The following is a 72089-nucleotide window of genomic DNA, read 5'->3' as shown; positions in this document are numbered from 1 at the left end:
ATTTGTTCTTTGCAGTTTGGGTTTCTTTCTGTCCAATGAAAGAGTATGGAGTGATTCAATAAGAGCATAATTGGGGTTGAGGAGAGGGAAGTAGGTGGGGAGAGCGGCAGTGGATGCTTCTCTAAAGTGTGCGAAAGGAGGTTTAGGAAAGAGTTATAGAGCGCAGAAGAGCTGAAATGTAAAGGACTCTGTGCAACGATGATAATGTCAGCTCTAAGCCGATTTAGAGTTTTGCCATAGCAAAAGGAAATTAGAAAATAATTCATTAAAGTAACGGCACTTTACCTGCTTGTTCGTAACAAACTTTTCTGTCTTTGGTTCTTTTGTGTGTTCAATTGTTTTGCCATCCACAAGTGTGAAGGTTCACTCTAGATGACTAATGGGATGCAACGTCAGGATACACGAACATTATGGAATCAAATCGTTGTCGGCAAGAAGGAATGACGTTTCTCTTTTGGTGTAACATGCAATTCTTGCCATTACTTGCATTGGTTGTCGGCCTGCAACTGAAACAAAAAAGTTGCGCATGTGCATAGTTGTCAGGGGTCCAAAGCCCTTGACAGCCACTTTGCAAGTGCTCTATGCGGGCAACCTGGGCCCATAGGGAGAATTGGCAGATTATTTTTGAGAGAGTCACTGCATTGCAAGCATCCCTTTAAGCCATCCAAAGGCAGAGAGTAAAGAAAATAAGATGTGTAGGAAATTGTTAATGAAGCTGCCTGTATTTCATTACAATTTCACATCTCTTGTTCCACATTCGCCTCTGAGCTGTCGAGCCTGTTTTCGAATCTTGGCCCGGCTATAAACTTTCATCCTGGTGTTTCGCATTCAGGTCGAGACATCAATGTGTGTGTGCTGTCCATCGCATGAACGTTAAACTGGATGAACCGTCTGCTAGCTTCAGTTGGTGGACGTTAAATATCCCACAATGTCGTCACGAAGAGTAGGCAAGCTATCACCGGCACCTTGGCCAAATTCCAAATTCTTGCTCTAACCTACAGGGGACGCTGCGTCAGTGGCATAACAACGCTCCCAGCCACGATGCAACCAGCAGCCACCGGCTGCACAAGAAGCGAATGAATGATATCTCTGTCCACAGATCCCTGGCAGCAAACATTTCATAACGTATTTGGTGGTTACACACATAGTTAGAATTATAAAGTAGGCGGAGGGAAGAGTTAGAAGGATAATTGGTCGGTAGCATTTCGCGGGTTCGACTGTCTACCACCTTGACAGCATGGAACTTGTTTTGTAAAAGACACTTTTTTAACCATTAAGGCTTGTGAGGAAAACGTTTAGATGCGTCACACTGGCTTCTTAGATTCTATGAATGTTTTGGTATTATGAAGCTACATTATTTCCTAGATTATGTTTTTCGGCATTCTTCTTGTGGAACTGGATTTGAGTTAAACTCTCCGATTCCCACGTGTATGTATTTAAGTATGTTATATTTTCCACTATTTTCTATGGCTTTGCATATTCCTATACTGGAAGTATAGGCTACTGATGTCAGCTCGAAAGAGCCCTTGTAAATGGAGAGAAAAGTTTTATTTTTATGAAGGCATTTGTTTTATAAGAGAGTCTCTCCGAAAGAGGGGGTCAGGTGAGCAGTGACAATGCATGAAGTCAGAAAAAAACAAAAAACATGAATAGCCGGTCAGCAAAGACAAAACGCCCACACCACTTAATACAAGAGACAAAGAGAATGAGGTACAATTGGTTTTGCCTTGGTTTGTCCGCAAGAGATGGGTTTAAAGGGTGCAGCTGCTCAATGAGGACATACTGTCGGTCGCTCCAGGATGGTTGCAAAGCAGAAGACCTTATTGCTCCAAAAAGAGAACAAAGTTATGCTTCATCGTGTTAAGGGTGAATTGGTAATGTTTATACTGAGGGAGGCGAGGAAGAATAACTGGTGACTTTTAATGATGAGACAAAATTTTGAACATTCACTCACAGCGCCCTTCCAGTCACGACTGATGAACGTCCTTGGGAGGAGGAAGCAAGGGGTAAGTGTAGGTGCTCGTGATCTGTAATTGTACCTAACTTGCTGTGAGATTGAGAAGGAAAAAAAAGAAAAGATTTACATTAGCAGTGGAGCCTATGCAGAGAGAGGAAGAAAGAGGGGACATAGATGAGGATGGTGCTGAGGTTTGTTACTGTTGATATGTGTAATCTGTCATCATACCAAAAGTTTGTTGCAATCTGGCATGCCGACAGTAAGCCGTGAGTCTGATTCCTAAAATAAATAAATACATAAATAAATAACGGATTTAGAACAAAGAACCTTTCCTTGAGTTTAGCATTGGAAAAAATACGTGCTAAATCCTGAGATATATGACTATTCTTTTGGTCGTGTACGTGTTATGTTGTTTTGTTTTGTTGTTTTGTTTTTTAACATAATTTACTTTGCCTCACTTTGATTAATCACAATTGTTATATAAAAATTTTTACTCACTTTACTGATTGGTTTTATTGTAGGATTGGGCATATGGAACCTAACTTTACAAAGTGACCCTCTGTTCCACCCTGTGAACAGTACGCTGTTTTATGATGTGCGCTTTTACAATATAATTCCTCTTTCTTCCTCTCTTCTCATTTTTATTACAACGAGCCTAAGCATGGATGCCTGTTTAGTATATGATAACTAGGCCTTGAGGCAAAATCATGCCTCGTGTGCATGCAACCCATGTCCTAAAGACCACCCTGGTCTCAGAGGGGCCTCTATAAGCTAGTTGCTTATCGAAAGCCATACGGTTAACCATTTGCCTTCGAGCCAGCCTATGCATTTGCTTGGCCTTCTGCACGTGTGTATGGTTCCTGCCCCGTGTCCCTCAGGGCACATGGGTGGTGTGTTCAGCCTGTACAGTAAAAGAAACGGCTTTTCCTTCTGGCATCAGAACACTCCTGTTGTTTCCGAACAAAGCCTTTTACCAAGAAACCCGTTTGGAGGAAATAAATCTGCTGGTGTACCGCTTCGGTGACGGTGTGTTCGTCACATGTTTACTCAGAGTGTGGTTATATCCATCTCAACCCCTCCTTTCACAATGGCTTGGCCTTGTCACTTTTGTAGTCAAGCTGAAGGAATATCTGTGCTTTTCCTTATCTGTGATGCTGAACCTGATCATCCGTGTCTAGCGAATCAGGAGTAATGCAGTCACCTAAGTTTAAGGTTTCGAGTTTTTCGTTCTACTTTTGGTAATGAGGTCAGTGATTATGGATTGTTTGAAAACGGTTAATTCACCTGCAGTCCTCATGCCACCCTCTCTTCCTTCTCCTGACCTCCTTATCGTCAGTGATGTCATGAACACTTTATGCTGTTATTGCATTTACCGTGAATTATAGCAGCATATGCCGTGGATTAAACCAGCAAAAAGAACCAAAAATAGACTGATAAGGTGCCTGTAATATATGATATACGCATACAGTATACAACTGCAAAAAAAAAAAAGTATAAACAATGAACTCGTTTCCTTTTTTGGCCTAAGCATCTCTGAAATTTCAACACATCTTTGCAAAACCCTTAATTTTGGGAAACACGAATTCAAGTGATGATGAAACAACGATGATTATTTTAATTTCTTTGCTTGGCTTCAAACTTGCACTCAGCAACATTTTGTAAAAAATTAAAAAAAAATACAAATAACAACACTAAATGGCAGCGATGTTTTCTAAACACTACCTAAGAGCCTATCTGTCTGAAAACATGTACATGGCTTTGAATCCACAAAGCGGTCGACCATGCCGAATTCCCGCCATGCTTTCATTGTGGAATTCTGGCCCTCTGCTCCTTCCGAACACTTAGTGCGAAGATTTGCATCTGACAAACTGCTTCTTTTTTTTTTTTTCTTCTGCATTATCATTTCAAAAATCCATCTGCTACAATTTAAGCATTGGATTCTGCTACATTATCGTTTTCACAAAGTACCTGCTTTCTGCGAAATCACTACCTGCCAGGATTTCGATGCACTAGAATTTTTAAAGATGTGTGGCTGCCCCTGTTACCCCCGAAAATCCCCACCAACTTTGTATAACTGTCATAGCTGAGATTTATTGCTGTTATGGACTTTCTGATTTCATATACAACGTTCAAACTACAGAGTTTATTTTCATCACCTGCTGGTTTCTTCAAGCTCGGTGCTTAATTATTCTTGAAAATGGCATTTTTATGAAATCATCTCTGCTTTGTTGTATCCGCGCAGTATGGTTGCGTTTGCCGGTGCCGGGGTAGCCATACATTTTAACTCGGTGCGACTTTGCTCTCATTCTGCTTAGATGGCATCTCTTGTATTCAGGTTATGGCATCATTAGTATCTGCTCACACTACCGTTACATTTACTGGAAGTGAATACATTTTTTCCTATGCAAAAATGTATGAAAAAAAATAAAAAAGCTAATGCTCAAGCTACCTTGTGTACTGTTTCTTGTTCATGGAAATAAAACTCTGTACCCACCACCTCTTGTTTCCAACTCAAGAAAGTGATTTGGATTTATAACTGAATTTTTCTTGGCATCACCCGAAAGCTTTTTTATCATGCGCACTACAGTGACGTCATAGTGATGATATCTCACACACACCACTTACCAATATGTTGTGCCATTTATAAATAGCGCTCGTCGTGATGCCGAGTTATCGACATTGAGTTATCGTGTATTAACAAATGGACCTGTGCAATCGCATTTATGTTGGCAAGGTGTGCCAATAATCATGTATTCACAAAAGCTGAAAGACCAAGTTGTTTGGATTAACTCTTATGACTTCCGCCAACGAAGACGAAGGAGGTTGTTTTCACCCTTTTCTGTCTTTTTGTTTGTCTGTCTGTTTCTTGTTTGTTTGTTTGTCTGTGTGCAGGATGTCTCAAAAACTTGTCGATGGATCCGCATGAAATTTGCTGAGCAGGTTGGGTGTGTGACAAGGATGAACTTATTCGATTTTGGTGAAGATCTGAATCCGGAAGAAATTTGGTGGGCAGATTGGGTGTTTAACAAGGATGAACTGATTAGATTTTGGTGAAGATCCGGATCCGACCACTTGAATTTTTTAAGTGATTCTTCAACATTGATAAATAGGGCCAAAATGATACATAGCATGATATCTGAAAAAGTTGTGGACGGATTCGCACGAAACTTGGTGGACATGTTGGTGGATATGTGATAAGGAAGATTTGATTCAATTTTGGTGAAGATCCGAATCCGGATCTGGATATGAGAATTATTTATTTTTTAAAGTGATTCTTCACCATTGAGAGATCGGGCCAAAAACAATATAGTACTTACTGTACAGCATGATATTTCAAAAATGTATTTGGCCAGATATGTTCTCGTGGATCATGCATTACGCGGTGGAGGCATGCGTTCTACCGAGTGCCGTTGTCGTTGGTAATGTTACAATTGTAAAACATTTCATTGAAGACACACGCATAGACTTGTTTATTTTATGTGCATTTGTATACATTTCGTGATTTTCTTTGGTCTTCAGATTTAAGTGGAAATGTGACTTGAAAGTTTTAGATTGTAAATGGAAGCATGGATATGATGGGCAAACAAACAAGGTACAATAGTCTAAGAAATGACCAAAAAATACAAATTCCGATCTTTAGTACAAATTGATGGTTAAAAATATTTCTTTTTTACTAATAATTATTTAAACGTATGTGTTTAAGCAAAAAATAAACCTTGATGTTTGTTGGACTATTGTGAGTATCATGTTCATATGACCTTTTGAATCCTTCTCGTACATAATGTATGTAAGTTTACCTTGAATGGAAGGTCATCAGAGCAAATGCTTATTCAGACCAATCTGGACGAATAGCATTCCAAATAATCTGGGCATATCATTTAATTCAATGAAACTCTGTGGATTTCACTTTCCAGGTGCTATTCAGTTCACTTTTAAAACTCTTTACAGACTGGGCATTCACAGTCAATGCCAGTAGTTCATTCGATACATGAACTACTCTAAGACAAACTCTTCCCCTCGATGATTTAACCGAAAATGTGGTTTGCTCCTTTTGAAGTTGTCGCTCCTGAAACTTTGAATGATGAATATTGGTACAATCTGTGTTTACTTGATCGAAACCACACGTGACCTTGAACAAAGTCTGCACCGGGCTATCAGCACATTCAAAACTAGAATGGCATTCTGAGAAGGCATACCTCCACCAGGCTGAAAAGTTTACGTTTTGTATCCCACTGACAGGCCAAGTCAACATCCGGATCAGAACCAAAATATAATCGACTTGTTCTTGTCACATAACCAAGCCCCTCCACCAAGATTTGTCAGAACATGTCCACAACTTTTTGAAATATCATGCTAAATATCATTTTTAGCCCTATCTTTTTGCAGAATCCTGTAGAGTGCCTTCAAGACCATCGTCCTTGATGTTGCCGGTAGATGTCTTGGAGCTCACCGTTGGGTGAAGAAGAATTTTGTCTCTCAAGAGACACTGGATACCAATGACCAGAGTCGCAGAGCTGAGCTGTTCAGGGAGCTGAGGCGTAAAACAGTACGCGCACTGAGTGGACAAGGAGGGCTACGTGCGAGGAATCTGTGAGGCGGTAGAGCATCACCTGTGGTCAAGTGATTCTCGTCCTGCCTACAGGGGAATTCGCACATTGCGCTCCTCCAAGCCCATCCCTCGGTGTACTGCAGTTAGAGCAGAGGGTGCTGGGCTCTTGACAGAGGAGTCCGAGTTGAAAGTCCACTGGGCCAGTTAATTTGAGTGGCTGTGCAATGCCACCAGCTGTTGAGTTGGATGTCAGGGGTGTTACTATCCCTATTGCTGATGCTCCAATCAACTGTGATCCACCTTCGTTTGTGGAAACACAGGCTGTGGTAAAGTGGTTGAAATGGGGGTAAAGCTCCAGGGATCTGTGACATCCATGCTGAACTTCTCAAGGCTGGTGGAAATGCTATACTCGTGTCATTGCATGCAGTTCTTTACTCTGCTTGGAACACAAGCATCATCCCAACTGACTGGAAGAGGGCCTTGTTGTCCCTCTCTGGAAAGGGAAGGGTGATTGCCAGGACTGCAACAGCTAGCAAGGGGTGACGCTGCTCTCACTGCCGGGCAAGGTCTTCACTCGGATAATTCTTGATAGGGTTCACCACCATCTGCTTGAGCATCAGCACCCAGAGCAGTCAGGCTTTACACCAAAGAGGTCAACGATTGACCGTATCCTTGCCATTCGGGTCCTCACCGAGCGCATACAAGAGTTTTGGCAGGGGCTGCTTGCAGCCTATTTTGATCACTGTAAAGCGTTCGATTCAGTGAATCGGGATGCTCTCTGGAGGAGTCTTGGTCATTGTGGGGTGCCACCAAAACTGAACAATCTGATGTCTGAACTGTACTCTGGGACTGAAAGTGCTGTGAGATGTGGTGGCACCATCTCTGACTTATTTACAGTTGTTACTGGAGTTTGTCAGAGGTGTGTACTGGCCCCCACACTTTTCAGCACTTGTATGGACTGGATTCGAGGGAGGATGTCAGAGAGATCAAGCTGCGGTGCATCATTTGGGAATGTCAAGATCTCTGACCTTGATTCCGCAGATGAGGCAGTCATCTTTGCGGAGACTCTAGATATCCTTTTGGGGGACCTTGAGGTGCTGAATGAGGAGTCGGAGCCGCTGGGATTATGGGTTTCTTGGGTCAAAACTAAGATCCAGGCTTTCGGTGACATCTTGGATGCTGCTGTCCTGTCTGTGTCTGTTTGTGGTGAGGATGTTGAGATCACGGAGAGATTCACTTACCTTGGCAGGAATATTCATGTCTCTGCTGGGTGCGGGGCAGAGGTCAACAGACATTTGGGTCGGGCCTGGGGTGTCATGGATTCACCGGATCATGGGGTGTGGTGCTGAAGGTACCTGTGCAGGAGGATGGTGCTTTCATTCTTGCTCTATGGTTGTGAGACTTGGACTCTGACCAGGGATCTGAGATGGAGACTTAATTCCTTTGGTACCAGGTCTCTTTGAAGAATCGTTGGCCATCGCTGGTTGGACCCTGTGTCCAATGAGTGGTTGCTGAGATAGATTCAAATGAGATTTTCTACCTGCATAGTCCGCGAGTGTGAGCTGCAGCTGTATGCATATGTGGCTCGTTTTCCTGATGCTGATTCTGTTCATCAGATTCTCTCAGCGAGGGAGCCTCATGAATGGAGGAGGCCATTGGGCCGACGACCGTGTGCCTCATGGTTGCAGCAGATTGATCGGGATCTCAAGGAGATTGGGATGGGCCAGGCATCTACCTGGGGGATGGCCATATGGAGGCCCTTGGAGTACCGGTGGAAAGTGGACGCAACGACACGCTGCTCTGGCGCATGCTCCCATACCTGACCTGACCTAATCAATCTCTCAATGATGAAGAATCACTTTAAAAAAAAAATTTAGTCTCTGATCTGGATCTTCAGCAAAATCTAATCAATTCGTCCTTGTTACAAACTCAACCTCTCCAACAAATTTCGTGTGAATCTGTCCACAACTTTTTGAGATATCCTGCAACAAACAGACAGACAGTGGTGAAAACGTAACCTCCTTCCACCTTCGGTGGCAGAGATAACTATATACGAACTTGCAAGCCCATGAGCCTCAAGTCCACTTGTTGCATTGTTTGTAGCTCAATTGTTTTTAATTCTAGGTTGACGAAACAGGTGGAATAAGGGTGTATTGACTTCACTTGCCAAGAGCCAATCAAAGTGACCTATCCTTTTAGAGCCAATCAGTCACGTCCCGTGATTTGTCGCCAAGCCACACAAATAATTTTTCACACTTCTTGTGTTGTCTGAGCATCCATCGATGAGCATAATGAAAATGGTTTTTGTCCAAATCAATCTTTTCATGACCCTTCAATGCCCAGCTCGTTGGTGGTGAATATGGTAGCGTTTTCAACTGTGCACAACCATTGGTTTTGGACGAGATGGAAAACTGACACAAAGTTAGAGTAAAACAACCTGGTGATGTCTGTGATTGCCCCCAATGTTCTCATGCTCCCCACTCTTCTACCCCCCAACATTCCCACCCCCAGTGAATTTGATTTGATAAACTGTTAGATTGAATTAGTAATGCCGATGTAGGTAGTACAGGTTTGATGGGCCAAATGCCCTCCTGCTGCATCCAGGTTCCTTGTGAATGTATTTAATACGTATGACTGTGCTTTAGATCCGGACAGCAAATGCTTCCGGACATCCCAGGTTCCTTATGTTGGCAACATGGCTGGAGGCATATCCATTGACACAATTTAGTCTAATCCTGTTTTTTTTTTCTAATCGTTGACCGTGCACTGCCTGGGTCTTTGGCGATGAATATGGTACTGCTGCAACCAATGGTTTTGGAGGAGTTGCAAAACTGACACATAGACATTGAATCTTATGTATCGACACAAAGACATTGGACAAAGATAAAAACAGATGTTGGCAGTCCCAATGCTTTCAGCAGTTCCTCTCATCTGTCTCCTTTACTTCTGCAAGGCTTGGTCGCCCTTCTCTGCAGACTTTTGATCACATCTTTATCCATTTTCAAAATTGCTGACCATCATACTGTTGCATCCTCGAAATAACATCTGAGCAGGGCTTTGTATCACGGTGCAAGCATAGATGTGGAAGTCCTTTCATTATACCGAGTTGCTGGTTGGTCTTCTTTACACAAACTACAACATGAGATGTGAACTTCAAGTTGTTAAACACAACATCAAATTGTTTCTTCACAGAAACATTCAACATCTGTCATCCCTTTGCCATTTCTCACATTTATCCATATTTTGGATTCGATTTGCCACGATGCATACTTTTGCTTTTCGCTGGATTAAAACCCAAGTTTTCATTTGACAAACCAGTCACTCCAGATATCACTCCAGGATATCAAACCAGTCTATTTGACTGGTTGACATTTGACAAACCAGTCACTCCAGGACGATATCAATGTCTCTCTGAAATCCTATGTGGTCATTAATAAATTTCACGGCTCTGAACAACTTTGTATCATCTGCGCATCGCTTCACATTCCTCTTAACTGTCCATGGGAGGTCATTTATGTAAATAAGCAAAAGTACCCGTCCCAAAACAGTCCCTCTGTGAATCTCCACGACTTACCTCTGACCATTCCGAATGAGGACCATGAATCATGCTGTCGGCCTCGTTTCCCAAGAAACTGTCGATCCAAGAGAGGACCTGACCACCGATTCCTTCTGACCACTTTGTTATGCAATCACTCACATGGCACCGGATCTAAAGCCTTCCTACAAATTAAGGTATACCACGTCCACATTTGCACACCTGTCAAGTATTTCCGACCATACATCCATCGCCTCAAGTAATTGTGCCATACACGAGTACCCCTGCCCAAATCCATGCTGTATTGTTGAAAACAAAGTTTTGCTCTACATGCGCTCAACAATTTCTCTAATCAGTGACTCCATGATCTTGAACATTACTGAATTAACACTCACCGGACGATAGTTTTTCGACTTCTTTTTTATTCCCTTTCTTGAATATCACAATGGGAGCTTTCCACTCATCTGGGACTACACCTTCTCATGTAAACATGTCCTTTTTTTTTTTTGAAGAAATTCTCAACATATAATGCAAAAGTACATGAAATATTGTCTGTGGACATTTGGCACTGCTCCAATTGAAAATCTGCGCAGATTGACAGATGGCACGTGATTATATTTCAAAGCAAAAATCACGTCATGCGTGTACGTACCTATTAAGGAAGGATTGAGACATTGCTACCCTCAATAAGGCCTGGTGTTGGCTTAATGGTTAGGGTGGTGGGCTTGGGATTTCAAGGTCCTGAGTTCAAATCCTGCTTGGCTGTTGAACTAATACCAGGTGGGATTGACTCAGATTGTCATCCTTCCAAGGTTGGCAAAATGAGTACCAGCCTGCTGGTATCCTGTGTTGGATTAATGACCTGTCCAGGATTGTGCCCAATCGCCCAGGAGACTGCTTTGGCAGCACCAACGCTCTGTACAGAGTATGGTCACAATTGATGGATGGGTACCCTCAATGGCACTTCCTGATTGAATGTGCCAGATATCAGCTTTGAATTTGGCAGACTGAATAGGAAAGATGACACTGTCAGACAGACAATAAGTTGTATTCAAGAACATCACACAAAGGGATTATTGAGTTATTGTGCACAAGCGCCACGGAACGTTAGGAACATCTTTGATTGTATACAGTTTAAAATCCAGAGATCACCTTCCTACATCCACCTTCAGACAATCCCTTGCCAAGACCTTATTGTGTGTTTATCTCATTTCACTGCTTTCTGTAAGTTTTTGAAAATAATTATACATTTGACTGTTTTAAGCCCCCGGCGGCTTCCTGATAGTTCAGCACAAAAGGAAATAAACTTTATAAACACGCAAAATTAACACATCGTTCACACAACGTACATCTCAGCTCATAGCAGATTTGAAATGAAATTTAAAAAATAAGCAATTCAATCAAAACAAGTTAAAAAATTCCAAGCGTGCGTTGCTTGCGGCACAACGTACTCCTTTGCGGCGCCGTCTGGTGGCTTTAGCCCCTTCATTTGATACACTCTCCGAAATATTTGCCGTGCGACGGAGTTTAGACAACCCAATGTGAGACCAGAAAGTTGTGAATGGCTCCTTTTATTCAAATGTTCTGAAATTTCCTCAGACCACAATAGATTGTGGATTTCACTGAGAAAGCCTGTCATGACCGAGTCTTAAAGTTGCAAGAATAACTGAGAATCAATATCTGTTGCAATTAAGTCTAACGCAACAAGCAGAAGAATCTGGTGGAGGTGATCAACTCAACAATTCAGGTGGGAATTGAGGAGCCAAAGAACCACAAGGACTGACGATGCAAACGATAAACGAGAAATTTATTGTACATCATTTGCATTCACAATGGAGGGCAACTTTGAACTCGACACAACTTTATATCCAAACAATTAAAGTGATCCGACGCCGTGGCAAGGCTACATACAATAAATAATTACAAGAACTTAGTATGAAGCCTAAAATCTTAAAAATTAAACAAATGACAGAAATGCATGGGCAACACAAAGGGAAAGCTAGTTTTTTTTTTGTAGGCCTCAGCTTTTATACATAGGAGAGGAGGTTTCTCAGTTCGTTTTGGGCACAGATTTCTGAGCAGGATGAAGGGAGATTATGTTGGACAAACAAAAAAGTTTGAGCACTAAAATGGGAACAATTATGTAGCTCCCAGAGCCAAACTCACTCACACTTTCGGGGTGTACACACAGGCAGAGCAAAGCAGGCCTCAGGCTTCAAATGCTCCTTCTTATTCTAACCCGACCCTTAGTGGTTCAGCTATCATTAAGATTCCCCAAGACCTGCTGAGAAGCTCAATCAGCCCTCTGTCATCCCTGAGCTCTGCGTTTTGGCTCCTTACCAATGCTTCTGGCTCCTCTCTCTGTCAGGATTCCTCCAAGACATCTCCCAGCTCCCTGATGCACTTCAGTTCCTTGACAACCGCACCAGTTCCTAGACACCGCCGACTCCTCGAGACCCTCCAACTTCTCGATAGCCCCCTACTCGGGCTCTCTCACCTCTTTCTATTGCAAGTACAGTGCATCGGAATTGCCCGGGGAAGTGCCCAATTGGCGATGGCCAACGGTTCAGCTCCACACGACTGTTTTGTCTCATGCATCCTCCAGCCGGGATCACCTACATATTCAGTGGCGTCATTCCGGTTTAAATAGGTCACACTCTCTGCCCAGAGCGGTCAACTTCACACTTACACACCACCAAGTTCTGATTTGTGATCTTTCAGTAACAATGATTCACTCTCACTGCTCTCATAGGATTTGTGGGGAAATCAGACAAAGATAGAACCAACACTATATATATATATATATATATATATATATATACAATATTCTTATACTGAAAGATCATACAGCATATTCACCATGATGTTGCACCAGGTCTTCACCAGTCATCAGCAGCCAAGCATTGTGTAGTTCCATTCTCAGTAGTTAAACTTGACATAGAAAGGGGAAGATACACCTGTCCAGGTTACGGTGCACAACTAATTTATTTATTTATTTATTTATTGGAATGCAGCCTCTGGCTGCTGGCTGCATCATTTTTCTGAGGGTGCAGCCGTGCCACTAATGTGCCATACACGACCCTTCGTGTTGTCATCTGTCATCACTCAGCTGGTACTCGTACTACCAACCTCAGAAGGATGACAGGCTGTCAAACCACCTGTTGTTAATTCAACGGCTTGACAGGGGTTCAAACTCAAGACCCTGAGATATTAAGCCAGCCACCTTAACCGTTAAGCCAACGACTGTTGATGGGTGCCCAGAATAAAATAAAAAAATCCGGGCACTCTCAACACGATCAACAAGTGACCGTTCGAGAAGGTGGCTCAGTTTGCATGTTGTTGGAGGAAGAAAAATGAAATAAAGCCATTCATACGTTTCGATTTTAAAATGTCCTCTTCATGTGTAATGAGTTGATTTTGGAGAGATCATCAATTATTATTTATCAATGGAGGCATTTTGCTTAGCTTAGATGTTGATCTTTCTTTTCCAGGTATTAGAAACACAATGTCTCCTCCGTGTTGTGTTATTTTGGGTCTTCGTCGATGCCTTCTTGAAATCTCCAAGTATATGTTTCTCAGGGGGAATTGATTCATTTTGCTTTTGTTTCCCTCGTTCATGGTAGAAAATTTTCCTGTTATTTTCAAGCATCTGGGTTTGTTTTCTCTCATTGTTGACTTCGTCATTGTTTGTCGTTTTTCTCTCTTTCTTGCTGCCATCTCTTGTTACCTCCGCCACCGAAGGTGGATCAATAAGGATCTACCAATTTATGTTTTCAACCCTGTTTGTCTGGTTGTTTGTTACTTGCGAAAATCGAAGATTTTTCAACTACGTTGGTTGGTCTTGGATGTTATTCTGTTTGTCTGTCTGTCTGTTTGTTTGTCTGTTTGTATGTCAATTGTCTGCACGTCACAATTTTAAACTGATCTTCACGAAACTGTACCACATGGTGGAGTTCATCAGAACAAAGAATCCTATAGTTTTTGAGGTCAAAAGGTCAACACAGGCCAAAGGTCAAAAACTTCGGTAAGATTGATAAAATCCTCAATTTTCATTTGATTGACTAAAATTTGAAGAGGATTTGCACGTCATGTCACTGAATTTAACCACCAATTATTTTTGAGGTCAACATCGACCGAAAGGTCAATATAGGCCAAAAAGTTGACAAACGCCAAATTTCTAAAATTGTCAACTTTCATCCGATTGACTTGACATTTACCAAGTTGCATATTTGGTTACTGAATTCAACCATCATTTATTTTTGAGGTCAAATTTGTTTTATGGATTTTGCAAGCATCATGCTCTGCATGACGTCGTCTTCTTGTATGTTTGTCTGTGTACAGGATATCTCAAAAGTTGTGGACGGATCCGGATGAAACTTGGTGAACAAGTTGGGTATGTGGCAAGGACGAATTGATTCGATTTTGGTGAAGATCCGAATTCAGATACGAGAATTTGTTTTTAATTTTTCAAGTGATTCTTCATCATTGAGAGATACGGCCAAAAGCGATATATAACATGATATTTCAAAAAATTATTGGCTCCAATATGTTGTGCTGGATCAGGCATTATGTGGTGGAGTTATGTGCTCTCCCGAGTGCCCTTCTATCTTTAGTTTGTTTTTAGCAACCATTTGCTGCAACGTCTCGGTCTTTGTCCAAAATTTTAGATTGTTTCATTTTATTTTTGGGATTATCTTCATTAGCTTTGGGCTTTGGTTTCCTCTTCTGAATTGCTACATTTGTCCCATTTCCTTTCTCAGTTGTTCTCTCGATGTCTCTAGTCTCCGTTTCCATGGTGATGCTTAGTCTCCATCTAAAGGGCCTAGTTTGGTCTTCTTCTGCTGTTGTTTTCTGATTACTTCTTCTTGAATGTGCAATGCTGCTGCGAAGCAGACAGAATTTTTTTTTCCTTTAAGGGGAACAAGAATGTAAGACCCGTCGTTTCACTGACTGGAATACTAATCTTTGTGTAATTGCTATAAAAAAAAAATAAACAAACAATTGTTCTTAATTGGGAATAAATTAAATGAGTTGTTGTATAGATCCCGGCCCAGCTATACTCAGGGAGGAAGGAGGGATAGTGTGTAAATGGCATATTCATCACAGACTTTTTAGATGCTGAATTCTGAATAATATACAACTACATACTAAGAGGAAGATCAAAATAAATAAAAATTCTCACCCTTCCCTCCCCCCTTTTGATCAAACTGTCTGGGATATTCTTCCTGCGACTCATTGGGACTGACTCAATGGGTCAACTTCCCTACCCGGATGTCAACCAATGGTACTCACTTCCGGTTCCGGGTTTGGAACGTCAACAGGTTTCCCCAGCATTCTCTGCTGACGATCTCAAAGTTAAGTTTCCGGTCGTTATCTGTCCCGTTTTAACTGTTTATTCTCTCACTTACATGTTACTGTGTGTTCCTAGTTCGGTTTTCTTTCAAAAATCGTACTATTTTGTCGACTTTGTCATACCGGACGCTTGAGGCCTACCCTTGAGGCTTGAGGCCTACCGGAACGATCGTGTTTTGTTTTTTTTCTCCCCATGACCTTCAATTTATAACGTCCCCCATCCCTCCCAATTAATCACTCCATTTCTTATCTTAAATCAAAAACAAACAACAAAAAAAACGCGATCTTTCTCCTTCCTCACTCACGACACGAATATTCTTCTTCTTCTTCTTCTTCTCTTCCTCAATTTTTTTCGACAACACTTCCATGACCCAATCTGTTGAAAACTCTCTCAAACATTAATAATAATAATAAAAACGATCTTAAAATGCTTCATCTTCCTCTCTCACATGTGTGGTACTCTTTACTGTTTCATAATGCACTACTCTTCTGCTATTTAAACAGACTGCTCTCATTTCGACCTCTCCTTCATTCCTTGCCGAAAAAATCCAACTGTTACAGCGTTTCTTCTCTCCATTCTCTGAATTCGCCTTTATTGCATCCATCAAGAATTGTGTTAAATCGCATCTCTGACCTAAAACTTTTAAAAACCCCAGTTTGCTATGAATGTTCGCTTTCCATCAACCATTCTTTTTTTCCAACTTCAGTGCCAACTCAACCCTCTTACCCCTCACTCTCAAAGCAACCATCCCACACTTCTCCCTCCAAGCCTCCTTCTCACCTCTCTCCAAAACTCCCCCTCACCTTTCTCCCTCCATTCACCCCCTCACTCATCCTTCCCAAAGTTGCCCCCCCCTCTCATCCACAAAGCTGCCTCTTTCCACTGCCCTCTCACCTCCTTCTCTTCACTCCACCTCCTCAAATCCTCAACTCCCTTCTTCCCCCTCTCTTGTCCCCCATTTCCCCCAGTACCACAGAGCCTTTTCTCCTCTTCATCCAGCCCCTCCACGAGCTATTCTGCAATCCCCACAACCAGTCCAGACGGTATCAGCCCACGTGTCCTCAAAGCCTGCTCTTCTGCTCTTGCTCACCCTCTCTCTGTTCTATTCACCCTCTCATTGCTCAAGGTCATCTACCATCTGCTTGGAAATCAGTAAACATCACTGCCCTGCATAAAAAAGGTGCAAAAACAGATCCCTGCAACTAAAGACCAATCAGCCTTCTCCCAATCATCAGCAAGGTTATGGAATCCATCATCGCTTCAGACATCAAATCCTTTCTCTTCTCCAATGGCTTGATTTCCGATCATCAATTTGGTTTCAGACCAGGTCACTCTACCCTGGATATGCTGCTTCTACTCTCCCATCAATGGATGGAGGTCCTCAATGCCAGACAGGAAATCCGAGCCGTATCCCTGGACATATCACGTGCTTTTGACACAGTCTGGCACCCTGCCCTACTCACCAAACTCTCTTCCCATGGTATTCAAGGCCATCTCCACTCACGGCTCGCAGACTTCCTCTCCTGTCGCAGCCAACGTGGCCCTAAATGGAGTTCTTTCATCCCCTCTTCCTGTGCAGGCTGGAGTTCCTCAAGGTAGCGTTCTGGGCCCTGTTCTTTTTCTGGTTTTCATCAATGATCTCTCCAACTCTCTGGAAAATCCTCTATATCTGTTTGCTGATGACTCCACCCTCTGCCGTACCATCTGTCATCCCTCAGACCGGCAAGCAGCAGCTTCTTCGCTCACTGCAGATCTGGATAAAATCACAAACTGGTCCAACACGTGGAACATGTCTTTCAATCCAGACAAATCTCACACTCTCACTATGTCTCTCCGAAAGGACCGTTTAGAAACCCCCCCCCCCCATCCACTTTCTCAACAATCCTCTGGAAGAAGTCCTTTCTTTCAAGCTTCTGGCTCTCACTATCTGCCATGACCTTTCCTGGGAAAGCCACATTTCCAACCTCGCCTCCAAAGCCAGTCGCCGACTAGGAATCCTCTGTCGTGCAAAGTCCTTCCTCGGCCCTCCTGAGCTCCTGACCACTTACAAAGCTTTTGTCCACAGCCTGATGGAGTACTGCTCTCCCCTCTGGACTGGTGCTCCTGCCTCCCACCTTTCTCGGCTTCACGCTGAAGAAACCAAGGCATTGCGGATCATTGGTATATCCCGCAATGAGGCTGAGTCTTTGGGCCTCTCACTCAATCACCGCAGGTTGGTCGGTGGTCTTTCTGTCTTCTATCGTCTCCTCTCCAGCCTCCCCCCCCCCAGCTCTCTCTGCGATTTGTCCCAACCACATTTCCGCAGGGTACTCAAGGTCCGCCAACAACCCCCTTCTGGTAACACTACCAAAATCACGAATCACTGCTCACCTTCACGCTTTCATTCCTCTTTTTTTCCCGCCTTTGGAATAAACTCCCTCACTCTATTCTTTCCCATTCTTCCCTCCAGGCTTTAAAAACAGCTGTTCACCACCACCTCTTATCCCCCATCCAAATCCTCGGTCTTTTCTACCCCCGATAATCCACCCAAGCCCACCTCCTTCAAATTCCCTGCTTTCCTTCCTGAAAGTCCCTGTAATGTCCATCTTCTATTCCCCATGTTCCCCTTCCCATCCCTCTCCCTTCCACAGATCTCCTAATGTCTCTGTTCCCCACTGTTTTGTCCTTCCCACTCCCTCCTCTCTTGTCTCGTGTCCCCCATGATGTGCGTTGTGTGCTAGCTCTCATACAAGCCTCGACAAGGTATACAAAAAAAAAAAAATTAAAATAAAGGGGGTGAATTTGGAGTGAAAAACAAATTCTACAAATTTCAGAAAATTAATTAAAAATACCAAACGAGAATATCTTGTTTGGATAAGTGACCAGTCTTTGCTATAAATACATGTAGCTCTTTCAAAGTTGCCATTGGACTCTTGGTGGCTTCAATCAGTCTCTTCCTTGCTTCGTCATCCAGTTTGGAGGGATGGCCGAATCTCGGCAGGGTCTTGGTGATACCATACGCCTTCCACTTCTCAATGATTTGTTAACTGTGCTCCAAGGGATATTCAAGGCCTTTGAAATATTTTATTCCAATCCCCTGATCCGTGCCTTTCCACAATTTTATCATGGAGGTCTTTTGAAAGCTCCTTGGTGCTCATGGTTGAGTCTTTGCTGTGAAATGCACTCCCCAGCAGAGGAAACCTCCAGGAACAGCTGATTTTACTCTGAAATGATCAGAATCATTGTCATTCAACACAGTTGGAGGCCAATTAACTTTGTGTGATTTTGAAGGTGATTGGTTACACGTGAGCTAATTTACAATTTCTATTATAAGGGGTGTGAACATTTATCCAACCTTGATAATTCTAGTTTTGTATTGTTAATTAATTTTGTGAACTTGAGTAATTTGTTTTTCACTTGGAAGTTGTGGGTTACGATGTGGAGAAAGTCTGATTTAATGCAGTTTAATTCCAGGCGACAAGGTAACAAAAGTTGAAAAATTTGAAAGGGAGTGAAGACTTTCTTTAGACACTGTATATGCTGTGTGTACGTATATATATATATATATATATATATACACATGTGTGTATGCGTGGATTGATTGCTATGCTGCGCACATATGTGCTACCGATTGTGGAGGATGCCTGGTGTTGGCTTAATGGTCAGGGTGGTGGGCTTGAGATCCTATGATCCTGAGTTCAAATCCCACTTGTCTGTTGAATTAATACCAGGTGGGGTTAACTCTGCCTGTCATCCTTCCGAGGTCGGCAAAATGAGTGCCAGCTTGCTGATATCCTGTGTCGGAGTGGCTACTCGTCTAGGATTGTACCCAATGGCCAAGGAGACTGCTTCGGCAGCACCGACACTGCACAGAGTATGGTCCCAATGGGTGGATGAATTGTGTCAGGGGTACCGTGATTGCTTGATTCATGGTATCCCCTGTGCGACAATTGGTGACGGATGGATGCACACAGGGAGGCAGGCATGCTCAGACCGAGCTCCTTTTTTATATACTCGTAGTTGATTTTGGTATCATTCTTCTGAATGGTCTATTGGTTCTCCTTATCAGTCTTTTTGCCTGTTTGTTGTTTCATATTCGATAGTCATGGTCTTTCCCCGAGTAGTATCAATCTCATCTCCTCTTTTTTTGGTGCCCAACTCTTCCTCCGGTATATGCTGTTCATCATCGTCCTCATCTTCCACCTCTTCTCTGTTCAGTTTCTCTCCCTCGTCTTCCTCCTCATTATCATTTTTCGTTCTTACTGTCATCCTTTCGATCTGTGTTTTTGTCATCTGGTTTGAATTGGTGGGTTGGACTTGTTCTTTCTCCAGGGGTAGGTCTGCATCATTCCTTTCTGTTATACTTGGTCTCTGCCTCTGGAGCTAAACCGTGAGCCAAGCTTTGGCTTTGTTACATAGCCTCTCCCCACCGGGCGTAGTGGCGTGCGCCTGTAATCCGGCTACTCGGAGACTTGGGTTGGAGGATCGCTTGAGGACGGGAGCTCTGCGTTGGGCCGCGCTATGAGAGGGTGCAGGGCAGCCCGGAATCATGGCAAAACCCAATCCTTATCCCTGTGTCGTAAGAGGCGACCCGGGTTGCATCAGGAAGGGCATCCGGTGTAAAACCTTTGCCAAATCACAATGCGGATCATAACGGATGATCCGCTGTGGCAACCCTTAACGGGAGCAGCCGAAAGAAGAACACACACACACACACAGCCTCTCCCCATGGCACTGCAGTCAAGTCCGTTTCATCCTCCTCTTCATCCCCCAGTCCCATTGTATTTATCTCTCTTGCCACTTGCTGTCTGGCCCTCGTTTTAATTTACATTCTCTCTTTCGTTTGATATTTGTGGATCGTCGACACCGCTCTTTCTAATTTGCACAGTGAGATCATCGCTTTTCTGCCGGTCAATTTTGTTGACTTTAGTTGGTCTAATATTCCTTTTCCCTTCTCTTTCATTCCCCAAGCTTCATGCAGGGAATGCATTTTGCAATAAAGGCTGATATATTGTTTTTTTGCCAAGCTCCAGCTTTCCTCATTTGAGTCTCTCATCTGGAGGTTTACCTTTGGTGGTTATGGGGCAGGTAGCACCTTTCACAGCTTCTCGCCATGGTGTAGATCTCTGCCTCACTATGAGATGATGTTTTGTCCCATTTGAGGAAGTGCAGTAAAAAAAAAAAAAAACATCAGTGCACATCCTGGCTACATGGTGTGACTGCACAGACGCAGAGCTTTCTTTGCCTGTCAGGGGGTCCACATCTCCCTGTATTCTAGATTTTTTTTCTTTCACTCTCAACACACTATTCATGTCTCCCAGACTCCCTGCCAACACCATCCCCTGCTGCCCCAGCAAGAATTTCTCCTTCCGTGAGTCAGCTGCCAGACTGCCCGACATCTCAACCAGGGGCAGAGCAGCCTCGTACCAGTCTGTGCTTACCCGTTCTTCCCTCTATGGCCCACAAAACCAGTGTCGTCTGCCATGAGCATCTCGGCACAAGAATTGTTCAGGTCCTCACGTTGTCCATTGGAGATGTGAGCAGCCATGCAGCTCAGCAAGCCATAGGCCTCAAAGCTGTGCACACCACAAGATGGCCCACCTCTCCATGGCTTATTGAGCCTTCTCTCTCCAGCCCCACCACTTCTCCTGCTCTCCATATCTCCTTCCTCGATGACCAGGGATCCAGGTACTCCATTGGAGGCACGATCAGTCATGGGATGCCGTTTTGATAAAGCGTCGGCCTTATATCTGCAAGTACCTTGCTGCAGCCCATGTCTCCATTCCTCACCGATCTTCTCCATTTATTCCTCTTCACTCGCATTGTTCCCAAAGCACTTCCTGCTCCATCGTCCATTAAGACCAAGGTACCGGGAACATCTCAGATTTTGTCATCAAAATTTCACCAAACCTCTATTATGAGAATATGGAGAATATTCATTAATTGTAAAAGTCCTTGCAGCTCCTCACCTTTCCCTTTGAATGTGCAATGTGCTTTGTCAATGCATCACTGGTAATTACTTCAACATCCGTATCCAAAAATATCGATGTGATGGAACATCTCCATCTCCATCTCCAAAGATACGGATTCTGTTCCATCGAACTCGGCAATCTCTCGATGCAGCAATTAGTTTGATTATCACATGGGAAGGAGCTGCCCATCCATTGCAAGCAAAGCCCAACCCAGAATATGGTGGAGAATGAATATGGTCCAATGATGTCCTTCATATCGATATCAGGAATGGTAAATTGGATGTCACAAGGACACGATGGTACACATTGTGTAATGCATCGTCTGGTCGGATGGCTGCACTGGCAGGGATAGAAGGCACTACCACGAGCAAGCTGAAGAATTCTCAGTCCGCAGCACCAACTCTTTCAATTTCATCTTCGTCATCAAGCAAGTCTTCCTGCTGTTGACAACATCATTTATCTCAGAGGATATAAATAATGTAGGAGTTTTCATATCTTTAACAAGAATAAGCTGTTGCACTATCTGGAGAAATCAGCTGCAGTTTCATCTTCCACTGATCATTATTATTACTCATAAATGAGGCGCCACCTCATTTATCTTTCGTCAAACCTTAAAGGAGAAAAGTTCATGTAATTTGCTGAACCTTTTGCCTCTGTCACAAATGAAGCAATGTTCTGTCTGATATGGTTTGCCTGCCTTTCTCATGAAATATCCAGAAGTAGACGGTTCAGTTTGGGTGCAAATGGGGGTATGACAGGTGGACTTCCAACCTTGCTTGGCCTTGTTAACAACTGTGATATTTTCAAGAGTGAAATGTGATCTCCTTTCATGGCTGTATCCATTTCCCTTGATGGACGGTTTCCTGGTAGCAGTCTCTGTACCAATGAAGCACATTTTGGTGTGAGTTCAAATGTACTTCTATTTTCAATATCATTCCTTCTCCTGACAAGTTCTCGATCTTTATTTTCTGCTCACCAAAATACGCACTCCAATCACCTCTCAAGTGACGCAAACTTTGGGTTTTCTTTGTTCATTCTCCATCTGTTTAACACACAAGTCATAGATTGTAGTCTGTTTGTTACATTTTGTCCCCCGCCCCTCCAACAAGGTCGGGTGGTGGGGGGGGACATTAAAATGGGCTCCGTCCAAATGATCATCCGTCCATGTACTTTTGTTTTCACGATATTTCAAAAAACGTTAAACCTTTTGCTTTCATATTGCTGATATCCATTCCTCATGACATTGTCTCAATCTGTTTAGATCATGGCTGCGATTGGTTGAATTACGTTTCCATGGCAACCATCTCAGTAACTAGGCTTGCATATGCGATATTTCAAAAACCATTCCAGATTTAGCTTTCATAGTTCATAGATCTGTTCCTCATACCACCCAAAAGAGGACAAAGAGTATTAACTCCTTGTTGGAAATATTTTCCTAAAGTGTGCAAGGGATGAAAAGATCACAATATGACCCCGTATTTCCATGTAAGTGCAATACCTTCATTTAAAAGTAAATGTATAAATATAATTTAAAAAAATTGGCATCAGAAATATTCTTTCTGAGCACATTATCTATCTTATATATGTATATATTACTAAAACTCTCATCATGTATGTATGTTCCCGAAATACAGCCAAAACGGTACATGATAGCACAAACATTTTAGGGCCCACTTACTCACCATTCTCCTGCGATGTGCAGTATCAAGTTTCGTTCAAATCAGGCAACGAAAAAAATTATTAAAAAAATCAATTCCCGATTCAGTCAAGTGCTCTTCGGGAGAATTTGATCAATGCAAACAACCTCAGTGGTATCGTTCGCTGGAGCTATCTTTTTTTTTTTTCTAGAAATGATTTTTTTCATCAACCGCTGTCACAACGGGAACCCAACGGGTTCACGGGTCGTCTAATAACAAATAACAATACGCAGGGGCAGGGTGCAAACCATTTATGTGCAGAAAAATGGTCGCACCAAATTTGCTCCCAATGTCATGACACCAATGCAGGAGTAAGAGGTGGTACACCAATCCAACTGGATTCTCAGTCGAAACGATACAGGTTGCTGGAGATGTAGGAATAAAATGGATGACTGAGTTATGTAAAAAGATCTGGGAGGAAGGAGTGGTTCCTAAAGATTGGGCAAATAGCACTACCGTGCCATTGTTCATGATGAAGGGAGACCCTTTATTTTGTTGATCTTACATAAGAGTTATATTATTTGAAAGGGCATTTAAAGTTTTTGAAAAGGCGCTTGAAAGAAGATGAAGGAAAGCAGTAAATATATAGACAACTGCCAGTTTGGTTTTATGCCAGGAATACGAAAAGGAAACTGTATCATGTTTATGTTGACTTAAAGAAAGCAACGATCGAGTACTAAAAGTCCTGATTTGTTCCTCTTTTTTTTGTCCCAACTGTGAAACTAACTTCCTCAGTCTATTCAACCTCATTCTTCCCCCAGGCTTCAAGCCCACTGTTCACCCAATCCACAACTATGATCTTTTCTATCCTTGTTAACGCTACCAAAGCCCACCTCTTTCTAGGTTTCTAGTTTTTACTTCCACTTCTATGATTGAAAGTTTGCAGCTGTATCTATCTTGTTCATCCCCCCCGTCGCTTGCTCTCATTCTTCCCCATTGACATGTCCCTTATGTCTCCAAGTCTTCTATTTTGTCCCTCAACCCTGCTATTGGTGTGCCCTCCTCCTCCCTCTCCCCCCATTCTTTATACTGTTATTTTTGGTCTAATATGTCCTGATCTGTTCTGTGTTCGAGCTCCTCCACGAGCCATGACTATGGATACAAAAAAACGACTCCATTTAGCTATGAACAGGGCCTATGGGGACTGTGAGTAACTCTGATTTCCAGGGATCCACAGAGGAAGTCCAGTCTGCAGATGGCTTTGAAGGCCAGCTTCACAATGTGGTCCAGGGGAGGTCATTGTGGATGGTGGGGCGAAGAAATTCAAAAGGCTGAACCTCTTCTCATGGATGACCAAGGAAATAGAGAGGTGGGTTTGTTTGACCATCTTGTGCAAAGCTCGAGTAAGACCTTACCACTGCTCATGCTTACCAGAAATATTTTCCTTTGCAAGTCGTTCAACATACATGAAACAAAGTAAGCTCACTGCACTTCATGTGTTTGTGAAATCAGGCATCTGGCAAATATGACATCAACATGCGCTTTCAAATAAGGTGTACAAGGCACTATAACATGTTGATTGCTTGTCTTTCATGTTTCAGGTGTCATTTTGGTGAAATATCGAGGTTTTTCAATGGAAGTATGGATTTCCAGCTGATGAGGTGATGACAAAGGTAAAGAATGCTTGCCTCCACTTTAAATGCTGAGAAATTCACTAAGTTGCACATTTACTGTTTAACAGTGCCTTTTTTTTGTTTTCAAATAAGGATGTTGAGTGGAATATTAGAAGACAATCAGAGATAGTAAATCCCAGGTTTTTAAATTTTGAGCTTACGTGCAGTGGTGCTTCAATTGAACTCAAAACTTGCGCTATGTCATAAACTTTGCAAAGCATCTTAATTGCATACTGTAGTATTTCTGATAGTTCTTTTTGATATGGGTATGCGCGTGTGTCCAGGCGATCATCAATCATGGGACATTTTTCCCCGAGAAATCCCAAATCACATGTCGACTGTAAAATCTTATCCACATCCAATGCGCACTTGACTATCCGTATCTCTGGACTGTCCCTTATTTTACCCTTTTCCCCACCGTTTAAGCTGTCACCTTTGCTTTTTGACACCTGCATTGTAAAACTCACCAACGTGAGCATTGTGGAAACTTTCCGATCCTGTCATCAAATCATTCATTGGTATATTCCTGCCCACTTCCTGGCAGGCCATAAGGAGGCTGTTTTCTTTCCTAAAATGGAGCACCAAAGTGTCGGGTCAAACGAACCACCGACGCCTTTAAATTGTCAAACAATTTCCGCGTATTTTACACCCTCTTTCCACAGGAACCTCGTGTTCTCCTCTGGCAGGTTTTGTCTTTCTGCAATTGTCAGGGACATCTGATTATAGCTAGAAATTCAGACAGTGTGCGTAGGAAAAACAACCAGATTTTGGGATTTTTGGAGCCGACTTCACGTGCAACTTTAAGGCTGTATTTTTGTCCCACAAAAACATCAGTTGCATTGTTCATCAATATTTGATGGGTTTATTAGTGTGGGTTGTGGTGACTGCTCTTCCAACGTACAAAGTCATATCACATCCTCTGGCATTCGACGAGTTCATCATCAAACAGGAACTTACACAATCTTATAACTTTTACAGAAAGCAAGAAACAATAAGTTATTTTCCAAAACAACAGGTGGTCCTTCCCAAACTCCTGGTTTATCAAACAACGACCCTTTGTGTGATGAACTTGATGGAAAAACAAGTTAAATTATGCTACAAAATGCAGCTTTTAATCAGGATAATCTTTCAATATGACTTGGATTTCAGAAAGAACCAGAACAGCACAAGGTGGAGCACATATCTCAGCCAGGCTGAACAGTTTTTTCTTTTGTATACCTTGTCGAGGCTCGTGTGAGAGCTAACGCACAACGCACAGCAAGGGGGCATGAGACAAGAGGGGAGGGAGTGGGAAGGACAAAACAGTGGGGAATAGAGACATTAGGAGATCTGTGAAAGGGAGAGGGATGGGACGGGGAACATGGGGAATACAAGATGGACATTACAGGGACTTTCAGGAAGGAAAGCAGGGAATTTGAAGGAGGTGGGCTTGGGTGGATTATCGGGGGTAGAAAAGATCGAGGATTTGGATGGGGGAAGATAAGAGGTGGTGGTGAACAGCTGTTTTGAAAGCCTGGAGGGAAGAATGGGAAAGAATAGAGTGAGGAAGTTTATTCCAAAGGCGGGAAAAAAGAGGAATGAAAGAGTGAAGGTGAGCAGTGATTCATGATTTTGATAGTTTTACCAGAAGGGGATTGTTGGCGGACCTTGAGCACCCTGTGGAAATGTGGTGGGGACAAATCGCAGAGAGAGCAAGGGGGCGAGGCTGGAGAGGAGAGGGTAGAAGACAGAAAGACCACCGACCGACCTGCGATGATTGAGTGAGAGGCCCAAAGACTCAGCCTCATTGCGGGAGATGCCAATGATCCGAAATGCCTTGGTTTCTACAGCGTGACGCCGAGAAAGGTGGGAGGCAGGAGCACCAGCCCAGAGGGGAGAGCAGTACTCCATCAGGCTGTGGACAAAAGCTTTGTAAGTGGTCAGGAGCTCAGGTGGGCCGAGGAAGGACTTTGCACCACGGAGGATTCCCAGTCGGCGACTCGCTTTTGAGGCGAGGTTGGAAATGTGACTTTCCCAGGAAAGGTCATGGCAGATAGTGAGACCCAGAGGCTTGAAATAAAGGACTTCTTCCAGAGGATTGTTGAGAAAGTGTATGGGGGGGTTTTCTAAACGGTCCTTTCGAAGAGACATAGTGAGAGTGTGAGATTTGTCTGGATTGAAAGACATGTTCCACGTGTTGGACCAGTTTGTGATTTTATCCAGATCTGCAGTGAGCGAAGAAGCTGCTGATTGCCGGTCTGAGGGATGACAGATGATACAGCAGAGGGTGGAGTCATCGGCAAAGAGAAATAGAGGATTTTCCAGAGAGTCGGAGAGATCATTGATGAAAACCAGAAAAATAACAGGGCCCAGAACGCTACCTTGAGGAACTCCAGCCTGCACAGGAAGGGGGATGAAAGAACTCCATTTAGGGCCACACGGTGACTGCGACAGGAGAGGAAGTCTGTGAGCCATGAGTAGAGGATGGCCTTGGATACCATGGGAAGAGAGTTTGGTGAGCAGGGTCGGGTGCCAGACTGTGTCAAAAGCACGTGATATATCCAGGGATACGGCTTGGATTTCCTGTCTGGCATTGAGGACCTCCATCCATTGATGGGAGAGTAGAAGCAGCATATCCAGGGTAGAGTGACCTGGTCTGAAACCAAATTGATGATCGGAAATCAAGCCATTGGAGAAGAGGAAGGATTTGATGTCTGAAGCGATGATGGATTCCATCACCTTGCTGATGATTGGTGGAAGGCTGATTGGTCTGTAGTTGCAGGGATCTGTTTTTGCACCTTTTTTGTGCAGAGCAGTGATGTTTGCTGATTTCCAAGCAGATGGCAGATGACCTTGAGCAATGAGAGGGTGAATAGAACAGAGAGAGGGTGAGCAAGAGCAGAAGAGCAGGCTTTGAGGACACGTGGGCTGATGCCGTCTGGACCGGTTGCAGAATCTGAGTCGAGGTTTGACAGCAAGCTCTCCACCTTGTCAGGAGAAAAGGACACAGAGTCCAGGGACAGTTGGGTGCGACTGGGTATTGTGGGTAGAGAAAGTGATGGGTTTTGGCCACAAGATTTAGCTGCAAACACCGAGTTTAGGCATTCTGCCTTTTCATGTGCGGTATCAGCTGTGCGGCCATCTGAGGTCAGGGAGCGGATGGAGGGGAACTTACACCAGAAATATTTTTCATTAGATGCCACCAGGATTTTGAGGAGGGAGAGAGGTTTGAGAGTTCAGGCTTGAGATGAGAAAGATGTTGTTTTCTGGCTCTCCTGAGGGTAGATACACACTTGTTCTTAGCTTTATGGAAGGAACTGAGAGTGCCTTAGTAGGGTTTGCTTTCCATGAGGCAAAGGCAAGTTGTTTCAGGACAACTGCCTCGCCACAAGGTTCAGTGATCCAAGGGCGGGAGGAAGGGTCGGACAACTGAAGGCGAGAGGGGATAAATCTGTGCATGAGGGAGAGCAAGTTTCTTTGAAAGAATTCCCAGGATGAGTTGATGTTTGAGAAAGTAGCGATAGGAGATCTTAATTTTTTGTATCCCACTGACAGGCCGGATCTAGTTCCGTATCTTAACCAAAATGTATTTAACTTGTTCTTGTCACCTACCCAACTCATCCACCAAGCTGTCATAATCATTCCACAACTTTTTAAATGCAGTATCATGATACATATCGTTTTTGGCCCCATCTCTCAATGGTGAAGAATCATTCAAAATTTTGTGAACTGATTTTGACTTCTAAAAAAAAAAATTCTCTTATGTACATTCAGATCTTCACCGAAATCGAATCAACTCATCCTCTTCACACAACTAATCTGTTCACCAAGGTTCGTCAGAATCCGTCCCTATCTTTCTGAGATATCGTGCAACATCTCGTTTTTAGGCATCTCACTCATTGGTGAAGAATCACTTTAAAAATCTCGTATCCGGATCCAAATCCAGATCTTCACCAAAATCGAATCAATTGGTCCTTGTCACACACCCAACCTGTCCACTGAGTTTCCTCGAAATCAACCCGTAACTTTTAGAGATATTCTGTTCACAGACAGACGGATAAACAAGCAAGTACAGATACATTCAAAGTACACCGCCCACATGCAAAAATAAATAAATGAATAACAAATCCTCCAGCGCGCGACGTTGCCGGGGCACCTTCGGCAACTGGCAATGCTGCTGTGCAACACATGGAGCCAGATTTGGGAGGGAGCGGTGTGCAATTACTGATTGATTCATTGATTAATTGCATAATTAATGTAAATAAATAATAATCGTAAAATAATTAATTTCTTAATCAAATGGCTCATAGCATACCAAAACCACCACTGTTTCATCCGAATATGTAAGTTTTTGAAAATTAAGTAATTTTTCGAAAAATGAATAATTAATCGATTAATCGATTAACCAATAAATCAAAAATACTGTTAATAGCCAAATCACTTGTTCACTGCCGTGTACAAATATCAGCTTCCTCGCTCAAAAGGTGCCTGAGATATTACCCAAATGAGAAAGAAAATAAATAAGGAATTAATAAATCGATAATAATTAAGTAATCAATCAATTAATTAATCAAAAAATAAAAACACAGTTTTTGCCAAAGCACATCTTCACTTTTGTCCCCAAATTTCAGCTTCCTTGCTCAAAGGATGGCTGAGATATCGCCAGACAAATAAACAAACAAGAAACTGGAGTGAAAATTGAGATCTTCGGTACCAGGCGATGACGTCATGCATCGCCTGGATATGGGGGAAATTTTTTTATATAAAATCTCGAGACTCGTAGAAGAGATAATACACAGAATATACAACAATGGGAACAGGAGACAAGAGGGGCAGGAGAGGAAGCACAAAACTGTAACGGATACATGAGATCTGTGGAAGGGAGAGGGATAGGGCGGAGTATGCAGGGTTAACAAGATGGACACCAGATGTACTTTCAGGTTCTTACACGACAGGGACTTTCAGGTCCTTACACTACAGGGACTTTCAGGTCCTTACACTACAGGGACTTTCAGGTCTTTACACTACAGGGACTTTCAGGTTCTTACACTACAGGGACTTTCAGGTCTTTACACTACAGGGACTTTCAGGTCTTTACACTACAGGGACTTTCAGGTCCTTACACTACAGGGACTTTCAGGTCCTTACACTACAGGGACTTTCAGGTCTTTACACTACAGGGACTTTCAGGTCTTTACACTACAGGGACTTTCAGGTCCTTACACTACAGGGACTTTCAGGTCCTTACACTACAGGGACTTTCAGGTCTTTACACTACAGGGACTTTCAGGTCTTTACACTACAGGGACTTTCAGGTCTTTACACTACAGGGACTTTCAGGTCCTTACACTACAGGGACTTTCAGGTCCTTACATTACAGGGACTTTCAGGTCCTTACACTACAGGGACTTTCAGGTCCTTACACTACAGGGACTTTCAGGTCCTTACACTACAGGCACTTTCAGGAAGGAAAGCAGGGAATTTGAAGGAGGTGGGTTTGGGGTGGATTAATGGGGGTAGAAAAGATCATGGATTTGGATGGGTGAAGATGAAAGATGGTGGTGAACAGCTGTTTTGAAGATCTGGAGGAAAGAGAGGGATTGAAGAGAGTGTGGGAGTTTGTTCTAAAGGTGGGGAAAAAAGGGGAATGAAAGAGTGAAGGTGAGCAGTGTTTCTTGATTTTGGCATTTTCAGCAGAAGGGGGTTGCTGGTGGACCTTGAGCACCCTGTGGAAAAATGGGGGAGGGGGACACAGAGAGGGCAGGATGGGGTGGGGGGGGCAAGACTGGAGAGGAGACGGTAGAAGACAGAAAGACCACCGACCTGCCTGCGGTGAGAGATTGAGAGACCCAAAGACTCAGCCTCGTCGTGGGAGATGCAATGATCCTAAATGCCTTGATTTACACAGCGTGAAGTCGAGAAAGGTAAGAGGCAGGAGTACCAACCCAGAGGGGAGAGCAGTACTCCATCAGACTGTGGATGAAAGCTTTGCACATGGTCAAGAGCTCAGGTGTGCCGAGAAATTCGCTTTAATCTGGTACAGTACTCATTTTGCTGACCTCTGAAGGATGGCAGGCTAAGTCAACCCACTTTGGTGTTGTTTCATCGGCACACCAGGGGCTTGAACTCAAGACCCTAAGATCTGAAGCCAGCCAGCCACGTTAACTGTGAAGCCAACACCAGGCTTTGTAGTTTATAGCACTAATTAATGAGAGCAAAGGAAGCAGACAATAAAATATAAAAAAATATCAAGTAGTGAACTTACTCTCTGTTTAAAGCACACTATTTTGGGGAATTTTAATAAACATTATCAAGCTGAAAATAGAGAAGGAACGGAGAGCATGACATGCTAGTTTTAAAACATCGGGGCAATACTCCTGGGGGCTCACCTGGGAGCAGCTGGATAAGATAACCAGGGAACCACTGGTAGGCATGGGTGACCCACAAAATATGTAACAAAGAAGTAAATACCTATGGATTTTTATTTTAATGTCATGAACGAACTTTGGTACATCGTGGGTTACAAAGGTTGTGGTCAAGTTTCATCAAAATTGTGTCCGGTTTCATAGCAGAAAGTAAATACATATTTCGAGGGGCAATCCACACATATAATCCCTTAAACCCTAATATTATTAACGCCATGAACAAACTTTAGTACATCACTGGTGATGAAGGTGCTGGTCAAGTTTCATCAAAATTGTGTGTGTAGTTTCGAAGTAAAAAAAGCAAATACGTATTTTGGGGGGCAACCCCTCCTTACATCCCCTTAGACCCCGATTTTCTACTGTCATGAACAAACTTTGGTATACCACAGGTGATGAAGGTTGTGGTGAAGTTTCATCGGAATTTTGTGTGTAGTTTCTGAGAAGAAAGCAAATTCCTCTTTTGGGGGGCAACCCCCCTGTAGAACCCCTTTGTCCCTGATTTTTTTAAATGCCATGAACAATCGTTGGTACATCACAGGTAATGAAGGTTGTGGTGAAGTTTCATTTGAATTGTCTGTGTAGTTTCTGAGAAGAAAGCAAATACCTATTTTGGGGGGCAACCCCCATAACCCCCATGGGGCCCGTTATTTTTCATACCATGAACAAACTTTGGTACATGTACAGTGATGAACGTTGTGGTAAAGCTCCATAGAAATCGTATGTGTAGTTTCAGAGAAGAAGTTGAAAATATTTGAGGACAGACTGACGGACGGACGACGCGTCATCCCTTAAGCTACCCGGAACTACGTTCCAGTTGAGCTACAAATGAAGATGGAATCATGCTGACCAGTGCATTTAGCTCGATGTCCAAATCAAGATGCAAAATGTTCTTCAATGGTCATCATTAGTCCCTATTGGACGTAATCTGAAACGGGGGACTGATGGATTGTGTCTCCTCCGTCCGTCTGTCCGTCCTCAGCCATATCTCGGACATGTATGAACCAATTTTATTCAAACTTGGCACAAAGACAATGCATGATGATGTACATATACACATCAATTTGTTCCGTGATTCGATCAAATATGACTGACAGACGGCCATTTTAGTTGTAAAAACCCAAAGTTGAACACGTCCTCAACCATTTCTCGGACATGCATTCACCGATCCTGTTTAAATTTGGCACTCGGATAACAATGGATGACTTACATAGGCACGCCGTTTTGTTGTGAGATGAAATCCAATATGGCAGACTGTCGGCCATTTCGTCACTTCAACGTGTCCCCAACCATTTCTCGGACATGCATTCACCGATCCTGTTTAAATTTGGCACTCGGATAACAATGGATGACTTACATAGGCACGCCGTTTTGTTGTGAGATGAAATCCAATATGGCAGACTGTCGGCCATTTCGTCACTTCAACGTGTCCCCAACCATTTCTCGGACATGTATGAACCAATTTTGTTCAAACTTGGCACAAGCACAGTACATGATGGTATACATGTGCACCTCACTTCATTTTGCGATCTGATCAAAGATGACCGACAAGTAGACTGGCGGCAATTTTAATTGTAAAAAAAAACAAAAAAACCCCGGTATTGACCACGACCTCAACCATAGGTCGGACATGCATTTACCGACGTTGCTCAAACTTGGCACACTCATAAAGAATGACTGCTTACATGTGCACGTGATTTTGGGGTTTTTTTTGAGATCAGATCCAAGATGGTCGACTGGTGGGCATTTTGTTACTTAAATGTGTCCCCAACCATTTATTGGCCATACATGGTCCGATTTTGTTCAAAACTTTCACGAGCATTCTCATTCGAAAACATCATCCATGTCACGTTACAAACTATCAAACAATGTCACGACGTAAGCCACATAATTGTTATTCATGATCGAAGAACCCAATCGTACACAATCTGCCATGTCACGTGACCACTCAAGCCAGTTGTGCGAACACACTAATCTTGTAAATATGGGCTCGCCCTTTAACTCTGGACAGCAAAATTAATAAAACCATGCGGCTGTTACATAACGTGTCTTTTCCTCGTTACTCTCACTAGAGGAGAGGTTATTTGCATTTATTTCGACCAGTTAGTTTGTTACTTGGCAAAAAACAATAAGTGTTTGTGTGTGCTTTGGTGTGTTTGTGTGTCTGCTCGCCTCCAGCCCAGCCTGCTCAAACGATCGTTCTGAAATTTTCAAATTAATGTCACCGGTCCTGCGACGGTCCCGCATTGAAGTTTCGTAAAATTTGGTCGACCAAAAAGGTCCACATCGGCCAATAGGCCAATTTTGACAAATTTTCTAAATCTTCAATTTCCATCCAAATGAGTTGAAATTTGAAAATGATTTACAGATGATGCCACTGAATTCAACCATCTATTATTTTTGTGGTTACCATAGGCGAAAAGGTCAACATAGACCAAAAGGTCAGCATCGGCCAAATTTCTAAAATCCTCAATTTTAATCCAATTAACTCGTAATTTGAAGACTATTTGCAAATCAGGCCACTCAATTCAACCACCTAATAATTTTGAGGAAAAGATAGGCCAAAAGGTCAAAATATGCCAATTGGCCAATTTGGGCCAAATTTTCGAAAATCCTCAATTTTCATCCGATTGACTTGACATTTGAAGAGGATTTATATTTCAGGTCATTGAATTCAACGAGCCAATTATTTTTGAGGTCAACATGGACCAAAATGTCACCATTGGCCCAAGGTCGAAAATTAAGGTGGGATTTCTAAAATCCTCCATTTTCATCCGATTGACTTGAAATTTGAAGACCATTTAAATATCAGGTCGCTGAATTCAACCACCTGTTAATTTTGAGATCAACATGGGCCAAAAGGCCAATTTGGACCAAATTTTCTAAAATCCTCAATTTTCATCCGATTGACTTGAAATTTGAAGAGCATTTGCACATCAGGTCGCTGAATTCAACCACCTGTTAATTTTGAGGTAAACATAGGCCAAAAGGTCAACATAGACCATAAGGACAACAAAGGCCAGATTTCTAAAATCCTCAATTTTAATCCAATTAACTTGAAATTTGAAGAACATTTCCAAGTCAGCTCACTGAATTCAAACACCTATTAATTTTGAGGTTACCATCGGCCAAAAGGTCGCCATCGGCCAATCTGAGCCAAATTTTCTAAATCCTCAATTTTCATACAATTGAGTTGAGATTTGAAAATAAATTACAGATCATGTCACTGAATTCAACCATCAATTATTTTTGTGGTTACCATAGGCAAAAAGGTCGACATAGACCAAAAGGTCAACAAAGGCCAAGTTTCTAAAATCCTCAATATAAATCCAATTAGCTTGAAATTTGAAGAGTATTTTCATGTCAAGTCACTGAATTCAAACACCTATTAATTTTGAGGTAAACATAGGCCAAAAGACCAATTTGAGCCAAATTTTCTAAATCCTCAATTTTCATCCAAATGAGTTGAAATTTGAAAATGATTTACAGATCATTTCACTGAATTCAACCATCTATTATTTTTGTGGTTACCATAGGCGAAAAGGTCAACATAGACCAAAAGGTCAGCATCGGCCAAATTTCTAAAATCCGCAATTTTAATCCAATTAACTTGAAATTTGAAAAGTATTTGCAAATCAGGTCACTCAATTCAACCATCTAATAATTTTGAGATAAATATACGTCAAAAGGTCAAAATATGCCAATAGACCAATTTGGGCCAAATTTTCTAAAATCCTCAATTTTCATCCGATTGACTTGACATTTGAAGAGGATTTATATTTCAGGTCACTGAATTCAATGAGCCAATTATTTTTGAGGTCAACATGGACCAAAATGTCACCATTGCCCCAAGGTCAATAATTAAGGTGGTATTTCTAAAATCCTCCATTTTCATCCGATTGACTTGAAATTTGAAGAGCATTTTCATATGAAGTCACTGAATTCAAACACCTATTAATTTTGAGGTAGACATAGGCCAAAATGTCAAAATAGGTCAAAAGGCCAGTTGGGCCAGATTTTCTAAATCCTCAATTTTAATTCGATTGGATTGAAATTTGAAAAGGATTTACATATCAGGTCACTGAATTCAACCACCTATTATTTTTTGTGGTTATCATCGGCAAAATAGTCCAAAAGGTCAACATAGGCCAAATTTCGAAAATCCTCAGTTTTAATCCAATTAACTTGAAATTTGAAGAGCATTTTCATGTCAGGTTGCTGAATTCAACTACTAATTAATTTTAAGGTCAAAAAGTCAACACAGGCCTGATTTCTAAAATTGATAGATAGGGCCAAAAACTAAATATACCACTGGATCTCAAAAAAGTTGTGGACGAGTTATGACAAAACAAGGTCGGATGAGTTGAATAGGTGACAATAACAAGCGGATTTGATTTTGGTTCGGATCCATCCCATCAGTGGGATACAAAACGTAAACTGTTCCACCTGGCAGAGGCTTGTGCTTTACTGAGTGCCTTTCTACTTTGTGCTGTTTTGCCAAGTTGTCACTATGCATGATTTTTCATTTGTTTGAATTTTTGACAAGGATGTTGATTGCCTCCATTTGTTTATTTGTTTGTGTGTTCGCTCGCCTCCAGCCCAAACTGCTCAACCGATCATTCTGAAATTTTCAGAGATTAATGTCACTGAACCTGTGACGGTGCCGCATTGAAGTTTCGTGAAATTTGGTGGACCGAAAAGGTCAACATAGACCAAAAGGACAACAAAGGCCAGATTTCTAAAATCCTCATTTTATCCGATTGGCTTGACATTTGAACAAGATTTGCAGATTAGGTCACTGAATTCATCCACCTATTATTTTTGTGGTTCACCATCAGCCAAAAGGTCAACATAGGCCAATTTTCTAAAATCATCAATTTTAGTCCAATTAATTTGAAAGTTGAAGAGCATTTGCATATCAGATCAATAAATTCAACCACATTATTTTTGAGGTCAATATTGGCCAATATATCAACCAACATTGGCTAAAATTTAAACATGAGCCACATGAAAAATATTGTTTCTAAAATTGTCAATTTTCATCCGATTGACTTGAAATTTGAAGGCCATTTGCATATCAGCTTACTGAATTCAAGGACCAATTATTTTGAGGTAGACATTTTTCAAGATGTCAACATAGGCCAAATTTCTAAAATTGTCAATTTTCATCAGATTCACTTGAAATTTGAACAGGATATTCATATCAACTCACTGAATGCAACCACCAATTATTTTTGAGGTCAGCCCATGCAAAAAGGTCAACATAGGCCAAATGGTCAGCAACTTAGGATCACTTTCGACAAATAATCCTCAATTTTTATATGATTGACTTGAAATTTGAACAGGATTTGCACATCAGGTTAATGAATTCAACCACAAATATATTTTAAGGTCAAAAGGTTAACACAGGCCAAATTTGTAAAATTGATTGATCGGGCCAAAACAAATGTATGTATGTGTATATACATATATATATATATATATATATATATATATATATATATATATATATATAATATATATATATACATGTCCATATGTCCACATATACTGTACACACACACACACACACACACACATACACACACACACACACACACACACACACGTGTATATATATATGTATATATATATGTATATATATATATACATATATATATATATATATATATATATATATATATACATATATATATATATATATATATATATATATATATATATATATATATCTTCTTTCGGCTGCTCCCGTTAGGGGTCGCCACAGCGGATCATCCGTATGATCCGCAGAGTGATTTGGCACATGTTTTACGCCGGATGCCCTTCCTGATGCAACCCTGGTCGCCTCTTACGACACAGGGATATAGTACACCGATTTTAACTGGGGTATACACCGGCCCAGTACACTGGTACTCATTTCGCCGACCTCGGAAGGATGATAGGCTGAGTCAACCCCCTGGTGTATTAATTCAGTGGCCCAACAGGGCTTGAACTCAGGACCTTTTGGATCCCAAGCCGCTGCCCTAACCACTGCGCCAACACCAGGCTCATATATATGTAATATGTAAAGATCCACCCACATCTCTCACCTGTGAATGGAGGAAATAGCCAATCAGCTCTCAACTAATTGACTACACCCAGGTGGCTAGGATTATATAAATGATTGACCCTGCCCACACTCTTCTTGCGGAATAAGCTGTGTAAAGCAACCCAAGAAGACTTACTTAAGGTAAGTGCTACGTACTATGTGCAAACGTCTTTGCAGTTGTTGAGGAACTCTGGGACGGGTGCGAAACAGTGTCGCATTTTCCTTGAGTCAGTCTCCTCGGGTTGCTTTGCGCAGCTTATTTTTAGATCCTCGTGGAGGACCTCTAAGTCTTACTCACGTTGTTGTTCTTCATCTTCTTCTTGTGGACTTTTTTGTTTCACAGCCTACAGTTTTCATTCAAACTCCCTGAAACTTGGTATATATATATATTTATATATATATATATATGTATATTTATATATATATATATATATATATATATATATGTATATATATATATATATATATATATATATATATATATATCTGTAAAAATACTCTGTGCAGACAGTAACCATCTCCGATTTTGAAAATTCCTCCTCGAAATAAAGTTATGACGTCAAAATATCTCCGCTAATGGAAAACGCCTAAAAAATTATCTCCGAAACTAGGCAAGATTTTTGAATTCTGTTTGCGGGAATCAAACAGGGCATTAGCAGAGATGAATTAACGCACATATGATACATCACTATGACGTCATATCAATTTTTATGACGTCATTCCTATTTTTTGACATTTTTTGTTTCACAACCCAGAGTTTTCATCGGATCTTCGTGAAACTTGCCGTGTATATGCAGAAATCCCACGCGCAGGTAGTAACCATCTCCGATTTTGAAAATTCTTCCTAGAAAAAAAGTTGACGTCATTATATCGCCGCCAATGGAAATCGCCTGTACCATTAAACTAGGCAAGCTGTTTGAATTTTGTTTGCGGGAATCAAGCCGAGCATTAGCACAGATAATTTATCGCAAACCTGATACATCACAATGACGTCATATTCGTTTTTATGACGTCATCATTAAGAGGACGAGGATCTTAGCTCATTTGAGCTTGTTTTACCATCAAACAACTAATACTGATGGTATGATGGGACACCCAGCTTATGTCCATCCAAGGAACGTTAGTTTGCATTTATCATTGGTAAAGAATGCTCAACCCTGCAGGGACACCAGGAAATGAAGAAGAATATTGTATCTAAACAACAAACTCAGATACCGGAATCGTGTAACTCATGAATCCAAGGGAGTGGAAGTAAAATTGTTCAATACGTGAAACGGTGCAAAAGTGACACTTAATAAATTCGAACAGTGCAGTAGGTGTGATTTAGTTGGATTGTGAAAAGGAGGTATAATTTGGTGAAAAAAAATGTACATCAGAATAATAATAATAATAATAATGATTATAAGAACAGTTAACTGTGGCTTTTCGATTTTCTCACGAGGTGAGCAGGTAATGCCCCGGACAGAATGCTTTCACTTTCCTTCGTTCCCCCAGCTCTTGTCAGCGTTTACTCACTGCCAGCTGGCACACCTTAGTCTCCAGACCGCACTGTTGATTCACAAACCGCCAGCACTGAATGAACGGTGCCCTTTGAGCCTCCCCAAGAATGGCATTCCAGCGCCTGAGGCCTGATAGGGCACTGGCAAGAGGTGGAGAAGTTGAGAGGACAATGTGGTGGATTTGTGGGATTTTAGCCATCACGTTATTTTTGTCGTTATAACTATTTAATAAAATAGATTGATACAACTATGATCCAAACAAAACTGTAACCTTCACATAAATGACCATTTTAATGCTCTCCCTCACACTTTAAAAAATAATTATGCCATGTATTTTGAGAAATGCTTGTTGCCACCTATAACTCGGCAATACTGTTCAAAGAGTGTTCAAAAATGGCATCCAAACCGCGCACAACAAGAAAGAGCAATCAAGGATTGCAGACCGGCACCAGGACTTGTTTTGTGTGGTGTATTTTGTGTGGCAAATAAATGGCTGGTTGTACTAATTGAAAGGTCGTTGATTGCAAATGAAATGCCTAATTGGTCGAGTTGTAAATGTGTAAAGGTCAAAGGTCTGAAAAGTTGTGAAGGTCAAATAGTCAAAAAGTCGAATGGTCTGAAAAGGTTTACAGGGTCGAAGTGGTCTGAAGTGTCAGAGAGGTTTTAGGGGTCTATAGGATCTAAAATGCCATGGTGATCTATAGGATCTTCAGGATCTAAAAGGTCTTTGTGGTCTTAAGGGTCGAAAAAGTCTTTGGGGTCAAAAGGGCTTTAAGTGTCTTATGGGTCTCAGGGTCTTCAGCGTATTAAAGGGTGATAGGGGTTGAAAGGGTCTTAGGAATCTTAAAGGGTTTGGAAGGTCTTGGGGGTCCTAAAGGGTTATATGGTCCTAAAGGAGCTTTGGGGTCTGAAGGTTATTAAGGGTCTGAAGGGTCTTAGAGGTTTCAAAGGATCTCAAAGGTCTCAAAGTGTCTTTCGGTTCTAAAGGCTCTTGTGGGTCTTAATAATTTTAGGAATTTTAAGGTCTTTGTCGGTTTTTATGGTCCTTAAAGTCTTAATGGGTCTCAGGTTTGTCAAGATTTTGAGGGGTCTTAGAGTTGTAAAGGGTCGAATGTAATTAATACATATACTCACGTTATGTAAGGTGAAACAAATGGACCCAGTTGCAATACCTACTCCTCTGGTGATGGTAATAAAGGAAAACTTCACAATGGCGTACCCACAGGGCTGTTTTGTGTTCCCATATGAGATGCCTGATGCTATGACCTCAGGTTCAAATGTCATGTACTGTGTTGATTGGTCCATTGTCTGCTCCTGTGACGTTTCTGTAACTCATACAAAGTACACTTATGTGAACGTATTTGTTTTCTTGCCTTGCAGAGGTTCCTTTGCAAGACGAACATTCGATGAAAATAAAAATTCTCATTTGAGTGTTTAAAATGTATTGAATGTTGCTTTTTTAATTCACCCAGACCCAGCTTATTGAAGAGATGAGGCTTTTAATAAAATCAGATTAAATCAAATTAAATTTAAAAAATATCAGAGCAACAGATAATGGCTTGACCAAAATGTCAAATGCCACATGAGGGAACATAAAGGTATGAAATAAACTCCACAAGAGAAACGACTAAAAAAGACAGAAGCATAAATTGAGTGCAGAAGGTAGAGAAAATCACAATTGGGAAGTGGAAGGGCACTCAGTGGAGTGCATACCTCCACCAGGCTGATTAGTTTACGATTTGTGTCCCACCTGATCGGCTGGATCTGGATTCGGACCTGAACTAGAATTTCATCAGCCTGTTTCTTGTCACCTAACCGACTCATCCACCAAGTTTCGCCAGAATCCGTCGATAACTTTTTGAGATATTGTGCTATATATCGTTTTCGTCCTACCTCTCAATGGTGAAGAATGAATGAAAAAAAATTCTTCGATTCAGATCCGGATCCGGATTTTCATTAAAAAATCTAATAATTTCATCCGTGTCACATACCCAAGCTCTCGATCAAATTTTGTCTGAATCCGTCCACGATTTTTTGAGACATCCTGTTCACAAAGAGACAAACAAACAATAAAGATGTCATGCGTAGCACGATACTTGCGAAATCCATAAAATAAATTTGACCTCAAAAAAATAATGGGTGGTTGAATGAAATGACCAAATATGCAAATCCTCTTCAAATTTGAAGTTCATCTGATGAAAACTGACAATTTTTAGAAATTTGGCAGATGTCGACTTTTTGGCTGTGTTGACCTCTTGGTCTATGTTGACCTCAAAAATACTTCTTCGCTGAATTCAGCGATATGATATGCAGGTCCTCTTCCAATTCCAAGTCAATCGAATGAAAATTTAGGATTTTAGAAATCTTACCTATGTTGTTGACCTTTGGCCTATGTTGACATTTTGACCTCATAAACAATAGGCTTCTTGCTTATGACGAACTCTACTAGGTGGAGAAGTTTCGTGAAGATCGGTTTAAAATTTTGACCTGTTGGTTATTGATATACAAACAGACAAACTGACAGAATAATGCATCTAACGAACCAATATACTTGAAAAATCTTGGATTTTCACAAGTAACAAACAGACAGGCAGACATTAGTGAAAACATAACCTCCATCCACCTTCGGTGGTGGAGGTAAAAAGGAGCTGGGGACGTGGAAATTACACAGCAAAACAGTTTGAGGGTCACAATAATGTGGAAGAGGCAGAGGAGTGGTGCAGGGGTTGATGGGGTCCCTCTCATATTTTTTTGGTGATTTGGAATTGGAATTCCAGATAAGGTATTGTCATCATGCACCGTCAGTCCATCCGTCCCTCTCCTATTTTGGCTTCTCCGGCCAAACTGCTGAGCTGATCCAGATAAAATTTCACAGCAAGGTTCCGCTCCTGACTGGTAACGGGGATTGCAAAGCTCCTTTCGGTTCAAATTATATTTTTTGAAGCAACGTGGTTTTTTAAAGTTTATCAAAATGGTAGACTTAGTAAATTCCTTCAAAAACCTTCTTCTGCAAACCCACCAATCAGAATGCTACCAAATTTGGGTTTCATCATTATGCCAGGGTAGGGATGTTAAGTTACAGAGGTCATGCCGATCACGTGATCAGAATTGTGTCAAAATGGCCGACAGTCAATTTTTCGGAAAATCGCCGAAATTCCTTCAAAAATCTCTTTCTCCAGACCCACCAATCAGAATGCCACCAACTTTGGGTTTCATCATTATGCCAGGGTAGGGATGTTAAGTTGCGGAGTTCACGCCGATCATGTGATCAGAATTGTGTCAAAATGGCCGACAGTCAATTTTTTTGGAAAATCGTGTAAATTCCTTCAAAAATATTCTTCTCCAGACCCACCAAACAGAATGCTACCAAAATTGGGTTACAAGAGTTGAGCTGGCAAGCTGTATTATGTGGCATAAGTATAAAATAGTACATCTTCACTGGAATGGTGACTGTGAACCCTCTTCTCACACCAGCAATTTCTGCAAGGGTTCTGATAAATCGGGGGTGGGGGGGAGGAGGTGTCTGCCATACATCCTCACTATTTAGACATATGTTAAACTGTTTACACGGATTTCAGCAGCTGGGAAACAAGATTTTTACAGTAAAAAAAAAAAAAATTCTGCCATGTTTTGCAATCTTTCCCCATGGGTAAACAAGACTTACAACAACAACAACAATATGTCACTTTCTAACTGATGAAATATCCCGGGAGGCCACCATTGCCATTGCATCAACCAAACTCGAGCCAATCTGTTTGACGTATTGCACCAAATAATCGTAATCCAATCGAGAGTGTGGTTGTAGGTTCAACATCTCCCCTGCCTCACCCTGTAAAGAAGTAAATTTTCATCTAAACACCATTTACTGAATTTTGCTTCATGCTCAAACTGAGCAAAATGTGCCTCCAAACTATTTTCTCCATTATATGTCCCTTATGTCATATCAAGCTAAAGAGAGAATGCTTGCACCCTTCTCCCATTATCTCTCTGCCCCCACCCCATGATACTTTTGTCAGCCCAAAACTGTGCACCACAGGGAACTCTAACCCAACTGCAGAGAGCAGATCAGAGCTTGCATGTAATGCATGTCAGTACATCTGCTTTCAGATGGTTCTTCTTCACGTTAACTTTTTTTTTCCTCCATCTGCCGGATCCTCTCTCCAAATTTGATTTTACTCCTTCGAACAAGCATCACGCAGTAATCATTTTTATTCCACAAATAAGGCAAACCCACAAAGGTGACCTCCATTATCATTCTGACCATATTTCATGTATGGTATTGCTATCATTCTCACGAATCTGTCTCTGCGATAATGAAGGTGGCTGTGTGTAGTGACCTTCATTATCGCAGAGCAAGCAACTATGTCACTGAGTTCAAGCATGGTTATGAGTTTATTCATGATTATCCCCAGTCAGAATGACCCTCAACTTCCATGGATCTGGAAATGTTTTCTCAGGTTTTTGAAGCAATGCATGATCAATTGGATATGTTCGGAGTGTCCGCAAGATGACTCCAAAAATTTCAACACTCGAGATTGCCACCAATGCGTTGAAATCAACTCTTAGCTTCAGAAGATGTGTGTATAATGAGTGTACACTCATCTCCTATCTCATAATCAAACATGGATTCATTACTGGGATCTCAATTTAAAAACCAGTCTATGTATTAAATGCACAAAGGACTCCCGGCTTCCACGACGTTCCACGTTCCGCCGCCATGTGGCCACATCATGGCGTCAATCTTGTGAGATACAGGGGATGTTCCACTGATTTGATTGCAAGTCCCATAATGCAATTACAATGAGTAATCAATATTATGTACATTTGTTGTCGAAATTGTGAGAGTTCATCAAGAAGTATTGAAGTGTTGGCCAAGGTGAAGGTCCTCGATAACAACAATGGCAGTTTGCACAACCTGATATTGAAGGCTGCTGACTTTTAGCAGTTGAATCATGCACCTTACAGTCTCGGCTTGGTCCGAGAAGACTATTATTTGGTTTGACACACAATAACACTCCATTTATAGCATGTGGCTTTCAAGTGACGATTTCATCAATGCCACGCTCCATGGAGAGACCTGGCTCCACGAGCAGTCGGAGGAACTATCTTTTTCCCATCAAAGACATCTTGAAGGATAAATGGAACAAAAACATTGATGTCAAGGTAAATTGTATATTTTTTTAATGAACATTTCAAATTGTGGCTTTTGCTTTGTAGCTCGTTATACTTTTTTTGTTTTTTTTTTAAACCAATCCCACATTATCAGAAAGAAAATTGATGATGCCTTTCCACTACCACAAATTCCATTGATGTACATTTTGGAGATTTTTCCATTGTAATCCCATGCCATTTTTGTCATAATTTTACTTTTAATGGGGGAAATGCTTTCTCTGCAGTCAGGACAAAGAGGTTCACTTTATGATGGATTCTTTATGAGCAATGAAGGTCTTTATGTGCCTGTTCTGGATCATTCTTGCCTTAACAACTCGTGCAATGAAAGTTCTATTTTTACCACTTTCCAGGTTTTTGCAGCCTATTCAAAGCCAAGGGATAGCGTCTTGGCTATCATGAGCCATTCAAAGTACTGGCAATGGCTGACAACAGATCACACCAAGTACTCAATGTTGAAGATCATCAAGGAGGTAGCTACTGCTTTCTTGTAACTGGAGGAAGCCAAGATAAGAGAACTAGTGGTCAGCATCATGCCTCCTCACCTTTAACTGTAATTTACCACGAGTAGGCGAGGTTGTTTTGGGCCACGGACACACCTGTGCAAATTTCGGCCAAAATCTAGCGATGGGGTCCAGAAATATGGGGTCAACGTCATTCAAAGTCATAAGCTGACCCTTCAAGCTGTGGAGCTCAACTCCAACTGTAACACCCCAGTAAAGGTGGATATATCCTTGGATTCTGTATGTCTTGGGAAATCCAAAAATAACATCTTATGGACGTGTTAACTTGTTAAAAAGTTAACCTTTTAAGATTCCTCAAAGTCATGGGAAACAGCTCACAAAAAAATTGACACCTCAAACAATGTATCTCTATCTTTGCTAAATACTAAAATCAAAATTTGCATGTTGATATCTTCTGTGTATAAGTTGAGCAAGCATATATGATCCCCATCCTGGTTTTGAACACCAGGCATCCCCAACCACTGGAGGGATTGTTTTGACAAATATAGCACAAAGATAATTATTTGTGTTTAAGATGGGACTGTCCAAGTATTAATTAACCTACTTTTTTTCATAAGAAAACAAACGTGTAAGAAAAAAAACCCCCAAAAGTGTACCTTAAACTATTTTGAACCACTTTGCTGGGAGCCTATTATCTCGGCTCAGTCAGGATGTGGCCAACTTTGCACAAAAAATGTACATCCAGTACACTTTGATGAAGGCCTACATGTAGTCTACGCAAGGAATCATGAATAGGCTTGTTAAGTTTTCACCCGTCTGTCTGTGAACAGGATATCTCAAAAAGTTATGGCTGGATTTGGCCGAAATTTGGTGGACAGGTTGAGAGTGTGACAAGGACTAATTGACTAGATTTTGGTGAAGGTCCAGAGCCTAGAATTCTTTAAGTATTTCTTCCCCATTGAGAGATAGGGCCAAAAACGATATACCGTATAACATGATATCTTAAAATGTTATGGACAGATTCAGATGAAATTTGGTGGGAAAGCTTGGTTGTGTGTGTGTGTGTGTGTGTGTATGTGTGTGTGTGTGTGTGTGTGTGTGTGTGTGTGTGTGTGTGTGTGTGTGTGTGTGTGTGTGTGTGTGTGTGTGTGTGTGTGTGTGAGACAAGGACAGCTTCATTTGATTTTGATGAACATCTGGATGTGGATGCAAATTAGTATTTTTTAAGGGATTCTTCACCATTGAGAGATAGCCTGCTGTTGGCGTAATGGTTAAGGTGGCTGACTTAAGATCTTCAGATCTTGAGTTTGAGTCCATATCGGTCGATGAAATAACACCAGGTGGGTTGACTCAGCATGTCATCCTTATGATGACGGTAAAATGAGTACCAGCTTACTGGAAACAGGAAACACTGTATCAGCAGCACAGCCGTGCTTCCAGAAAATGATGCCACCAGCATCCACAGGCTGCTTACGAAGCGACATTAACCATTGAGAGATGATGTCCAAAAACAATGGAGAGCATGATATGTCAAAAAGTTGTGGATGAGTTATAACAAAACTTGGTGGATGAGTTGGTTCGGTGACGAGAACAAGCCGATTCGGTTTTGGTTAAGGTCCAGATGCAGATTCGGCCTATCAGTGGGATACAAAACGTAAACTGTTCAGCATGGCGGATGTATGCACTCTATCGAATGCCATTCCAGTATTTATTGGATCTCACAGTATGTCTGTGGAAATAACTACAGGCAGTGGACAAAACAAAATGAACACCTGGGTAAATGAGTGACACCAACTATGTTGAAAGCAGTAGCTTCCACAGAGGTGTGACTGATGTGATAACTAAGCAAGCTAGAAAGGTACTCGGTAGAGCACATACCTCCACCATGCAATGCCTGATCCAATAGAACATATCAGGCCCAATAAATATATCGTTTTAAGCCCCATCTCTCAATGGTGAAGAATCACTTTAGAAATTAAACAAATCTTGTATCCAGATCCAGATTTGCATCTTCACCAAAATCTAATAATTTCTTCCTTGTCACACACCCAACTTGTCCACCAGATTTCATCTGAATCCGTTCACAATTTTTTGAGACATCGTGCCATATATTAGTTTAGTCCGATCTCTCAATGGTGAAGATGCACTCTAAAAAATTATCGGATTTGGATTCGGATCTTCACCAAAATTGAATCAATTCTTCCTTGTCACACACCCAACATGTCCATCAAGTTTCATCTGAATCTGTCCACAACTTTTTTGAGATATCCTGCATACAAACAAACAGACAGACAAACAAACAAGAAGAAGATGTCGTCCAGATCACGATACTTGCAAAATCCAAAAAACAAATTTGATCTCAAAAATAATTGGTGGTTGAATTAAATGACCAAATATGCAACTCTTCTTCAAATTTCAAGTTAGTTGAATGAAAAGTGAGGATTTTAGAAATACCAACATTTTAGAAATAGAAATACCAAGAAATACCAAAATTGAGGATTGTCCTTTTGGTCCATGTTGACCTAAAAAAAAAATAAATGACTCATTGAATTCAGTGACCTGAAATATAAATCCTCTTTAAATTTCAAGTCAATCGGATGACAATTGAGGATTTTAGAAACACCACCTTGGTTGGTGACCTGGGGTCAATGTTGACCTTTTGGTTTTTGTTAACCTCAAAAATAATTGGCTGTTTGAATTCAGTGACCTGAAATATAAATCCTCTTTAAATTTCAAGTCAATCGGATGAAAATTGCCAATTTTAGAATTCCCACCTAAGTTGTTGACCTTTGGCCTATCTTGACCTTTTGGTCAATATTGACCTCAAAAATAATTGGATCGTTTAATTCAGTGACCTGAAATATAGATCCTCTTCAAATTTCAAGTCAATCGGATAAAAATTGGCAATTTTAGAAACTCGGCCTATGTTGAACTTTTGGCCTATGTGGACCTCAAAAATAATTGGCGAGTTCAATTCAGTGACCTGAAATATAAACCCCCATCAAATTTCAAGTCAATCAGATGAAAATTGAGGATTTTAGAAATACCACCATAGTTGTTGACCTTGGACCTGTGTTGACCTTTTGGTCCATGTTGAACTTAAAAAAAAAGAATTGATTGTTTGAATTCAGTGATCTGAAATATAAATCCTCTTCAAATTTCAAGTCAATCGGATGAAAATTGAGGATTTTAGAAACCTCACCTAAGTTGTTGATCTTTGGCCCATGTTGACCTTTTGATCAATGTTGACCTCAAAAATAATTGGCGAGTTGAATTCAGTGACCTGAAATATAAATCCACTTCAAATTTCAAATCAATCAGATGAAAATTGAAGATTTTAGAAAACCCCCCTTAGTTGTTGACCTTTGGCCTATGTTGACCTTTTGGTCGATGATTACCTCAAAAAGAATTTCTTCGTTGAATTCATTGACCTGAAATTTAAATCCTCTTCAAATTTCAAGTCAATTGGATTAAAATTGAGGAATTTAGAAATCCCACCTAAGTTGTTGACCTTTTGACCTTTTGACCTCAAAAACAAGAGGCTTCTTCCTTATGGCAAACTCTACCATGTGGTGAAGTTTCGTGAAGATCGGTTTAAAATTGTGACCTGTAGGCGACAAACAGACACAGACACAAACAGACAGACAGACAGAATTACACAATCGATTGACGAATATATTTGAAAAATCTTCGATTTTGCAAGTAACAAACAAACAGACAGAGAGGTGTAGAAACATAACCTCCTTCACCTTCGGTGGCGGAGTTAATAACATCCCGGCATGTTTCGGGTCATGTATAAAAATGCTGCACAGGCCTGCTTGCCCATAAATATGGTGGCTTCAAGAGGAGACCTTATCGGCTTTGAATGAGTCGTGATTGTTCGGGTGCATTTGGCAGGGGCTTCAGTGACAAAATCAGCTTGACTTGTTGAAGGTTTCACGAGCAATGGTGTCTAAGGTGATGTCAGCAGGGAACTCGGAGGCAAAGACATTATTATCAGAAAAGGGCGACAGTGGGCAGAAGCGCATACTCTGGGATCGTGATATCCGTGCATTAATTTTAACTACCAGACAAAGCAGGCGAGCAACTGCAGATCAACTGACTCTTAAATTTCAACCTGGGGTTTCATTTTCAATGAGCACAGTTCGGCACCCAGGTCCATTGTAAGGCCCTACTCCGTTGGCCTCCCGCCTCTCCCACTCCTCTCCACCCCAGCACATTTCAGGTGCTGACAACCGTAGCATAGAGGTAGCAGGCTGAAGTTCCAGACCACCAGAGTGGACGTCCGTAGCAGTTTGGAACTGCAGATCCTTCCATTAGTATACATGCAGCCCCCTGCGATGAATGCCGACCCAACGTCCAGATCCAGTTCACCGGATCTGCACAACTGACATGGTGGGGAAAAAAAAACGTCTGCCTGCAGTGGTTCTGGGCACGGTACCCACTGAGATTGCTGGGCCAGTGGCGCAAGGCGCGCAATGACCCAGCGTTTAACCATGTACTGCTCAGCCAACCCAGGTCAGGAGTTTCAGGTTGCCAGCGGAATACCCGTCGCTAACACCAACAGATTCCCCTGAGAGGACCATGCCACATGCAGGAGTCGCAAATACTGCAGAGAAAATCTGAGGGAGGGAAGTAGGACCTGCAACAATGGGGCACCCCCTTCTGGGACACAGCGGTAGTACAGGCATGTCCTATAGGAGGGACCCATCCCCACAAGTCCAGCCCAACCATTGGCTGGTCACTGAAATCAGTAGAACAGCCAATGGGAGGCGGGTTGCGGCTCAAGACACCACGTGACTCATTGTCGGCTTCAGCCTGTCTGAAGTCAACATGGTATGTCACTACTGGTATGTCGAACAGCAACCAGTTTCATTAAAAAAAAAAACGGTCTGCCGAGAACTCCACAGAGCAGGATACCGTAGTCGGGTGCAGTGCAAAAAGTGCTCATCAAACCAGGCAATGCACATTTGTGAGTCCAGTGGTGCAAAAAGCACAGGCAATGGACTACCGAGCAGTGGAGATATGTGATATCATCAGATGAATCATCCTTCACCATGTTCTCAACAAATAGAGGAGTACACATGTGGTGCTAAACTAAAGAACTCTTCAATCCTGAGTGCTGGGTTCCAACAGTGAAAGGTTCTGGTGGTTCAGTAATGTTATGGGCACATTTCCTGGCATGGTTTGCATGCAGTCATTCCATTCGAAGGCAAGGTCAAAGGCAATCACCACTTTATGATACTGAGTGATCATCTTCACCCCATGTTGCAGCGTTTCTTTCCTGCCAGGTGGGGTGTCTTCCAGGATGGCAATGCCCCCATCCACAGAGCACATGTGGTCACCCAATGGTTTGATGAACATGACACCGATGTTGCCCATATGTCATGGTCTTCTGAGTCACCAGATCTGAACCCAATCGAGCATTTTTGGGATATTCTGGAATGACGCCTGAGACAGTGTTTTCCACCTTCATCAAACAGGTGTGAGTTGATTGACTTTCTCGTGGAAGAATGGTGTCGCATCCCTCCTGCAGAATTCCAGGAGCTGGTGGACTCTACACCACGGTGCATACAGGCCGTACTGGCCACATGTGCCGGAGCAACCCCCAATTACCTGACTTTATCTTCGTGTTTCCATTTTTTGTCCACTACCTGTATATGCTTTGTGCTTCTAATTTCATTTCTGGCTGCTCATTGAGAGAAACCTTCAGTTGAACAGGCAATAGAGGTGATTATGCAAGTAACCCATTTTGTGTTATAATAGATTAGTGATCTATAAAGGAGGAACCTCTCAAGAGGGGAAAAATTGTCATGTCATTGTCCTTACCAAGTGCTGACAATGCAACAAACTCATATGTGTTGTAACACTGAATAATTACAAAGGACATCTGTACAAGTACTTGACTCTTCAAGCTAACCTATGTTTTTGTGATATTCTGGAGTACTGACGGAAAGAGACCTGTTGTGCTCAAACTGTTTCAACCTAATTCCCAAAGATCCCAAAATCCTTCAGAAGCCAGGAAAAAATTCCAAAGGAATGTATGCAAAGTCTAGGACGAGAGAAGAGTGTGTATCCTCCACTTCCTCATCATCTACATGGCCGGAATCCTCTGCCTAATCTCCACCTACCCTTTTGGAGGCCTCTGAAGCTATGTAACTCTGAAGGAGCAGCTCCTGTTCAACGAAACACCAGTGAATAAAGCGTAAGTGTCAACCTGAGTAAGATGGTGCATGTTGGAATCAGTGGGTTTCACGCAGAACTGTATTTCAGGGGATTCAGAGGAAAATCTCTGAGTTATTTTGACTTGATGTACCATACTCTTTATAGAGTACTGGTGCTGCTGAAGCAGGTTCTTGGCAAGGGTTATACTGGGTGGTTTGCCATTGCCTTCCCAGCATTTTGCCCATGCTCTATCTTTTGAAATGCAGAGCGTCAATCGAGGAAGCAGCACATGCCATTTTAAAGTCTTCGGTGTGACTCAGCCAGGGTTTGTCCCACCGGCCTCCCAGACTCAGAGCGGGCGCTCCAACGATTACAGCACCGAGTGTTGTCTCTGTGAGTCATCGTACAGACAAAATACATGTCACCAAGGTATGGACATATTTAAGTATGTCTATACAAAAACTCTTATGTTATCTATCCGTTTTCTTATTGCATGGAGGGGTTTATTGAAAAGCAAATGCAACCACCGAGGAGTGCAAAGTTGGAAGGACAACAGAAAATGAAGAGAATGCTGGAGAACTAATAAGCAATGGAAATGCCTAAATATGGACTATCGCCAAGACACCTGCCCATGGGAAAGTAAAAATGGAAATGATGCGAGGTATGTCTTGAATGTCTTCCCACGTATGTGCCTTTCACAGAAACAAATCTCAGGCTTTTTATTTAGTCATATGCAGCCTGTGGCTGCTTGGCTGTATCATTTTTGTGGGAGCGCGGTTGTGCTGCTGATGCAATGCCCCTGTTACCAGGAAGCTGGTACTCATTTTGCTGACCTCAGAAGGATGACAGGATGAGTGAACCCACGTGGTGTTAATTCAACAGTTGGCAGGAGCTTGAACTCAAGACCCTGAGATCTTAAGCCAGCCCACCTTAACCGTTAAGCTAACACCAGGTTTAAATCTCAGGCTGACCTGAATATACCTATGTGGAGTAAAATACGTCTTTAATGTTTTATTCAGGTATGTAAAACTAATGAGAGATCTGAAGAATGGAGTGAAAAAAAAAAAAAGACAAAGAACAACAAACAAAGTTGCAGATTTTTACCTTGTGTATCATTGACAATTATGAAAACAACCATTTAATTTTGGGGCATCAACAGTTCTGGTGAGGATACTGAAGAAGGATCACCAGCAATAATAAAAAAAATATTGAATACTTTCTGAGGTCCGATCAATGAGCAAGTGGAAGACAATAATACCAGAATAGAATCTCAGTGAGACAATTTTTAAAGATGGAACAGGTTTGCCATCATCATGTGGGAATGAAAGATTGTATCACTGTAAAGACATGCTCAATGGCCATGAGGGGGTTTCAGAGCCTCACATTGTGCCGGTCTATCTGCCCCCCATCGCATTTCAATTATTTTGCGGTTATGCGCCGTCCCCATCGCATTCAAATTAATGGAAAAGTGAACCGTTTCCGTCACATTTTCCACCACGTTTCCTCAATCCACTCACTGCAGCCAAGACCAACAAAGGATTTTCCTTTTTTGTTTTTTTTTTAATCTTCTGTGACATGATCTTTTCCAGGTAATCTTTGTCATCCTCTTTGCGACTGAGCATTTCCAAGGCAAACGCCTTGCGTTTGAGTCCATCATTTGGTTTGAGTTCCTGCAGAATCTGCACCTTTTAGGCATGAAGCTTCAGTCTTTTATGCAAAATCCTGTGTACAATGGTGGTTGGCAGTCACACGTCTCGAGGTGTGCATCAAATTGATTTTCTGGGACTTTGTTGAAATGATTCACGCACTCGTTCAACGTCTGCTGTATTTGTGCTTGGTCGACCGGTACTTTTCTGTTTCTGACAACTTCCAGTCTCCTTAAACCTCCTGTACCACTCTCTGATACTAGTCCGCGATGGTGGATTCCTTCCATACCTTGAACGGAAATTTCGCTGAACTTGCGTGTCGGATCTCTTCTCGATGAACCATTCGACGCACTGAGCTTTCTCCTGTGGAGTGGCCATTTTCTTTTACATTAAACCACCAGATCTAAACATGAAAAAAACTTTATGAGTTTTTATATCATATAAAACAAAGCACATCATTGTACCATTTGTGGTACTAAATATATTAACAACCGAAGTTGTCCAGGTCTTTTTGGAACACCCTGTATATCTGCGTGTATAAAAGCTCCACTACGAGCCTCAGATAATGTATTTTTTTTTTTTTTTGTTACAACAAAACAAAATTGTAGCATTCAGATAGGATCTGACCAATCTGCCAATCTGCTTCAACAGCTTCATGAACCTCCATCAACTTGGTACATGCTTCCTGGTGCTAGTAGTGGTACACATACAGGGTTTGCACCATCAAAATGTAAAACCCCAGTGAGCAGCTCTTGGAATAAAATAGTTCGACAATAAGATACTCATGGAGACATCAGTGTGCCACATGGGCATGCTGCACTCCTGCCTCAACTGGCCTTGCCTTCAAGAAGTGAGGACCTTTATTGAAGTGCTAGAATAGACAATGGAGGATAGGTTACAAGGGGTTACAGTAAACCAATGCATGTTCATTGAAAAAGTGGAGAATATTGTCACAAGGACAGGAACCCCTCGATGGGACATAAACACACTTGACCGTTACAATTGCATGATGAAGCTGAGACTTCAAAGATGGTTGAACTGTAACTTTCCCTCCCAGATCCGTTTTGAGCAGTTTCTGTAGATCGAGGAAAAGGGTGAGGCGATTCTTCCCACCCTATTCATGAATCAAAGTTAAACTACTTTAACGATTTGGGGAGTCCAAATTAATCAGAATGCTTGTGCGACAAAATGGCAGCAACGTGAGGGAGGCCATTTATATTACAGAAACAATCAATCGATCCTATATCCTGAAGAAATAAGTAACCAATTTATTACACACAAGGAAACGGTGATAAACAACAATACTTAATCCTACCACCCTCTGAGTGCCAAACACATACACACGATATAGGAGCAATATGTGCACCACACTACTAGGTGGAAAGCGAGACACAAGAGTACGTGAAGGTCTCTGGTGAGACAGGTGAGTGGCTGGAGAACGCACAGCTAGCAAAATCAAACTGTTCTACAATCAAGAAATGGATCCTTGGTGTGAAACAACCACCTCAATGCGATTTTTCTCTTTGGCAGCGTCACTGTCCTTGTTTCTTCCTGACTCTGCTGATCATTGAGATCCCACACTCTTCCTTCTACATGCTCTGTTCTCCATACTGTCCTGCTCTCCCTCATTCTGACTCATCGGACTGGGATGTTTTGTTTCCATCCACACTGGGAAGCTTTTGAGCAATCACTTTCTGAGGCATCACCCCTTGAGGCAAACCATAATCTTTGCCTCAAGGCCTTTAACCAAACCCTGCTTCAGACAGAATAAATATCTACCTCCCGCACACTGATAGACAGCTGCAAGGGGGGAGTTAACTCCTCTGTTGATAGTGGGGGGTGGGGTGTTAGACATGGCTTGTCAACCCCACACTGCCTGTCCCACCCAGTTTAAGAGAGGAGAATAGGAGACGGGAGGCTATAATCTCGCTTTTTCTACAAGCACAACACCGTCTCCTTTGTTGGGAACATTCTACATTGACTCTTTACCTTAAACCCACACTTAATACAACATATGAAGGACTAAAACTACATGTGAAACTGCATTCACACAACCTTTGCCACTTCTCCACCAATGACTGAATTCAGCACACTCTCACCACTACCTGCACTCACTACACAATCACCACTGTCACTCATGACACAGTCACCCCACCTTCATCACTGTCAATTTCCCACCCAGAATCCCTTCAAAAATGTAACCAGTTTTTATCCACAAATTGTTTCCATTCCATTTCCTCCTGCAAAGTAGCTACCTGTTCCTTCAACAAACAAGTTAAGGGTTCCTCAATGTATGATGCTGGGCCTTGAGTTCCTCCCTCCAGCTCACCAAGATTTCTGGACCAGATACGTTGTGTTTTACTGTTTTATTTTCATCCCCGTGTTGCTAGGCATGTACTCATCCAATCTCCCCGTGCCAAACCAAACCTAGTTATGTGGAATTGTCGAATTTGTGTCCATGTTAAAGTCTGGCCTACTCGTCTAGGGCTCGGCTAGTCACTTCTCTCTCTGTTTTGACCACCACTTGCTTTGGTTTCGCTCCTTTTCTCCCAAGTATTGTCATTTCTGGTCCCTGAGCTCAATCCTTTTCCAAACTTCACTCCAAAAAATCCAAACAATAAAAAAATTAACTCAATCCACTGTACGAAGTTCCTCATTCATTCTCTAACCCTTCAATACCCTAAAATGAATCTTTGCTGGATAAAATACTTCTTCCTTTGAAAGCTCTTTATAACATTTTTTTTTAATGATTTTAAAAATGCAATTTCAAATGCTTCAATCTCCTTATGACTCCTTCAAAAACAACACATGCATTCTTCTTCTTCTTCTTCTACATAAAAATACCTTCCTCTTCTTCATCTTCATTAAAATCTCTTCCTCTTCTTTTTCACCAGCACATTTCCAAAAATCTTTTCACTTATAAATGCTCAGTTCATCCACCCTCCTCTCATACTTACAACTCGACTTTCCTCAATGCTTTCAGTGGAAAACATTTTACCACCCCTCCCATGAAGTCGATCTCCACATGTCCAGTTTGGGAATCCTGAGAAGTCAATTTTGCAGAAGCTGTGTACACACTACAATAAATTCCCCTTCATATCCATTAATAGTTGCAAAGTTCCACCCAATCTCAGCTTCCCCCTTTGTCTCACTTGCTCATTCTGCCCCTTCTCAGTTTTCCCCCACCCATCCCCCTTTTGATTTCCCCTCTGTCCTGCACCCACACAGCTCCCTCACAACCTTGGACCCTCTCAGCTTCCCTCCATCCTGCATCATCCTGACTTCACCCCAGCCATGCACCCTCACAACCCCCCACCACCCACAGCCTGTCAGCTTCCTCCCACACCACCCTCCTTTACACATTCCTGCACCTGGCCATTCCTGCACACAAGCATTTGAGGCCTTCTATCCAGGTCACTGCTGATAAACTGGACATCATCTGTTTAACATAATTATTCCTCCCACAGGATATTCCTGAATCCTTTGTGTCTCTCGCTGGCTATTGTCTCCTCTGGTTTGACTGTCCTGAACCCCATTCTGGTGGCAGAGTCACATTGCAAATCAAGAACTCAATTTCTCACTCTCCGTGTACTGCTTTTACACCTCGCAAATCCCAAGAGTTCCTATGGCTGTGACTTCCCCTTCACTTCGACCTCTTGTTATTCTTTGTGTTGTAACATCCTCCAAACAGTGATAATTCAATGTCTCTCTCTCTCTCTCTCTCTCTCTCTCTCTCTCTCTCTCTCTCTCTCTCTCTCTCTCTCTCTCTCTCTCTCTCTCTCTCTCTCTCTCTCTCTCTCTATCTCTCTGTGTCTGTCTCTCTCTATCTCTATCTCTATCTCTATCTCTATCTCTATCTCTATCTCTATCTCTATCTCTATCTCTATCTCTATCTCTATCTCTATCTCTATCTCTATCTCTATCTCTATCTCTATCTCTCTATCCTACAAGAGCATGAGCGTTTATTCATTTGATCATCCTAGCCACCTGAGGTAATCGATTAGGTGAGAGCTGATTGGGTATTCTTTCCAATTACAAGTGAGAGACGTGATTGGGTCTTGTTATTTATATGTTGACTGTGATTGACATTGCAGGTGGTGCGTGTTGGGAGCCTGAGTGGTGCAGGATTCTGTCTGCACTGTCACTGATGACCCTCAAACAAGTGATGAAACCAGAACAGCGGCTGAGGGGGCGTCTGTTACATTGGGTTTTCCTGTATGTGCTACTTGTGAAGGGCTGCAGCTGTAGAAGAATCCAGGTAGGGTTTGAAACAGCAAAGGGCTTACCTTGTGTAACTTTTCATGGTTGCTTTATGCACCTTTCTTTGGCTAGAAGAGCAAGGGAGTTCATATACATATATATATATATATATATATATATATATATATATATATATATGTACGATATTTATTTATTTATATGTATGTATATATATATATTGGCATCAATACCTGTATGAGAGAGGTTTCCAGGATATAGAACATTATTTAGATCGTCATCATCATTCTGATAAATTATTGAGATGGCATGATGAATAATTTTGATTTCTTTGCCTTCACTTGATATCTTGTCAATGAACATCAATGAATAAGCATTTGACGTTTGTTTTACGAGGGCCGGTTAGCAAAGTGCATTGAAGTAGACCTACTCGTTTTTCCATACAAAGTACAGGAATGAAATAACGATTTATGTTTAATATATAATCTATCTGCATTGTCTCTTCCTCACATTTGCTACCCAAGAGATAGTTTGCTACTCTTGTACTCTCATCTCGGCTCGTCACACTTGGCTTCCTGGAATCCACCGGCAAACTCACAGCAGAAAGATCCATATCACCCGCGGTGCAATCCCACACCGTTACCTCCTTTGCCCCCACAAGCACCTCCTCACTTCCTATGGCGTTTTCCCATCATTTGCTTGTTATGCGCTGCCCCCATCACATTAAAATTAATGGAAAAGTGAACCGTTTCCGTCACATTTTCCACCACGTTTCCTAGATCCACTCACTGCAGCCAAGACCAACTGAAAAGTTTTTTCCTTTTTTGTTTTTGAAATCCTCCGTGACCATATTCGAGGCCGGTCGGTTAACGTGAGACTACCCGTGCACAAAAACCGAGCAGTTTCGTTCGCTCCAAAATTGCTCTCCAAGATGCTAAGCAGCGCCGCTTAAGCTTAGCCACAACTGGTGGTGTGCAAAAGCAGCAGATACTGGAGAATTTCGAATTTTTTTTTGAAACACTATGCTGCTCTAACCATTACACCACTGAGTCTGTGCTCCAGCCGACGTCAAAATTTCTGAAACACCATCACTGGCAGAAACTTTATCGTTCGCAGGGAATTGTAGCGAATTGTGCTGCAGAGATTTAATGTGCGAGGCTCTCTGTAGCTCCTGCTCCAGAAGCAAGTGCATCTTCATTTTGGGGAATTTGAAATATCAGTTTGTACCAACAATACGCTTTCATTTTGTGAATGTTCCATGTAAAACAGTGTATTTTTGATGTTTAACTTGGAGGCGTTCCGCAAGTGCACCGGTTAGCAACTACAATTAGGTGTGATTGCATCTTGCAATGGGAATTGGGGTGTTGTATGATTAGAACTGCAATGGCACTTTAATTGTGCTCAAAAAAACAAACATGTACTGTAATTTGATCTACTTATAGACACCTACCACTACTATTACTACTACGACGACTTTTATTTTATTTTTTGTATACAAGGTCATGGCTCATGGAAAAGTGAGAACGCTGAATGGATCAGGACGCAACAGAAGAAAAGGAATAGTAGAAAGAAGGGGGAAAACACCAACAGTGGGATTGAAGGATAAAATAGAGGGATAGTTGGACAAATAAGGGAAGTGTGGAGGAAAGAGTGGTAGGACGGCATGCACCGGGTGGACAAGATACTAAAATATTTGGAACTTCAACAGAGGATGCCATTTGGCCCATCATGTCTGTGCAATCGTTGCCAACTTGTAGTTGTTTGACCATGTTTTATCCCCTTTAAATTCTGAGCATCAAGTAAGGTAGTAGCATGTATTATTTTAAAAGTATTCGCAATGACTCTGCCAGGGTTCAAACCATCAACCTCCCATACTCAGAGCGGAAAATCTCACCATTACATCACCAAGTTTGATTAAAAGTCAAACCAAAGAACATCAACACTTATTTTTAACGACCCCAATTATTCGCACCTTAATGTGTGGTCGTCCGTGAAAGGCCTATGGAGTGGTTTGTAAGATCACTGGGCAATTGAACTATCCACTTGATTGTGCTGTGTGATGGGTGCTGGGTTCAAAACTTTTTGGTGACGAGACCCGTCTATTGCATTGCCTGCGATCAGGACATCCGGTACATTGATTGTGCCGACGAGTGCGGCATCCTGTCAAAAACATAGCGGTCATTGTTTTTCCAGTAATAGTGAGGCCATTATGCTTGTGACTGTATATTTCCTTATTGCGACAACAATATGCAGCACAGGGCTTACATGCCGAGCTATTGAAGTCATGTAAGGTCACCAAGTACAGTGCAGTTGTAAATGTACTGGATATGTAACGTCAGTCAGCATACCAAAAGTTAAAAAAAGGAAAATAAATTAATATGAGCGCCTTTTGGCAAGTTTGAATACAAAACAATCTGGGCCAGGACGACGGATGCTCTGGATTTCAGGCCTGAGCTTTGGAGGGCAGCCAGAAGAACCCTTGGCCGAATTTTAGGCCTGCCATCTGTGCCGCGTCTGCATTTATTTTTCTTAACACTTTTTTTCCTTTCCTATTATCTCATCAAAAATTGTGTTAAAAATATAAAAACTGCCACGAGCTCGCCTCTGCTGTTTACTTTACCTTTCAACGTGACACTTCATTGTTTTTACAGACTTTTAAGCTTATGGACCAACTTTGTGCGGACACTTCTCTTGGATCAAAACAAAGACATTAGCTGAGATCACGTACAACCAATTTCTCCAACCGGTTGGAAGCTATTCAATACAGCTGAGGTTCAAACTCAAGAACATCAATTCGCAGCTCAGTAGTAACGTTTGATTCCTCCTTGGAGCAATACATTTTTTATGACTCTGCCGCCATTTTCATTTCGTGAATATGCGCGACGTTTACATGTTGGACGACGTGAAACCGAAATAGTGCAGTATGCACAAATATATGAATCGTGTGCATCATATGAAGTTTGTAATTAATTTGTGTGCAATTTTAATTCGTGATAAATCCATCCGTTTAAAAAAAAATTTCATCGCATGACAACGAATTTTGGCCTGAACAGACACTTGCTGAAAAAGAGCCGGATACCTGAGCGTACAAGTTCATTCGAGCTAACGCTGCAGTTAAATAATTACCTTTCCTCTTTCTCGTAAAAATTGAAGTTTAAAACCTTTCATAAAATGAACAGTGGAACATTGTCTAAACATTTCTTTTTGACTTCAAATAACATTGTGTGCAAATAAACACGGGTGGTATAGGTTTGCTATTTTTCTTTTAATAATCTCTTGGAACCCAAGAGCCTGAAAAGTACAGCTCAATCAAAAAGTCCCTCTGCATTTTAAAGCACAAAATAGCAGTGACTTGTTCGTGAGGAATCATAACTCGAGACGTTTAAATAAATATAGTTGAATGAAAAGCAAGCAGGCGTTCCTCCTGAAGCGAGAATTTTGTTGATCCTGCGAGAGGTGTGTGTGTGTGTGTGTGTGTGTGTGTGTGTGTGTGTGTGTGTGTGTGTGTGTGTGTGTGTGTGTGTGTGTGTGTGTGTGTGTGTGTGTGTGTGTGTTTGTTTGTGTCCAATCGAGGACGTATCAACAGCATGTTTGGCACCGATACGACCATGACATCATCAAAGATGGTGACGACTTGCCAAAACAACATTCTCTCCATGCCAAGTCATATGGTTGTCGATTCTGTCGTGCTCGGGCTGGGAACAGGGCTGTAATTATCATGCAAAGTTTTCAGGAAACAAGGCAGGAGCTGTGTTCATAGAAATGACCTCTTCATTTTGGATTGACTGGTGTTTTGGAAGTATATTTTGCATCATTCACAGGGGTGAGCGACATTATTGTTGGACAATAGTTCACACCTTGGTTTTAACAGTGTTTTTTAAATTCAGGATCCGAACTAACAGCGTGCCCTCCTTACATCACTGCATTGCATCATCATCATCATCATCATCATCATCATCATTATTGTCAGAATCATCATCATCATCATCATCATCCTCGTCAGAATCATCAATGCACCATTCATTTTTCAAGCAGTTGGTTGCTGTTGCCTTCACTGCAGCCAGTCAGGACAAGAATTTAGAGTTTGTTTTGGTTGCTGGTGATAACTTATCTACTCTTCCAAAGACACCGTGGGATCTTTAGTATCTATCAACTAATGCTCGCATGCAAGACACGCTGTTTAACATCCATCGAGAGACGACAGACCTTGTAGTATAATGCCGTGCCCACGAAATACCAATCTGATAGATTAAAGTCATGTCAGGATACAAACCCAGGGGAGACAGCTCAAAGGTAAGTGTGATACCCCGACACCAACATGTCGGAATACATCACTAGATTGCATGTTTTTCATTTCAAAAAGTTTTCTTGATGGAAATTAGTCAATTTTTAGTTTTTTTTTACTTCCGTTGCATTCACAATTTGCCCAACAGATGAGTGCAATAAAATGACCTCCTAAACAGACATGTACATTAATTTAAACCACACAAAAGAGGGAAATTAAATTCGTATTTCCAAAACGAGGATTACGAAAGGTGATCATTGTGGAATGATTTCTATTTCTATGCTTGTGTGAAAATAAAATTGGCCATTATGCAGTCAGGCCCCATTGTGTTTTTTTGAGATAGCCCGATGAGTCCTGCCTTGACTTTCTGAGTCCCGATTGGCTATAACGTGCGACATTCTCTCATAATATGCCTGGTGTTGGCTTTATGGTTATGGTGGTGGGCTTCGTGGTTAGGGTGGTGGGCTTCGTGGTTAGGGTGGTGGGCTTCGTGGTTAGGGTGGTGAGCTTGGGATCCTTGGGTCCTGAGTTCAAATCCCGCTCAGCTGTTGAATTAATACCAGGTGGGGTTAACTCGGTCTGTCATCCTTCCGAGGTCGGCAAAATGAGTAGCAGCATGCTGGTATAATGTGTCGGAGTGGCGACCCGTCCAGGATTGTGCCCGACAGTCAAGGAGACTGCTTCGGCAACACCAACACTCTGCACAGAGTATGGTGCCAATGGATGGATTCTCTCCTTATGTCTACCTTAATTACTCTTGTAGCAGGTATGAGCTGTCTGGTCTAGGTACTTTCAATTCAAGTTCAATTGAGTTCAATTGGGTACTTCATAATATGACATATTATGCCGTACTCAAGGTATTGTCGACCCTTTTTTTTTGAATGTGGAATATTTTACAATTTCAACGAAACAGTGGAAAATATCTCGAAGGATTGATTTTTCAATGGAAACAGAAAATACATTGCCTGCTGCAATCTCCATCATTCTTATGTTATCACGTTTTTATATCACTCCAAAGAATGAGCATAAAAAGTTATTATTATTATTATTACTATCAGTATTATTACCATATCATGCTTCTAAGTGAAGAGGTGGGAAACCAATTGTTCTTGTTCGGATTATTGGGACGATTATTGTTGTTGTTGTTTAGATATTTTATTACGAGCAGAGTTCCTGCCCTATGGGCGATCTCGTTCCAAGCGTGCAACAGGTTCTTCTGACCCGTCCCTTTATTTGGGTGGTATATAGGCAAGAGACCACTGTCTTGCCTTGTTTTTTGAATGTTTCATCATTTATATGATTGTGAGATTCCTAATATCTTATGCTCTGCACAGTTGGCATCGCTTATTCATTTCAACTGTTGAATTAAGAAGTAACCTCACTGGTGATCGGCACCAGCAACAACCCATGCTTTGGCGCCCTCTGCAGACAAAACAGCTCAGCTTTGCAAATTCGTAGGTGAGGAGAACCCTTCTTCACCAAAACCTAAGTAGACAGCTCAAAAACACCTTACCCCATACAATCTTGAGAAAAAGGGCATGGGAAGGGTTACCCCCCTCCTCTTTTAAACCAAGACATGGAGCTTCTGGCAACCTGTTTGGCAGCCCAAAAATGTTGAAATCCCAGGTATCTCAGGTGTTATAAAGAATTAAATTTGAGAAAAAGATTCACCAAACAGACAGATTTTTGGTATGAAATTAGCTCAGGCACAGCTTGTGAAAAATGCCCTGCAGATCAAATTTGCCGTCATTTTGTCTGAATATCGATGTGCCCCCACCTTGAAAGTGCGAGTGGAAAATTTGATTGGTCAAAACGGCATAAAATGTTGCCAAAGAACTACTAAACTGAAGGATTTTGAAATAGTGCAAACAAGGTGATTTGTGTTCTACAATGTTCAAAATATAGGATTCAAATGAAATAAAGGAAAGGTTTCAAATGCTGTAGAAAACAAAACAAAAAACAAGAGAAAGAGCAATCAGAGATTGCAGACCCTCGCCAGGATTTCTTTTGAGGAGTGTATTTTTTTTTTAGGTCTAAGGGTGAATCCAATATGGCTGCCAAACCATGTGACCTGTGACATCATATGTGTGAACCAATTGTTCGTCGTGGAAAGGCAGTCCTACGTGTAAAGTTTTGCCTCGATCGGTTGAACCATTTAAAAGAAGATTTTTGAGGTTGAAAAAAAAACAAAAAACATGGCTGCCAAATCAGGTGACCAATGACGTCATCAATTTTTTTTTTTCTGTTCACCATTTTAGTCCTAGATGACCCTCAAAATTTTTCTTTCTGCTCGAATGTGGCGTTCTACAAATGCAATTATAACGTTATAACGAAGGCACATATGACGTCATTAAAAAATCAAACTTATTCCCCATGAGGCGAACGTGCTATGTGCCAAGCTTCAATTTTTTCCTTGGTGCAGTTTCAGATACAGAGGTGCAAAGTTTTTCCGTTTTTTCAAAATGGCTGCCACACCACGTGAGCTATGATATAATTATCATTAAAACATTCTACATGAGTAGTCACACCAAGGGTGAAAATTTTGTCTCAATCTGACAAGCGGTTACGGAGAAAAACATAAAAAGTTTTGTGCGGATAAACAAACAAACATACAAACAAACAGACAAACAAGAAGAAGACGTTGTGCAGAGCATGATACTTGCAAAATCCATAAAACACATTTGACCAACAATAATTGGTGGTTGAATTCAATGACCAAATGAGCAACTCCTCTTCAAATTTCAAGTGAATCGGATAAAAATTGGTAATTTTAGAAATTCGGCCTATGTTGACCTTTTGGCTGTTGTGGACCTCAAATATAATTGTTGGTTGAATTCAGTGACCGGAAATGCAAATCCTGTTCAAATTTCAAGTCAATCCGATGAAAATTGAGGATTTTAGATATAACAACTTAGTTGTTGACCTTTGGCCTATGTTAACCTTTTGGTCAATGTTGACCTCAAAAATAATTGGCTCGTTGAATTCAGTGACCTGAAATATGAATCCTCTTCAAATTTCAAGTCAATCGGATTAAAATTGCAGATTTCAGAAATTTCACCAAAGTTGTTGACATTTGGCCTATGCTGACCTTTTGACCTTTTGGCCTCAAAAACAACTGCCTTCTTCATTATCACAAACTGTACGATATGGTGAAGTTTCGTGAAAATCCGTTTAAAATTGTGACCTGTAGGCGATTAAACAGACAGACAAACAGATATAGAACAAGCCGGTAGGCGGCGATGGGTCGCCGAGCATGGAAACTATAAGATATTGTTGCGAATTCGTGCCCGCCGGCGTGCGGACGGCCACGTAACTCGGATCGTGGCACGTCGCCCACCGGACGGACAATTCAGTCGTGACCCTCCGGGAACTATCGCCCGGAGCCATTCACGGGTGGGCCTTTCGACCTCACCACAATCGTGCCAATCAGCCACCCGCGTAGGATAGGGTTGTTTGCCAAACTCGACCTACCCAAGTACCCACACGGATGGTAAACCGGGCAATCGTACCTCGCCGCAGGTCGACTCCGGACACGAGCCGCTTGGGCGGCCTGTTCCATACTATCGGGATAACCGAGCGGTGTTATCGTCGACCTCGACGGTTCAGATTATTTACTGGGCGTTTTGCACCCACTACAAACCCTTTACGTGAAGCAGGATGGAGATTCAATTAGGAAAAGACGAAGCGAAACGGGAAAACAGCTCACTCAATGCACATTTATTTCCCGACACACGGAAAGCACGTATATACAGTCAAAATTCACATAAAGCAACCAAAACAATAAAAGCAACAACGACGCAGAGTTAATACCAACTACGCGCACACACGACAACACTTATACAGCTTTACTTCGCAGACGGCGCCAACACACATTTACACAAAAGCAAAGGAAAGAAGCCACCCTCATAGACAAGGAGGCAGACAGGCCTGTAGGCCAAATGTGCGCGGGAACTGGAGGAGCGGCCAGGTCCGCGAGACCGGGGGCTCCTACCCGCGTTCTCGTGACGCGTTGGCGGGCGAGCCGCAAATATGGCCGCGTGGCTGTGCCCCGACTCCGTGCTCCTCGGCGGGTTTCGTTGGCACGACGTTTGGAGTGGGGTGGGAACGGGGCCACCCGCGTAGGATAGGGTTGTTGGGTTTGTTACAACCATGCTGTGGTGGGAACGGGGCCACCCCTTTTGCACTATCTCAGCTCGGGGGAAAGGGGGAATTGTTGATGCCCTGGGGGAGGAGAGTGGCTGGCTGGCTTGGGTCCCGCGACGAGACGAGCGATCCCCCACACCGTAACCTCGTCGCCGTCCGCCGTCCTTCTCGCCTCGTACCCGAGCTCCCTTTCCTCTTCCCGCAACTCTTCTCAGTTGCGCACTCTCCTCACCCGACCGACTTGACTCTGCCCACTCTCAATTCGCCTTGCGCTCGCCTTTTTATAGGCGGGCAGGAGAAGCGAGTATGCAAATATTCGGATCAGAATGACCTCGGGGGCGGAGCCACGCTCGCCCATTGGTCGGAGGAAATGGGGGTGTGAACCTCCCCTGATCCTAGAATTTGCATATATCGACTTCACACACACACGCACCTGGAGGCGGGGCCAAGCCGCCCTGCGCTCGCTAATTGGACGGAGGAAAAGTGGGCGTGTAGCGTTTTTGATCCAAATTTTCCCTCGGAAAGGCCGCTATTTGCGCTCGCGGCTCGGTGCGCTCGGCACCAAATGCCGAACGGGCCCGAGACAGCCCGACGTTCAGTGTTCATAGGTGGTGCGGGAATGGCCGTAGATGGAGAATGGCCATCTTTGTTACAACCATCCTGTGAGGTGTTACATTACAAAGAATAATCATGCTAAAATCTCAGACACAAAAAAACTTTGGTTTACACCCTTAATGTTGTGTTTTGTTTCAAATATTTAGCTGCAGAAGAGGAATTTTCTGTGCATATGGCGGCCATCTTGAAAATTGGTCGCCATCTTGGAATTTTGCGTGGCCAGTGCCTTATTTGAAAAAGTGGACCTCAAAGAGTATTTTGTGCCAAATTTCATGCTTGCATCACAAACCGGAGTATTTTTGCAGTTATCTGCTGCACTATAGGGGGTTTGTCGAATCTCGCACTGGTTTTCGGTATTTGGTTAGCCCAATGCCAATTGCATAGCCCCACGGAGCTAGATTTTCCATTTTAGTCCCAAGGTGAAGGTCACAAGGTGAATGTCACAAGGTCATGAACTTAGAAAATTTCGAATTTTGACAAAAAAATCAGACGACAGCCCAAACTTTGAGAGCTGGGATGACAATATTTTTTATGCATAATCTTGAGGTCATTCCCCACCTAAACTCTTGAAACCACTTTGCTCTATCTCGAACACCTTGCCCGTGGCGCCCCCTTCAAGTTTGTTTTTACGCTGATTTCATCAAAGTATGGATAATCCGAGGAGTGTGAAATGCCATATAGCCTATATGACGTTATATTGTTCCTGGAATGTTCCAGAGGAAGTTTTGCACCAAAGGTCATAATCATTGACCTTTGACCTTTAAAGTTCACAAAGGTCAAATATTTAAAGTTGTGGGAATCGAACCGGGTTTTCGACCTTCTTCAACGAACTAACTCCATTAAGCGATAGCACGTATCCTGCTTCCTTATTTTAATGTCCACAACATTGTTTTGGGACCTTTAAAGGTTATGCAAAGGTCAAATTTTTTTAAGTTGTTGAACGAAACCGGGTTTTCGACATTTTGCAGCTAATAACCTGTCACTCGTACCACATCATGTTGATCATTTTTATAACTTGGTCAAACATTATCACATTGTCTCATCCTTGACTTCTGAAACAATCTACATCGTCAAATACCGCTCATGAACCATGGTCGTCTTCAGACTTTTGGTTCACGAAAAAATATTTTCACGAAAAATATAAGTGACCACTATATAGTCATTATTATTGTGTTGTCTGTCTGTCTGTCCCGAGCATAGCTCCGTGGGTTTTGATACGATCCTGATGAAATTTTGGTGGGAGGTTTATATCATGATGTAGTTGTGTTTTCCTGAAAATGGGCGTGGTCCTTTCATTATGGGCGAAGCCACGCCCAAAAAACATGTGTTTTTAGGGGGTAGCCGATTTCAATTTGCATCTTCTCCTTGGGGGTTTGTTGAATCTGATAGGGGTTTCAGTATTTGGTTTGCCCAATGGCACCTGCATAGCCCCACGGAGCTGGATTTTTCATTTCCGTCCCAACGTCAAGGTCACAAGGTCACGAACTTAGGAAATTGCGATTTTGACATAAAAAAATTTCTTCTCCGAGGGGTTTGTCGAATCTGGCAGGAGTTTCGGTATTTGGTGTTAGCCCAATGGCACCTGCATAGCCCCACGGAGCTCGATTTTTCATTTTAGTCCCAAGGTCAAGGTCAAGGTCACAAGGTCATGAACTTAGAAAATTTCGAATTTTGACATAAAAATCAGACGACCGCCCAAACTTTGAGAGCTAGGATGACAATATTTTTATGCATAATCTTGAGGTCATTCCCCACCTAAAGTCTTGAAACCATTTTGCTCTATCTCGAACACCTTGCCCGTGGCACCCCCTTCAAGTTTGTTTTTACGCTGATGTCATCAAAGTATGGATAATCCTAGGAGTGTAAAATGCCATATAGCCTATATGACGTTATATTGTTCCTGGAATGTTCCAGAGGAAGTTTTGCACCAAATGTCATAATCCTTGACTTTTGACCTTGAAAGTTCACAAAGGTCAAATTTTCAAAGTTGTGGGAATCGAACCGGGTTTTCGACCATCTTCGACGAACTAACTCCATTAAGCTATAGCACGTATCCTGTTTCCTTATTTTAATGTCCACAACATTGTTTTGGGACCTTTAAAGGTTATGCAAAGGTCAAATTTTTAAAGTTGTTGAACGAAACCGGGTTTTCGACATTTTGCAGCTAATAAACTGTCACTCGTACCACATCATGTTGATCATTTTTATAACTTGATCAAACATTATCACATTGTCTCATCCTTGACTTCTGAAACAATCTACATCATCAAATACCGCTCATGAACCATGGTCGTCTTCAGACTTTTGGTTCACGAACAAATATTTTCACGAAAAATATAAGTGACCACTATATATTCATTATTATTGTGTTGTCTGTCTGTCTGTCCCGAGCATAGCTCCGTGGGTTTTGATCCGATCCTGATGAAATTTTGGTGGGAGGTTTATATCATGATGTAGTTGTGTTTTCCTGAAAATGGGCGTGGTCCTTTCATTATGGGCGAAGCCACGCCCAAAAAACATGTGTTTTTAGGGGGTAGCCGATTTCAATTTGCATCTTCTCCTTGGGGGTTTGTCGAATCTGATAGGGGTTTCGGTATTTGGTTTGCCCAATGGCACCTGCATAGCCCCATGGAGCTCGATTTTTTATTTTAGTCCCAAGGTCAAGGTCACAAGGTCATGAACTTAGAAAATTTCTAATTTTGACATAAAAATCAGACAACCGCCCAAACTTTGAGAGCTAGGATGACAATATTTTTATGCATAATCTTGAGGTCATTCCCCACCGAAAGTCTTGAAACCATTTTGCTCTATCTTGAACACCTTGCCCGTGGCGCCCCCTTCAAGTTTGTTTTTACGCTGATGTCATCAAAGTATGGATAATCCTAGGAGTGTAAAATGCCACATAGCCTATATGACGTTATATTGTTCCTGGAATGTTCCAGAGGAAGTTTTGCACCAAATGTCATAATCCTTGACTTTTGACCTTGAAAGTTCACAAAGGTCAAATTTTCAAAGTTGTGGGAATCGAACCGGGTTTTCGACCCTCTTCGACGAACTAACTCCATTAAGCGATAGCACGTATCCTGCTTCCTTATTTTAATGTCCACAACATTGTTTTGGGACCTTTAAAGGTTATGCAAAGGTCAAATTTTTAAAGTTGTTGAGTGAAACCGGGTTTTCAACATTTTGCAGCTAATAACCCGTCACTCGTACCGCATCATGTTGATCATTTTTATAACTTGGTCAAACATTATCATATTGTCTCATCCTTGACTTCTGAAACAATCTACATCGTCAAATACCGCTCGTGAACCATCGTCGTCTTCAGACTTGTTTCTATTTATTTTTGTTCCAAAAGTGGCTATTTAAAAAATATTTTTTCTCCTATTTTTTTGTTTTTGTTCCAAAACTCACGATTTGAAATATTTTTCCCCGTTTTTCTTTATTCCAAAACTCACTCTTTAAAATATATTTTTTCATTTGCAAAAAAACAAGGAAATTTTTTTTTTGCATATATATTTTTCCTGTTTTATTTCTCCTGTTTTTCTGCTTTTTATTTTTTGTTTTTTGACTAGCGGTGCCACAATGCACTATGGGTGTGGGGAAATCCATGCATGTGTGCGAATGAAAAGATGAGTATATTGCCAGAGCATGTGCACTGAAAGCCTGGACCACGTAGAGGTTGGAGGAACACATATGAAGTGGTGGGGGTTGGTGGGGGAGGAGGCATGCATGCAGGCAGGCCATTTCCAGGTAGATAGCTTGGGTTTTAATCTTGAAATGCTCAGGCCTGGTTGTATATAGAACATGGCAGTTAAAAATATAACTTTGCTGTTTGGGTATGTTTTTATCAAGCTGGTAACGCTCTGGTACACTGCCTTCCATCCCCTTACCCTTCCCTCATGCTGCCTTCCCTTTCCCTCACTCTGCCTTCCCTTTCCCTCACTCTGCCTTCCCTTTCCCTCATTCTGCCTTCCCTTTCCCTCACTCTGCCTTCCTTTTCCCTCATGCTGCCTTCCCCCGATCACGCTGTCTCCCCTTTCATTCATGCTGCCTCTCCCTCCCTTATGCTGCCTTCCCCTCCCTTCATGCTGCCTCTCCCTCCCTTATGCTGCCTTCCCCTCCCTTCATGCTGCCTCTCCCTCCCCTTGTGCTGTCTTACCCTCTTCTCACACTGCCTTCCCTTCCCCTCCCCTCATGCTATCCTCCTTCCAATCCCCCTCCACCAAATACAACTCTCCGGAGGTTGAGGAGAAGAAGGGGTGTCAAAGAACGTGCAAATTGAACAATTGAAAGGTTTTAATTTTTAACGTTTTTTAGCAGTCAGAACTACTGCTCAGATAAATTATGCAATTTGTCTGGGGTTAAGGGATTCTAGAGCTTATATTATGTGTGGAAATTAAATAGAGGTACGAACAGTGGCGCAGCTTTTTCGACAATTGAAGGAAAATGCCCTTCCTTCACTTCCCTTCCCCATCCCTCATGCTTACCTCCCCCCAAAGCACTTCCACCCCTTCCCACCCCCATGGACATCTCTAGACGATGTCCAGGAATTATTTAGTCTGAACCATTTAAATGTGCAGTTTTGACATTCCCAATTTTGTTCAATCCTGCACTAATAATGGCAGAAGAGGACCATTCCTCCTCCCCCCACTTTCCCTCAAGTCCCCCTTTCAAACACAAGTTCAGAATACCCCCTTCCCCCATACTATTACACCCCTCTCTCTCACATCCTCCTCACTCCCCACCCATCATCGCTCCCCCATTCTAATATTCCCACCAGCCAAGTTACAGGTTGTATTTGCAAGGTATATATATATATATATATATATATATATATATATATATATATATATATATATATATATATATATATATATATATATATACTGTAACTCTCTCCCACCACTCTCCCTCTCTTTCTCCCACCCCTCTCCCAATCCCCCCAACCTTTCCAGTCCCCTCCCCTTTTCCTCTCCTCTTCATCTCTCTCCCACCCCTCTCCCAATCCCCCCAACCTTTCCAGTCCCCCTCCACCCTTTTCCTCTCCTCTTCATCTCTCCGACCCCTCTCCCTCTCTCTTACTCTTTCCACAACCCCTCTTGCTCTCTCTCCCACTCCTCTCACTATATCTCCCACCCCTCTCCCTCTCTCTCTCATCCCTCCCCTCCCCCTTCTCCTCATCCTCCCCTCACTCCAAACGCCTCCCCTTCTGTTAAGGACTGACGGTTTAGTTTTGAATTAAAAATGGCTTCTCAGAGTGTAGCAGATACAAATCAGATTCGCAGTGAGCGTACCAGAGGGTTGCAAAGGTTATTGCATGTGTGTGCATGCATGCATTCAGGCAGGCCTATTCCAGGTAGATAGCGTGGGTTTTAAATGCTCCCACCTGGTTTTATGTAGAACCTGGCGGTTTAAAAGAAAATGTTGCTATTTGGGCGCGTTTTATCTCCCGACCTTTCCCCTCCCCTCACGCCTACCTCCTCCCAAACCTCTTTCCCTCTCCACCCCTATGGACATCTCTCAGTATCTCCGCGTGCTGCATTTACGTGCTGTTTTAATGTACCCAGTTTCATTCAATCCTGAACTACTCCCTCCCCCTTTTCTGCAAGTCCCACTACCAAATGCAAGTTAAGAACCCCTCCCCCCCCCATTTCACCTCAAGTCCCCCTACGAAATGCAAGTCCAGAACCCCCTCCCCTAATGCTTACCTCTTCCCAAACCCTACCCCCATCCACACTTCCCACTCCCCACCCACCTCCTCTCTCTCCCATCAACCTCGCTCCCACTCCACCTCCCAAAGTGGAGAGCAACGTTTGGTGAGGCGTCACTCTCCCCAACCCCTCCCTTTCTCACTCTTCTTCCCTTCCTAGACCCCCCCTTTTTAACCCCTCCTAGCCTCCCCCACTTCCTCACCCCCCATTCTCATTCCCCCACCCCTCCTCACCCCCCCTTAATATTCCCATCAGCGAAGCGATGGGTTGTATTTGCTGGTGTATATAAAGATCAAAAGTGTGGGACAACCAGGTGGTGCTTTGTGACCTTTTTGTAATTTGTGTGTGTTTTACTATGGACTAGACGGATTATAATCAGGAATTCGAACCCCCATAGGCATTTTTAGGTAAAAGTTGGTAACTTGACTTTTTAACCTAATTGATATGTGCTGAATCCAAAAAAAATTTGTTTCCAGGTTGAAATTTCTGTTTGAAGGCGCGAAAAATGAAAAACAAAATGTCCACTGTTTTGTTTGGGTAACATTTTGTATTTCTTTTATATCTCAAGTCATACCATTGTTTCTTACCATGCAAGGGAGCACAATGTAGTATTGAAGTAGTTCAGAATACATAGTGGTCATCTACTACCTGACCATCTATATTTAATCACTTGATCTTTAAAAAAAATCTGAAAGAATATTCAATGTTCTGGTAACTTTCCAGTAAAACAGCGTCGATGTTGACTTTTTTTTCGTTCTATTTCTTTTACCTACACATGATATTGGACCCACTGGACAAAGATGGATATTGGACAAAGATGGACCCACTGATTAACTTGAAGAGACCATCCCCTGTGTCACACAACCTGTGTATTGTCTGTCAAAAAGACAATAAGGATGAGCTTAGGGATTCCAGTGATCAAGGTTTGAAATGCATAGAACTAGTCACCTCCACCAGGAGAAAACTTAGAGACTACAAATACCACGATGCAATCGATCGAATAGAGAATGCTTTCACATCAGGATTT

The 72089-nt window shown here is 42.1% G+C and overlaps 1 protein-coding gene and 1 long non-coding RNA gene across 10 annotated transcripts in view; both read left to right on the top strand.

Moving 5' to 3' along the window:
• Positions 1 to 4405, top strand: part of LOC147032944 (nuclear factor 1 A-type-like) — a 401548-nt gene extending 397143 nt beyond the window's left edge. For all 9 annotated transcript variants that reach the window (XM_085870986.1, XM_085870985.1, XM_085870982.1 and 6 more), the window contains one exon: positions 1 to 4405. This exon is cut by the window's left edge and continues 2570 nt beyond it. The gene's annotated coding sequence lies outside the window, so the exon portion shown is untranslated.
• A 14650-nt stretch (positions 4406 to 19055) lies between these two features.
• On the top strand, positions 19056 to 40044 carry LOC147032943 (uncharacterized). The gene is made up of 3 exons (XR_015055410.1): positions 19056 to 24351; positions 24584 to 24655; positions 38639 to 40044. It is a non-coding gene; the product is annotated as an uncharacterized LOC147032943 (long non-coding RNA).
• The last annotated feature ends 32045 nt before the right edge of the window (positions 40045 to 72089 follow it).

The sequence above is a fragment of the Eptatretus burgeri genome, chromosome 2 (genome assembly GCF_056783735.1).
Source record: "Eptatretus burgeri isolate ZD-2024b chromosome 2, Ebu_testis_v1, whole genome shotgun sequence".
Taxonomy (NCBI): Eukaryota; Metazoa; Chordata; class Myxini; order Myxiniformes; family Myxinidae; genus Eptatretus; species Eptatretus burgeri.
Note: the sequence above shows the minus strand (reverse complement) of the source record. Positions and strands in the feature narration are given on the sequence as shown.